The 65,349-nt window shown below is 41.4% G+C and overlaps 1 protein-coding gene across 1 annotated transcript; it reads left to right on the forward strand.

The window, feature by feature from the left end:
* The first annotated feature begins 31,131 nt into the window (after window positions 1-31,131).
* On the forward strand, window positions 31,132-58,450 carry smad6b (SMAD family member 6b). The gene is made up of 4 exons (XM_053623047.1): window positions 31,132-32,772; window positions 39,521-39,577; window positions 40,328-40,405; window positions 56,959-58,450. Exons 1-4 carry the CDS (start codon window positions 31,989-31,991, stop codon window positions 57,504-57,506), a joined length of 1,467 nt encoding a protein of 488 aa, XP_053479022.1. The 5' UTR covers window positions 31,132-31,988; the 3' UTR covers window positions 57,507-58,450.
* The last annotated feature ends 6,899 nt before the right edge of the window (window positions 58,451-65,349 follow it).

The following is a 65,349-nucleotide window of genomic DNA, read 5'->3' on the forward strand; positions in this document are numbered from 1 at the left end:
TCTTTTTCTTTCATACTCTCAGTCTTTCTCAGTGCACTAGAGCGTGCAATGACAGAGGGAGCCTGTCCGGGGGGTGTAGGGTCACCCGTTGTCGTGAGAAAAAGCAACCAGTCAGTCACCAGCCAGTGTGTATGTGTGTGTGTGTGTGTGTGTGAGAGAGAGAAAGACTGAAGATAGGATGGCACCAGTGTGGGCCAGTTCGTATCAGAAGCAGCCTGGAGCCGCCAGGGAGAGGCTAGCACTATTATCACGGTGCTCTGGGTGCCCTGGTGACGTGATGCCCCCTTATCTTCACTGCCATCATTTTTTCTGCTGCTGAGTCATCCCCCGCCTGTGCCCTAGCGGGAATCTCCTGATTTTTCAGCTAAGGCACCTTATATGCACCTTCATGTATGCGAACTTGTGTTCAAGGGAGCTTTGATGGATTGGATCATCTTGGGTGCAAAAAGCCAAGGAAGGTACTTTGTCATGCCTTCCTTCTCACTCCTTCCCCCTCACCTTTTATCCTTTCTTCTCTTTTTCATCAGAGAGTTGATCTGGAGCTTCCCACTTCCCATCTGAATCTGCCCATCAGCCTGGAGAGCTTGGCAGGGCCATTAATGAGGAATGAGGAAGGTGTAAAGGCTTTTAGCCTGCATCAAATTTTATCTACAGGATCTATGGTTGTGGACTCAAATTGTTAGAAACTGTGAGATCTTTTTACATTATAAATTTTAAATAAAATTTTTTATAAATATGTTATTTACATATCACTGAATATAGTATGGGAGAAGTTCTACACCAAAATATTGCTTACAAGCAAAAACTTGCTTTTAAGTATAACAACACACATACTAAAAACTAAATTACATTGTGAGGCTTTCACACTTGACTTATGCTATGAGCTACTTTCTTTTAGTATTTTTAGAGTAACCCTGTAATAGGCACAACATCCAGTCATCCACTCAACAACATACTGTCCAGCAGCTTGTTTTGAGTGGTTTTAGACTTATATACTACATGTGCACACCTGTCTAACACACCCATATGTGCTTTTTTGAACATCCTAGTCCAGATTTAGTCCCCTTTGCTATAATAACAATGTCTACTTTTCTGGGAAGACTTTCCACAAGATTGTGGAGTGTGATTGTAGGGATTTGCCCATTCAATCACAAAAGCATGATTGAGGTCAGGCACTGATGTCGTTGAGAAGGCCTTGGGCACAGTCGGTGTTCCAATTCATCCCAAATGTGTTCAGTGGAGTTGAGGTCAAGGTTCTGTGCAGGCCACTTGAGCTCTTCCAGTCCCAACCTTTGCAATCCATATCTTCATGGACCTTGCTTTGTGTACAGGGACATTGTCATGCTAGAACATGTTTGGGACCCTTAGGTCCAATGAAGGGAAATTGTAAAGCTACAGCATACAAAGACATCCTATAAAATTGTTTGATTTGAACTTTGTGGCAACAGTTTGGGGAAGACCCACATATGGGTGTGATGGTCAGGTGTCCACATACTTTTGGCCATATTGTGTACCTTTGTTCAACTGTGTTTGATACAGCAGGTGTTTTTCCCCATTGCCAGGTGTGAGGCACACACAAGAGAATTACTATAAATAACCAGGGTTACCAGTGTTCAGCAAAAATTCCAACCAATCTACTTCTGGAAATACACACAAAAGTCCTGAAACTATGTAAAGGGAAGACACATTTTCTTCTTTTTTCACCTTTTTTTGGTTGACATTGTTGACTACATAATCCCTCTTTGTCTTGCCCTCTCTCTCTCTCTCTCTCTCTCTCTCTCTCTCTCTCTCTCTCTCTATATATATATATCTTTGCATGTATCTTAAAATAGAAATAGCTCTGTACATCACAGACACACTGTCTACACTTTGCCTTTGTTTGCAGAAATCTCTTATAATTATCTCCAATTATTTGATATAAAACAAGATCTTGGCAAACACATCAATGTAACATCGGCTTATATCTGTCAAAAAGCATTTTTTTTTTTTTAATAGTTGGTCACTTAAAAGTGGTAATTATTATTTCACCAGGATTTAAAACGTCTGTGGTTGTGAATAAGGAGTTTATGAAAATTAACATTTGTTGACTGGCTGCTATGTATAGTTGGGACTCTGCCTCATCTGCCCTTATGGATGAGCCACCACTGCTCAGTCTCATTGCAGATAATTATCAGGTAGAAGTCTGTACAAAGAAGATTTAAAGTTAATATACAGTGAAAAAAACAGTAAATCATGTGCTTTACCAGAAACATAATGATGCAGCAACTACCCAGAAATAGTACAGCATGTTGTAATAAGCTCATTGTTTCATGGTTTCATGCTGAATTTGTATTGTAAATCAGTAGTGGTGTGCTGGTGTGCTGCTATTTTGCCAGACAAAGACAGCTTTGGAATTCTGTGATGGAAGAGATATTACTATTCATCCGTCCAACACAATAAAGTTTATCAACATGCCCATCAGAGTACTGAACTCTCCTGTGCTTCTTGCTTTACTAAATTGTTTGGGTCAGTGGTGTTTGTCAGATTTACTTGTATTTAACCATTAACAATAGCAGTTGCAAAACCTTGACAGAAAAAGTCACTTTAAATTGTAATCATTTTCGTTGGGTAAGCATTTAAATGCATGTGTCAGACAGTTATGTGTCCCCAAAACATTTCTTGATGACCAAGTATATCATACAGTTATTGTGTGGTGTCTAGGGTTTCAATGGTAGTCATTTGAAAATGCTTCTTCCACCTCTTCTGCAGTAGACCACCCTTGAGAATAAAGAATAAACAAACTATAGCCTGTTTCTACTAAATGCACCATTGGGTAGTTTCTCCACACTAACCCCATTCTACATTTGGCTGCTTGGTTTAGGGACATCAGTTTGGGAGAGGATCAGGCTCTAGCATGTGTAATGAATAATGGTTGAGTAAAGTAGGTCGCTTGACCAGGAAGTGTAAGTCCATTAATGCCTGTTTTCCCATGGACTCAGAATGTGACTAATGTCCAAACAGAATTCTTTCATTGATACACGACTGAAAACGGTTGATTCATAAATGTGATTCACTTGTTTTTTGTTTTTGTTTTTTTGTTTTGCTTTTCCATTTTCTTGACTGTACAAGCATATAGTTAGGAAAGACAGTACTATGCAAAAGTCTTGCAAAGTAATGCACATGCAAAGAAATGCTGTAGAGCAATGATGCCTTCAAAAATAATTAAATTAAATGTTTCTACATTAGTTAAAATAGTATAAAGAGCAGTAAACAGTAATAAATTAAACAAAGTCAATATTGGGTGTGATGACCCTTTGCTTTAAAAACAAATTAATAGTCTCAGGTATAATTTGTGCAGTTTTATAAGGAAATGAGCTGTAAGTTTTATTGAGCATCTTGCAGAACCAGCCACAGTTCTTCTGGAGACTTTGACTTTCGCACTTGGTTGTTATTTGTGCAGCAAAGCCCAGTAGCGTTCATTAGGTTTCTTTTTTTGTCTGAAAAGTGGTTTCTTACATAAAATGCTGCTTTCTTTAATGACATGCCAACATTTTTCTGTAACATTTAATTTTGTGCTGGAAATCTGATGTTTTGAAATCTAAAATGTTTTTTTGTACTGACTCCTTAATGTAGATGTCATAAAATAAAAATCTGTAACAAAGATTGCACTAAAAAAAAGGGTGCCTAAGAGTTTTGCACAGCACTGTACATTTAGTATATATTGTAGCGAAGAGTGTGTGCCACTCGTTTCCCAAATTTTCACACTTGGAAAGTGTCCAACTTGTTTTTTGGAGAACACAAACAAATCGGAATGGTTATCACCCTTTATTTTGCATGGGCAGTGTGCACATGCCAGTGCTATCCCTTCTCAAGCATCTAAAACAATAAGGCATTATCAAGATGCCAATCACAGAACTGAACTTTCCTGTCCTTCTCACTTTGCTATTTGCTACAGTTTGGGTCAGTGGTGGTTGGCAGATTTATTTATCTTGATCTGTGCTGGGTCATGTTTCTCTGTTGAGTTCCTTCACATATCCTGAATGTACTTCCACTGTACCTGTGCTGTCTGGGTGGGTAACACCCGAGAGCTCTGATGGCACTATAGTGGGCTGTATTTCAGGAGGTCTCCTCATTGCCTGGATTCTACAGAGTGTCTGTATATCTACTCCAGCTCAGCAAACAATACGCAGAAGCACAGAAGGTCCTGAAGGATCCCCACTGGTGATTTTACATTGTGAGAGGGTCAGCAGGAATGTAAGTGTGTGTGTGTGTGGGAGAATGTATGAGATAGAGGCATAGCGAACCTACCATGCCTGGCAGGGATCACTCAGTGTCATCTGTATCAGTGCCCAGTGCTGTGCCATGTAGTTAATGTTACCCTTCAGAATGCACGCTCTCAAATCTCTTCCAAGGTCTCATTTGGTTGTTACTGTTACCACTCTTGCATTTGACTGAGCTAATACAAAGATACAATGCAGTATTGATTTCTGTTTTTCAAAACAGAACAGCCTAGACATGAAGAGAGTCACACTATTCCCATTTATTGTTGGTACAGGTTTTATTTGTTGTTTCACTCATTTTCATATTCAAGAATCCAAATATGAAAAAATACCCACTGCCGTACATTTCAGCATGAACTGAATTGACCTGGAAGTACAAGTAAGCTATTGTCATGTGACGGGGTTGGAGACAGATGCAAGACCAGGTTAACCTTTTATTTAAAAAACTGGCACACTGGCAAACAATTCCAAAATGGCAGGCAAAAACCATAAACTAGAACAGGCAAAAAGTCAGGTGATCAGCAAACAGTACAACATGGGCAAATCCAAAATCTATGCAGCAAGGCAAGATCAAAAACTTTGCAACTGGGTGAATGTCCAAAGTCTGTTTATATAGATATTTATATATATAGATATATATATTATAAATTTGGGGTGATTCAAACTTGCAGCATCTGGAAAATCATGCTGATTTTTTTCAGCTGCCATGCCACCCTCCTTTACCTCTTGCTATTTATAAAAAGCATATATATATATATATATATATATATATATATATATATATATATATATATAAACAATACCACAATGTACACGGCCCTGTGCCATCTTATTTTTCATTCCTCTAGTGGGGTGTTAAAGACCTATGTGTGTCTGCAGAGTGGTGGATGTGTGTAGGGGTGTTTGGGACACTTGGAGTCACGTGATTGTGTAAATGTGCTGTCTGGAAGCAGGAATATTGAAAGCAGATGTGTGCTTCCAAAACGTGGGGAGAACACTTGAATAAAATTATTCCTCCAAGTTTATTGATTGCTGATCCTCTTGCATGTTTGACCTATCAGCAAGACTCTGAAGCCATGAGGATAAACTCAAATAGAGGTCAGCTTGAAAGATGACATGGCACCTAATGCTTTGCTGTACTATATACACAACAAGACTGTAAGAGATCCATTATTATTTAGCTTTGCGGGTGTATCCTTTATAATTATGACATTGGAATGTGTACATCTGACGCATATGTCAGAGCTAATCAACATTACTGCTGCTCCATAATTAAAGTACTGCATAGTTGGATAAATACTAGTTTATCCACTAGTAAGAATAACAGCAAAAGCTACAATTTGTGGGTATCCATTTCTTCAGTTTATATCTAAACCTGCAGAAAATTTGTTATTTATTATTCTAAATACACATTTTGTTCTTGCAGTGTCTCCTCTTGATTATAACCAGAACAAAGCCTTTGTCTCACTTAGCTTTATCTCAAGCTGGTGCTGTGATACTTCAGCAGAGGCAAATGTTATTAGTCACAGCAGGAATGTAAAGCATGTGTGTCAATGTCACATTAGTGTAATCACCCTTACCTCCTGCACACCCCTGCAAAATAAAGCCATACTGTGTGCTATCAGTGAAGGAGAAAGCACACACTACCAACACCTTCCCATGTCCTTATCTCATGTATCTTTTTTAAAAATTTAAAATCAGTGGTCACCAACCCTGTTCCTGGAGATTTACCTTCCAGAAGACTTTTGCTCCAACCACAATCGTGCCAACCTGACCATCTAATCATTGCCTTAAGAAGTTCTTTATAACCCAAAACATGTGTGTTAGATTTTAGTTGGAGATGAAGCCTGCAGGAAAGTAGATCTCAAGGAAGAGGGCTGGTGACCACTAATTTAGTAGGATAGTCTGGCAGCTTTTGATATTCTTTTTGACCTGTAAAGAGGAATTAGATCATGTGCATTTTATTGATTGAAGTATTACCAGTGAGTGTTTAAAGTTCAGTATATACACCAAAGTGATGTTTTACAAAGCCACATGCAACATTTAGATAAAATTTATACTTAGAAGTCACTTGGCTGAAAGTCTGAGAATGTTTAATTGCCTTTTTTTATAGTTGGTATCTGCTTCGTGCTAGGTTTTGTTTCCTATTATCACTATACATTATGACTGGAACTAAGCAATGACATGACAATGATAACATTGTGCCCTGCGATGGATTGGGACCCTGTCCAGGATGTACCCCGCCTTGTGCCCGATGCTCCCTGGGATAGGCTCCAGGTTCCCCGCGACCCTGAAGGATAAACGGTATAGAAAATGGTTGGATGGATGACAGTGATAACACCTCTGTGCACAAAATGAACTCCATAAAGACATGGTTTGTCAAAGCTGGTGTGGAAGAACTGGAGTGGCTTACACAGAGCCCTGAACTCAACCCCACTGACCACCTATGAGATGAAATGGAACGCTGACTGCACCTTCTCGCCTGACCTCACTAATGCAATTGTGGCTAAATTGGCACAAATCCCCACAGCCACATTCCAAAATGTATAAGGAGCCTGTTTGAAAGGAAACATAAATCAGGCTTTAGATTGCTGCACCAATCATGACCCAAAAGATCATCATTATGAAACCCAATCCTTTCCTTATTAGACCAAAAAGCTAATAAGGCCAAAAGTTAGATTAATAGTACTTTATTTACCAGTATGAATTCCAGCAAAAGCTAAAGACTGTGGTCAGCCAGCATGTGTGTGTGTATGTTTGTACTTCTATGTAACTCATATATCATATATGAGTTTATGTCAATCCACTTATAGGGTAGTGACGTATGTACCCACAGTTGCCATAGGGGCCTCTCTTCCCAGGTCTACCCCCATTGTGTGTGTCTGCATCTCTTCCCCTATGGCCTGCTGATAGTTTTCACTCTAGCCCCAGCAATTAGGTGGCTCCAGCCTTTTCTGTGCAAAGAATGAGGAAGAGAAAAGGGGAGAGATTAGCAGGAGCCAAGAGAACAGTAGAGGCGGTCAGAGGAGGGAGGGGGAGCAGAGAGCAGCCAGAGAGTCTGCTTCCCCAGGCACCACTCTGCTCCTGTGGCTGACAAGGCCTGACGCCGCTGACTGCCGCGCTTATCAGCCAGCTCTGCTTCACTCTACTCAGCTCACCACTCACTGGCTTAAACAAGAAGCTGTTTATCTGAGCACAGCCCTGCACCCACACTCTGGCTCCACTCAAATCTGCCCCACCAGACCAATTCCCAACAGCACAGTCTGCACAGACTGAGAGAGACAGAGAGATTTTAGAAAGATAAATCAATAGAGAAGCACCCACTGTTTCTGACCAAAACTGTCCCACCCTCCACTGGACTAATATATCTCATTCTTTATCAGTACACATTTCACAATTGACTCATTTTCTCTGGAATTGTTGATTTCTTGGAGTCTTTTTTAGTTTGGTCAAAGTTACTGTCCAAGATTTCAAAGTTTGCACCAAAGTAAACATTCTTTGACTCAGAATATGGAATTAGGCTTTGATGTGACTCAGACTTTCACATGAGGCTCCCAAGTGAAATTCTTTGAAAAAATATCAATTTTGAGAAAATTTGACTATTATACTATTATATATATTTGGTCTAATAAGGAAAAGACTAGGTTTCATAATGATGACCTCTCTGGGTCATGAATTGTGCAGCAGTCTAAAGTCAGAATTATGTTTATATTATTACAGGCTGATTATATTTCTGAAGAACACAGGATAACACAATATAAAGCATAATTTAATTGCCACATAAGTTGCAAAACAATGTGCAAAATGCAAAGGACCCGAGTAATTGAAATTCTAAAGTGCAGTTGACATTTACGTTTCATAGTATTTTCACAGTATAGTTTATAGTGTGGAGTGAAGGGGGTCAGTTGAGTTTGAGAATGAATGATAGCCTGTGATATGTTATCCCTGCTTCTTTGTCCTTTGCCACCAGTCTGTTTTGTAAACAATCTGCATGTCTCCAGCTGAATACAATTTTCTGCTATGTCTATGATTCTTTGAATATCTTTTCTTTCTTTCTGTGTGGCATTTCCAGGTGTCCAGGTGCTCAAGGGCAGGATGATGGCCACCACATCATCCACCTTTTTGGGCAAACTGCAGGGGGTCTATAGACTCTGTTAGAATGTTGGTGATGAGTTCAAGCACTAGTGCAGCTGGTCAGTAAATACACTGCATGCCTCAACAGGTGTCAACCATAGTGGAACCTCCAGTTGGAGGGTCAGCAAACAACTCCCTGTTCTTCAACACTCACATATGTAGTGGGCACTCTGTTCTGGCTGCTCTGGCACAGAAGTGGGCAATTAGCATAGATGATGAAAACAATACTTCAGGAAGTAGCGCAGTCTGTATTAGTCCTATATGAGACTTGATGGGAAACGAACGTGAGAGTGAATCTTATAAACAGTCCTCGATAAGTATGTGATTGTGTGCAGGTGATAGTGATTAGAAGAGAGCGGAGCATAGAAGGGGGACGTCTGGTGTCGGTGTGACAGTCGGAGTGGAGGAGCCTGGTGTAGGAGTGACAGTACCCCCTCCCCCCCCACTCCAGAGACCCAGACCCCCGATGTCATGGATGAACCCATCCACATGGAGCTGGATGATCAGGATGATCTGCATGGAAGTTCCTAAGTAAAGCGGGGTCCAAGATGTCGTCCCGAGCAACCCAAGAGCATTTTTCTGGGCTGTAGCCTTCCTAGTCGTCCAGGTACTCAAGGTGACTTGAGTGGGTTCCTCATCGTCACTGGACTCTAAGGAGGAAGGAGAGAGAGGAGGATGGTAAGGTTTGAGGAGTGATACATGAAATGAATCTGGTGGTTGGTGAAGGGAATTCTGGTCATACTCAGCCCAAGGCAGGTTGCAACTCCAGTGGTATTGATGCTATATGGCTATATGTGTGCAGAGAACATCCTATCTTTTGGATCTTCCTCTCAGTTTGCCCATTCAACTGAGAGTGGTAACCTGAGGAGAGGCTGACAGTCACCCCCAGGAGCTTAAAGAACATCTTCCAAACCTTTGAGATGAATTGAGGGCCCTGATCTGATACTATATCCTCTGGAAGGCCATCATTTCGGAAGACATGTTGGAATAATGTTACTGTGGTCTCCAGTTTAGTGGGGAGGCCCTTCAATTGAATCAGATGGCAGGCCTTGGAAAAGTGATCTACCACAACCAATACACACCTGTAACCATTGGAGGCAGGTAAGTCTGTGATGAAATCTACTCCTAGGTGTGACCAGGGGCGGTGCAGAACAGGCAAAGGGAGGAGCTTTCTGGCTGGTAAATGGCAAGGAACTTTAGACATTGAACAGTCCAGGCAGGCTTGGATGAAAAGCCAAACATCGCGGGACATGGTAGGCCACCAGTAACAGTTCTGAAGGTGTGAGAGGGTCTGTGCCATGCCAGGATGTATGGGTGCTGATGTGAAACTTTCCTGCAGTGTCTGGGATGCAGTAGATGCTTCTTGAGACCAAGGTAGCGTCGAAGGCTTGTTATGGCAGAGGGAAGTCAATGGAGCTAAGATGGAGCTGAAGTTCCTGATGAAGCGTCTGTAAAAATTTGCAAACCCCTGGAAATGTTGAAGTTCCTTCACCGTGGTAGGTTGTGGCCAGGACAGAACGGCTTGCACCTTCCCCCAGTCCATCTCTACCCCATGGGGCTGATGTTATACCCCAATAACTGTATGGAGGGTTGACGGAAGGAGCACTTCGCTTTGAAGAACAACTGATGGTTACGGAGATTGTGGAGAACTAGTTGCACATGCTGTTGGTGCTCAACTAGATTGGTGGAGTAGATGAGTATGTTGTTGATGTAGATAATGAGGAACCAGTGGAGATACTGTTGGAAAATCTGGTTGATAAAACCGTGTAAGACTGAGGAGGCATTGGCTAGCCCATATGGCATCACCTGATACTCATAGTGGCCTGTAGGGGTGATGAAAGCTGTCTTTCACTCATCTCCATGACGGATACGAATGAGATTGTAGGCACTCTGTAAGTCCAGCTTGGTGAACACAGTTGCTCCTCTCAGATTTTCAAGGGCAGCAGGGACCAGAGGAAGAGGACAGTGGTACTTAACGGTAACTGCACTGAGGGCACGTAATCTATGCAAGGTCTAAAGCTGCCGTCTTTTTTTGCTACAAAGAAGAAACTCGATGCAGTTGGACAAGTAGAGGGGCGAATGTGACCCTAGTGGAGAGATTTGGTAATGTACTCCTCCATGGCTTTCTGCTCTGGCGGGGACAGAGGGTACAATGTGGCAAGTGAGCACCTGGTAGTAGCTCGATGGCACAGTCCCATGAGCGATGAGGTTGTAACTGGGTAGCCTGTTGGGGACAGAAGACATAAAAAGAGCATGGTATTCAGTACGGATGGTGAGATGGCGGCCAAGAGATGGACTCTCTATGGATGTAGCACAGACAGGTGTTGCAGAGGAAGGTTCAGGGAGCTGGCATTGATGGGGAAGAAAGAGGCAGCTCTGGATACATTGTGTATGCCAGGCATGGATCTCTCAGGCACTCAGGCAGACTATGAACTGCAGAGCCAGAGTACAGACAGAGATGAAGTTCCTGACATCTCTGGTGCTCATGGGGGTCAAATGGAAGGAGTCGAGCACACAAGTAAAGTTGCCATCTGACTTTGCACGATCAACAGTTTAAGAAGATCCAGTGGCTTTCTTGACTTATTTCAGAGGGAGCAAGTGTAGTCTTCACTCTCCAAGGTGGGTTGCTGTCTTAAAGGGGAACAAACTGGTGGATGGGAATTAAGAAAAATTGGGTTATAAAAAAGAGATCTCTCTAGGTAATACAGTGGTGTTATCCTGTGATGTCTGTCCAGACACAAACAGCCTCGGGCTTTATCGTCAAGATCTAGACCTCATTCCTGAGTAGTCGGGCGAAAAAAAATCTCCCTTTATCTCAGAGGAGAGGCAGTCTGATGAAAAAAAAAATAGACTGACAGATTGACTGAACTGTTTCAACATTGAGGAATCTGTCTTTGTACTTTTAATAAAACCAATTAAGGAAGAAGAACCAGGGAAAATGCAAAGGATACTTGCCTGAAAAGCTTAAACCCAGAGGGAAAAGAACAGTTACAGACCCTCACTGAAAACACAATAAAAGCACTCTTGGCTTTAAGTATTAAACAAATCCTTCTTCTTCCTTAAAGCATGTCAGAGGCATGGACAATATCTTTGTTTGGCTTATGCTCTCTTGGCTCCAGGCCCAGCACATTTATTTAAGAGGCATGACAGGCAGTTGCTGTTCATTCATTCATTCCCCTCAGCAGATGAGTTGTTTGACTGCAGTGCCAATGCCCCTCTGGGTGTTGGGGATAAGACTCTGCCTGGAATGTACCCATATCACACACTCCAAATACCTCACTGTGGAAGTGAGATAATGGTAGTGGTGTATGCTACTTCAAGAATTTATGGTCAACACATTGTTGGCAGTTATGAACTCATAATATTTTAGGCACTTATTATTACCACATGGTCTACACTTTCACAACCAATGACCATATGCTTCTATCATTTTAATAAATAAAGTGTCTGCAAATTTGCTTCACTTTGTGTTTAAATGTACAGTATTGCAAAAATGAATTGGTACATTTATTTACAGCAGAATGTGTTTGAGGATATTTGCACATATGGCCACTGAATGTGAAAGCATTGACCATAGGGCATGAGGGTTCGGTGTACAAGGGGTGTCTGCTGACCCTCAAATGGCAGGCTCCACTACTCTGTTATGTTGACTTTGCATTTCTGGGCTTCCACAGATCTGTCTCACACTCCACTCAACTCATCGAGACATTCTTAGGCTCACATGACCCTTACATTTCACACTGCCTAAAAAACATCTGATGCTCTGTATTGATGTACTGCATGCATCCAACCTGCATGCCTCTGACACTGAATATTAGCACTTCCCTAGATCAGTGCTGGTAAGTTATAGCTAAAATTGCAGCTGGGGCATTTTAAAAAAGCTCTTAATGTTTCTCACTGTGCACTGAGGCCTTGACAGTGTTTACTAAGTAACGTCCAAGAGCTGCTGGCTGCTGTTAAAGACTGGACAGGATGAAGACAGGGTGATTGCCTCCCAGCTGAGCATCATGATAGTGAGATGATTCAATTTATGTTTACCAAGCCGCCATAACAAGTCTGAGAGCTCCTATGTACAATTGATGATTATTCAAATAGTGACTTATACTAGCATTTTTTTTTCATCATGGTGAATCATTTTGGTCTTCAAGCCAAATTGGAAGATACATAAACACAATCCTGATCCCTAATGTGTGGAGGAGTGAAGCTGCATCACTGAAAACAGGGGGTAGATGCTGACCACCAAGAGATTGGCAATGGTTTGGTCTTATTCATTTAGAAAGACAGTTCTGAAAGGAAAATAATAGAGGATATATCATTACTGATCAAAAGGTTGTGAGTTCAAATCCCAGCACCATCAAGCTGGCACTGCTGGGCCCTTGAGCAAGGCCCTTAACCCTCAACTGCTTAGTTGTATAAATGAGATAAATGTAAGTCGCTCTGGATAAGGACGTCTGCCAAAAATGCCATCAATGTCAAAAATAAAATAAAATAATAGAATTAAAGACCCAGCAATGTTTTCCAATCTTCAGCTGTTCAGTTGTATTGAAACTGTGCCCACTGAAGGCTCAGATTGGCTGAAAGTAGTGGAATCTGATGTGGTCTTCTGTGTTATAAATTCTCTGACTCTTCAAACCTCATGTTAGCACAGAGTAACCATGGGTTCCTCTAATTAACTAACTGAGGATATGCAAATTATGCTAATTGATGCCTACAAAACAGAGGACGGTTATAAAAAGATATCAAAGTGCTTCCACCTACAATTTCTACTGTCCAAATGTCATTAAGAAATTGTAGTTAAGGGGAAGTGTGGAGGTCAAGGCAAGACTTCTGGAAGACCAAGAAAACTTTTAGATGGAACAGTATCCTGTCCAGAAAGGCAAAGCAAATCTCCCATATGACACTAAGGACCTGTAGGAAGGTTTAGCTGACACAGGAGTTGTAGTGCACTGTTCTACTTTGCACTGTTGCTTGCACAAACAGGATCTGCATGGAAGAGTCATCAGAAGGAAGCCTTACATGTGACCTTATCACAAAAGTGAATGTCTGATGTATGCAAAACAACGCCTAGATAAGCCAGAGGCATTTTTTTTGTTCATTTTTGGGAACAAGTACTGTAGACTGTTGAAGTAAAAATGGAAATCATTGCCTACAATCACGAAAGGTATGTTTGGATAAAAAAAAAAGAGAGGAAAGAACACCTTGCCAACTGTTGAGCAAGGGGATGGATCTATTATACTTTGGGGTTGTGTGGAAGCCAGGGGCACAAGATTGCACAGGTAGATTGAAGAATGGATTCCAATAGATATCAGCAAATTCTGTAAGCAAATGTAACAGAGTCAGTCAAGAAAATGAAGCTGAAAAGAGGTTGGCATCTACAACCGGACAATGATCCAAAACATACCTCAAAATGCACCACAAACTAGTTCAAGAAACACAAACTGAAGGCCCTCACTGTCCCCTGACTTAATCATCATTGAAAATATGTAGGTAGATATTATAACAGGCTTTGCATGCAAGAAGGGATCAAGAATATCTCAGAACTAGAAACATCCTGAATGGAAGAGCGGGAAATGAAAATCCATTAAATAAGCATAGAAAGACTACTAACTGGCGATAAAATGCATTTGAAAGCTGTGATATTTACCAAAGGGGCTTTAACTATGCACTGACCTAACAATGTGTCCAAACTTTTGCACATGCCACAATTACTATTTTATTATTTTCTCTTTTTTAAGTTGATTATAAAGTAACTGTATATTATTATTATTATTATTATTATTATTATTATTATTATTACTGTTATTATTATTATTATTATTGTTGTTGTTGTTGTTGTTATTGGTGGTGTTGTTGCTGTTGTTTTTGTACATTGCAATATTGTTGCAGCCTGAGCATTGACGTGGGTGTAAAGTGTCTATGCAACAGAATGTAAAAGAAGAATTAGTTTTCAGGTCTGAATAAGGTCAATGTTTTTTAAGCTTTTATGTCCTAATTATTTGTTATTTATACTACTGATTAAAATTCAAGGCATGTTCAGCTAACTGGTTTATGAGCAGAAACTCAAGGACAACTGCTCTAAAGTGGACACCCTGTCCTGAATTTGCCAAAGTTCATTCTTTCATCTAGTCTCTGACTGCTATGTTTCCCAGAATGTTCCGAAACTCAGAAGGAGCTTAATCATTTTCTTCTGTATGGTGTAGAACTAGCCCAGAGGGTAGATCTGCCTCCAGCCCACCAGATTCAGCCTTATTTTTACCACCGGTTTGGGAAATGCAGAGCTGCAATCAGAGAGATGAGAATGGCTGTAATTACAGTCTTTTAGACTAAAACCCTGCTGAAGTCATTCTCCTCATCTCTCTCGTTCTCCATATATTGTACAGTATCTCTAGCTGTCCCTCTTTCACTTTCTATCTTTTTCCTTCCTTTCCTTTCCTTTTTCACTTTTTTCACTGGTTTCATCTGTGTCAGGGTTATGTTACCTGTTCAACTGCATTTACTGTGTAGTCATCATTAGAGCCCATGTGGCTTCTCTCTTAGCAGTAGCAGAACTGTTGGATTAGATACAGCTGTGGGTTCCTTAGAACAGATAATGATGAAATACAGCACGGCAGAAACTGATACAGCCTTTGTACTCAGATGGAGATTTCCAACCACAGTCACGGGCATCTGTCTTACCAATTAATTGTGTTTATGTCATCACTATACGCGACACACTTAAAACTTTTTTTTTTTTAAAGTGCACCGATAGAATTGCTAGCTTGAATTTTTGACAGCATGTAAATCATGTATTGAATTATATACACCATTTTAAGTGTGGGTTCATGTACATTTTTTTTTTTTTTTACGTGTTTACACATTTGTATTTTTACACAAAGATTGTCCAACAGGTTTTTGTGGGATAAGGAGGGCCTGTTTGAGTTCATATTCAGCCAAGAGAGACAGTGGAAAATTAACACCCCATGAACTGCTTTTATTAAAGTGTCTAGGAATCTCCTGCATCCTTCAGATGTGCCAAAACTCTCCCTTACTTATCATCAGCAGCCTGCTCTCCAAATTCCTCTTCATGTTTGCTGACCTCCATACAGTCATGTTCTGCTAGTTGCTGTGTCTTTGGTGTTTACAAAACCATGCATTTTAGATATAAAAAAAGTTTAAGTTGATCATTTTTGTCCCCGTTGTAAAACTTTTGACTGAGATAATACATTTCTGGAATGCTGCTTTCTCTTCTCCTCTTCTCTCTCTCTCTCTCTTCTGGACATGGTGGAACTGAGTTGTTTGGGAGGATGGATGGCAGCAACACTCACACACATACTGTGTGTGCAAAAGAGTGAGCGAGTGAGTGAGTGAGAGAGAGACAGAGACACAGACAGACAGAGAGAAAGAGAGAGAGAGAGAGGAGCCTACAGGACTGTACAGTATGTCTGAGATTACTTTGTTGGGATTCCAGGCTCATGTTACTTCTTTCTGCTTTTCCCTTTACAATCTTTACAGTATGAAATATCAGCTTCCCTAACAAAACATTATGTACACTTTCAGACAAAAGTTTGAAAGCGAAATGAGTTTGACTAAATGTGTATATCAGTGATGTACAACTGATTCGTAATTAGTTTTTTTTATTTTGAATTCAAAAGATTTCAAATTTAACCCTGCAAATGTGTTCAGCTGCCCTGGCTGTGACATGAACACGAGCAACAGCTCAAATAGATGAAGCATGTGCTCGCTTTTCAGTGAGTGGGAACTGGCAAATGACCAAATTGAGAGAAAAATGGTGGTAATAAAAAGCAGATGTTTGTTGATAACAGGCATTTATAGTAATACTTTTTTTAACTATTAACAAAGAGTATGAAGGTTCTTCCTCACATAACATATAGTCATATATCTCTGTAAAAAAGTGGAATAGTTTCCAAACCTTTGAGTAAACTATATAAAGATAAATACGTTATTTGCCCTTGTTTGATTCCATATCCTATATTGTATATAACTCTATTATTGCATTTGTAATAATTTATAATATCCAGTATATAATGTACTGCTTATCTTTCAAGGTCACGGGGAACCTGGACCCTACCCCAGGAGGCATGGGGCACAAGGTGGGGTACACTCTGGATGGGGTACCAATCCATCACAGGGCACAATCACATACAGATTCACATACACTTTGGACATGGCAATCAGCCTACCATGCATGTTTTTGCACTGAGGGAGGAAACCTCTGCTGCACGGGGAGAACATGCAAACTCTGCACACCCAGGGTTGTGCCGGGAATCAAACCCCCAACCCTCAAGATGTGAGGCGAACCACTAAGCCACCATGAGCCCAATATATAACCATTAATATTGTAAGTTAGCTTCCTTTAATGTGTAACACTGCATTACTCCTAGTTTGTCTTACTGATTAGTGTTTGTATCAACTACATGATTCAGATATACAACAATCTTGCACTTATTTCTGGTCATTTAGCAGAAACCTGGTCTCATGGAACCTGCATAACTACATTCTACCTCAGTTTTTCCTCAGTATCTACCAAAAGAATAACTACAAATGCAGTATACTATTTGTATGTTTGTGTGAATCTGTCCAGCCTTACATGTGTGGCAGTGGTTCTTATTTTTTTCTTATAGTGGTGGAAATCCCAACCCACTGTTATCAGAGTTTTTATATTTTGTACACAGTTCTTATAGTTACTAGGCTTTTTGACTAATCAATTGAATTCAATGGGTCCAAAAAGAAAGCAGGCATATAAATATGGTCTAGTACCTAATATGTGCTGTTGGCTCTATGGCTCCAATAAATTCCTAAGATAATATTGCACTCTTTAAATAATGGGCCTAATACAGTAAGAACCCCTGCTCTATGGGAGCATAAGGAAAACTTGCTCCTTGTCGTGCAGTATCAATTTAAGGACTGAAGTGGTCAGTGGTACCTGGTCACATGGTCTGATAGGTTAGAGGCCAGAAAATAGACCACTCTTTGTTTCCAGTCCAGATTAGTTTTTATAAAAATTTCTGCGCTATTCTGGATAGGAAAAATAATAATAATAATAAAAGAGTTGAGAGACTTGTTAATTAATTCCTTTGGAGTTTAGTTTTAATGACATTTTAGCCTAGCCTAGGGGATTTCATGCAGTGCAGAGGACTGTAGGGTTGTCTGTGTGTGTTTGTGTGTGTGTGTGTGTGTGTGTGTGTGTGTGTGCATGAGAGAGTGAGAGGGGGGTGAATTTAACTAATGTCCAGACCATTGCTCACATGACTGCTTACCCAGTGGGTGAGAACAAAAACTACTTAACCTACCTCATATAATAGCCATTATAACAGGAACTGGTTATTTTTTCTTACTGTATGTGTATATCAGTGTGAATATCATGTAGTTCAGTAAATGAGAATAAACCTGTGGGTGTGGTGCTGGTCAGCAGCCTGTTGTACAGGACCCAGTCTGGGTGGGAGGACAGAGCTACTGCAGGGGCGCCTGTACATGTGGGAGCCACTGAGTCCTGTGTTTGTGTATGGAGCACAGCCATCTTATCTCCAGCCAGTACTGACGCCACACTCTTCCTGTTTCAAATCATTACTGCTGATTTTTCTCTTCAGTCCTGCCACAGTCGTCGCCTGCCTTGACGGCTTTCTAGTCCTCTCTTTTTTCTTTGAATAATTTGTGGGCATGTTTGTTCTTTCTCATTTCTGTACAAAATAAGGTCAGTGAGTGAGCTAAGAGGCAAAATTTTACCTGCCACACAAGAATGTGTTCCAATGAAAATATTTTCCATTACTAAGTGCCAGGCAGGTAACAGAAATAACTAACTTACATGGTCATTTGCATAATTGTTTGTGCTGAAATCCCAAGAGTCTCTTGCTAGTCTGGCAGTCAGGAAACATTCAGAAACACACTTATAACTCACATAAGCACATGTTTTATTACACACTCATACATTTCATACATTTGTATGTTCATGAGCACACAAGCAAGAAAATGTTTTTAAAACTCTCAGAGAGTTGAAAATTAAAAGCCAAGTATGAATAATTTGCTACGCATTTATCAGATGTCAGTATAAGTTTACAGCATGTGTTGGTTAATTTAGGTCTTAGTTCACATTTTCTAAATGACTAAATAAAATGATCCATCCTATACATGTATTTTCAGTGTCGTGTGAGATTGAGTAGAATATTTAAGATGTGTTGCGCTACATACCAAAGACGTTAATGTAATAACTTGTTTTGTAGTCACAATTTCAGTGTTAAGTAGTACTTCATTTAAAAATACCATCATTCACAGCTATCAATGTACAAATATACTGTTATTTCTATATATTACTGTACTGTTAACATCTATACAGTGTGGAAAAAATTTAGAAATGGAAGTAAACTGTTAAAAAATACAATGCAATCTGGGAATTCTATGTGCCATTAGTGCCATTTTTTTTTACTACTGGAAGTTATAAAAAGTAAATTACAACTTATTTACTGAAAGTCAAAGAGCTTGTGTATTAGAATCAGCAGCACCAATGCAAATAAAATGTTAAAAATCGTGTTTTTACAATAAATTAAAATACAATATAATTTACATTTTACAATAAATTACACAAAATTTTCTTTAGTGCCAGTTTGGTGCAGAAACAGAAACCTGCACTCTCTTCGCCAGGGATTATTTGCAAAGTATGATCCCAGAGTTCTTACTTTAGTATTTCACTAGAAAAGCACTCAAACTGTATTAAAAACACTTACATGCGGAAAAAGGCTATCATCAACTTTACAGGACAGATTACCTGTAAATTGAAAACTAGTCACAGGCATCTAAGCAGAATGCATGTGTGTATGTGTGTGTGTGTATGTGTGAAATTACTGTCCTAGACAGAAGCTCTCAGTATAAATGTGCACGTGTACTCCTACAGGCAATTAAATGTTCACTATTAATTAAGTATAACCAATCCACCCATATGCATGTTTTATTGGCCGATGAGAGGAAACCCGCACGATCATATGAAATTTGTATTTTCATCACTGTGTGTCTCAGTCACTGCATATGTCAGGAGTCTCCCTTAACACACTTAATTGAACTCATAATCTCTTTAGCAGTGCTTAATGGCATGTTTATGAATTGGTTATGTCATATAAGATTGTCACCTGATGGGCTGTGCTGTTGGAAATGCTTTCTGTAAATGTTGTTTAAATAATTAAGGTAATTATAACTATCAAGACAATAAATGTCCTTTGTGTGGAAAAGTACATAAGATACAATCATTTACTTAATTGACCTTTATCATGGCTTATCAAGCTTCAACATACCAGTGTGTTAACAAGCCACCAGTGAGGCTATCATCCATCCATCCATCTTCTACCGCTTACTCCTTTTCAGGGTCACGGGGAACCTGGAGCCTATCGGGCACAAGGCAGGGTACACCCTGGACAGGGTGCCTTGTCCATCGCAGGGCACAATCACATACACACTCACATTCATACATTACGGACACTTTAGACATGCCAATCAGCCTACCATGTCTTTGGACTGGGGGAGGAAACCGGAGTACCCAGAGAAAACCCCCGCAGCACGGGGAGAACATGCAAACTCCACACACACATGGCCCTGGCGGGACTCGAACCCCGGACCCTGGAGGTGTGAGGCGAACATGCTAACCACCAAGCCTCCGTGCGCCCATGAGGCTATCAATCATGCAAATTATGAGAAAAGAAACCCACAGGTAAATGTTAATGTTTTGCTCGAGCACAGAAAGTCATAAACTACTGCTGTACTGCACAAACTTTTATATTTGCAGATACAAGATTTTTACAAGATACCATTATTCCCACTGGCTAAATTATCCAAGAGTTAACTCGCCTATCTATTTTTATTTTTATGAATGTATTAAATTAACACAATACAAACCTTTGAGAACTGATGCCAAAGTTAAGGTTGTTTCTCCAAATATGATATATGAAGGAATACGCAGGAATTTGAAATATGTTAAGGAATACGATCACACAGCAGAAGGAAAAAGTCATCAGATAAAAACATTTAAAAAAAAAAAACATTTAAAAAGCATGCTTTTGTTCATTTTTTGGAATACTTTTGACTGTAGCTCAATTCAGTGTATGAGTTGTTGGACACAGGTTTTATTTTTCGAAGAAATTCATCATGAGCCTCAATGTTTGTTTGTTTGTTTGTTTTCTAAAGTGAACCGTGCAGCTCCATGCATGGTTAGAGGTCCCAGAAACTCTTTTTAAAGCATTCATTTGAAATGTTTAAAGGAAGATCCGCTCAGTTTTGTAAAGTGTTCTGCGTGACGCACTATACTTTAGTCATTGACATCATCGTATGTTTAAGTTGCATAATGTTTCTGGTAGGTTTTGGGAGGCGTCTATCATTTCTACAGTTCCCTCTGTGTTTTTATTGCAGAATGCAAATCACCTTCATCTAAAATACATAAACACCACATTGAGACTGCCTGACTGGCCCTTCCACTTGGTATTTAGTGAGCGTCACCCGCTTACCTCTCTCAACCTGTCTGCCCCAGCCGCCAGGATGACCAGTTGTGATGGCGCCAAGTGCTGCTTTGCTCCCGCCGAAGCAGAAACAGTGCAGGTCTAGCCTGCTATCGCTCATAGTTTCTTTCCCTTTCCTTTGTTTTCCAAAAAATTTCCTTCCTTGGTTTCTTAGATACTCTGTCCCCACTGATGTAAGTCCAAACAGTGGTTTATTGAGAAAGTAAACAGCTGAATGGAGGGAGGAGCCACTCTGACACTGGAGTTTATGGAGATGAGATGAAAGAGTCCAGACATCTCGCTTAGTCAAACATTCATACTGCAACATTATGTACCATAGATACAGTCAATCTTGGCTAGGGGATGACAATAGGTTCCTTGAATTTTTTGGATGAAATGAGGTCACCAGATCGAACTGGGCAATATGACAGGTCACATGGTCTGATAGGTTAGAGGCCAGAAAATAGACCACTCTTTGTTTGTAAAATATGGTGAGACGCCTTTTTCTCTGTTATAAGTAGAGGCTCTGCATACTTTGGAAAGTTCTATTAGTAATATCATTTGAATTTATAATGCCATGTATCATTTTTGGTGAAGTGTGGTCTATTATTTCCCTGAGTCTCTCACATCCTATGCTATTATGCTAGGTTATTTATACTAGTGTTCTGCTTTTCCACATCAATAGGAGGCCACATTTCCTCACTCTCCTAGATTTGCTGAGAGGAGCTCATAAAACAAAGTAAATAGGTTATTACTGTTTTCCCGATAGTTCTTGGCCCCATACAAGCATCACCTGGACCACAGACTGCTTCTTCTCAAAGTGGTGATGAACAAAGTGAGAGGCTGCATGGGGATAATTTAATATTTGCTCCCCTGAGAGTGCTCTCACAAACAGGGGCTCTGGGATTTATGACTACACTCCATGTATCACATGTATCATATTCAGAATTCTTGGTGGAGCTCTGAGCTGGAGTTTTATCGGAATAACTTGCCCTAAACTCAATGCCAGTGCCCAACAACTCTCCACAAGGCACCAATCCCCATATTCCCTACCTCTCATCCCCCTTTTAGGTTACTGTAAATCAGCACCAGCCTGACCGTCATATTTACTGCAAGTGCTCACTACTCTACCGTGCATTTCTTCAAGAATCAATGGATTCAATGAACTCATCCAGAATACATACATAAAGAATGGGGCATCAAAGAAATTTGATGTTGATTCAGAAACGTCCTTGATGCTCCATTCTTTATGACCAAATAATGTTGTGGTCAACCTTTTCCACAATTACAGTATCTTCCACAGTACCGTCAGAAACTGATCATTTTGAACATCTGACAAATGAATCATTACTATGGTTATTAATCCACAACATCTGCCAAAATTGTCGATCTTTCTGTCAGTGTGTTAATATAAACACTCATATAAACAGATTTATCATTTTTATAAAGCAATAAAAAGATAATTTAAAAAGCTAAAAAGGAGCTGTTTTGCACAGTTATGTCTCTGACCGAAGAAGGCTTTTCTGGGTACATTCCCTCCACCAGGATATCCTCCCTCTACCACTGACGTTACCCATGAGGCTGTGGGAGCTGCTGCTGTTAGCCGCCCATTGTAAGCAAGCCTACGTGCTGAGGTCATGAACGGAGCCAGACTGGCAGGCAGTCTGCAGCTTCCTCTCAGATACCAGATCAAGTAAATCAGAATTAGAAGTCGTTAGTCCTCCAGGAGCCCTGATGACGGCGACTCCTCAACAAGCTCTCTGTGGTACCAGATAGGCGCCCACTGTGCTATTTGGAGTCTCCTAAGGTCCAAGCACTTCTTTCCTTTCTCACATGTATCCTCCTCTGGTGTGGTTAACCTGACTCTGTCTTGTGAAGAAAGTGCTTGTGTTTGTAGAACAGACACAGCAAAGCTCCATTAGGCTGCTGGATCCACAGGTCCATGTGCAGTGCTGTTACTCTATCACCATATAAAGAGATCCATTTTTCATAGGCTGCCTCAGGCTATAAAGATGAGAGACAAACTAATTGATTTTAACATGGCTGCCCTGTCAGGGGAGTACAAGAGAATGGACATATGGAGATTAATCACACCAGTACCAGTATTGATAACTTGTCTGATTCATGCCCTCATATGCTCAGAAAGACAGGTATGTGAAAGTAATTTATGTAATGCCCCTTTCCTCTGCCTCCCTTTTTTCATTTCTATTGTTTTATATGTTTCTATTCCATTCAATATATACATGCGTAGTCATAATCCCCAACAGTATTCTTCTGAACTGACTTGAGCTCCTTTTTGTCATGTTTAAAAACCATGACATTTTTGTGCTTTTGTCAGCTATGGCATTTAGCTGAATGTTTCTGCACATTGTCCTTAATTCCAATGGATGTGGAAATTGATATTTCCGGGTTGATATTTCCAGTTTCTAGCACAGAGGCACTTGGATAACAGAGTAAGTAAGTAACATAATAAATGTGAACTGAATAAATTATTTAGATGTAGCCTGTGTATTGTTGGATTTAGAAATACAGTGACACTGATTAAGGTTGAGAACACATTAACTGCCCAAGCACAAAGCTCCAGTAGCCACACTGTGCACTCATCTGTCCATCTTTTCCGCTACTTTCCCAGGCCCTCTAGCTAACAGAGCTTTGCGCTTGCCTCCCCAAGACTTTATATGCTTTCCAGCTCATAAGCCAAAGTTTCCTGCTGATTTTCCCTCTTTCCCAGCACCAGGCTTGCTGTGATTTATTCCCACTAGCTGGGAAAAGAGGCATTACACCAGCATTACTGCCTATTGTCTCTGCTCTACCAAACAAGTGGCTCTTCTGGGAGAACCAGGCCTGGGCAGAGTCAGAGGTCATAGTGGAAGTGTGCCCACCATGGTGGAGTAAATCATGTGCTGGGAACGACTGGGTCACTTGGCTGACCCAAGCAGCACCAGAGGGACTTAAATCACCAACAGTGGCGAGGGGTAGCAAAGGCTTCTTAATGAAAATAACATGTTCTGTAGAACAGACACTCACTCAGGCAAAAGGTCACCCTCTTTCTTTGATGAACTCTTGACAGCATCAAAAGCAAGAGGAGTATATTATTTTACTCCAAAATCAGTTAGTATCAGAAAAACAAATCTTTCAGTACTGGCCAGTTTGCACTTTTTTTTAGTATTTTATGTCAGAGCCATACTGTGTGAATAGTGTATCTTGCTATGAGATGAACCAAGACATTGAGTGTCTCCATCTCTCCTCTATGACATGACTGACTGACAAACTGGTGCATAATGGTGCAATCGGCCACATTCCGTGACCCATCATGAGGTAGTGCATGGAGGTATCAACGCTGTCTGTTGCAGACATTTCAAGAGGCTTCAAGAGGCAGACACTCAAGAGGCTTCTTGAGTAAATGGATAAGGGTGAAACAGGGTGAAAGGTTATGAATAGCTGGTCACTGGTTATGTTTGCTGCCACCCCAGTAGCAGTGCTGTCTCCCATTAGAAGAAATGAACCTGTTGACATGCTTTTCCTGTGTTGGCCCCAGTGTGGGTCCCTCTCCAGTGGAGGAGATGTTGGGAAACTGGGTCTGTGCAAGCCACTCTATTTTAGGAGGTCATTTAAAGCCCCAGCACAGCCTGTCTCCTGATAGCCTATCAAACTGCCGGCTTTTAGAAAGGGAGCCACTGCTTACTTACCAGGCTGACGCCGAACCAACTGGTTATCACTATCAGGACTTCCAACACCCTAGTCACTGCGCTAATGAGCATCCGATGCAGGGCTGTCTGTGAGAAAATGCACACACACACACATACATACACACAGACATGAATTCACAGAGTAGAACAGGACTGATCTGGTTTATGGCAATTTCGATAGTTTTAACCACACATTCAATCCAGTCAAGTTATAAATAAACAGACATGTATGCAGAGGCCACTACTGTGCCCCTTCTTTTATAAACCAAGTGTAAGAATCATTTGCTTTCTTTCAGGCTTCATGATGTTTCTTGACTGTAAAGCTTTTAGACTGTCTTCTGCTCTCACTATCTTTGGCAGAAGCACCCTAATAAAAACATCTACACATACATCGGCACACATGTTCATTCATCTTCCCAAATAAGGATTTGTATTAATCTATCCTACGAAACAATCACATTTTCAAAAGTAACAATGCAATATTATCAACCTCTCTTTTCACTGAGCTCAAATCCATGCAAATCCAAGCAACAATCAGCGAATGAGATTTCTCCACATCACAATCCCAAACTTTCAGTTGAACAACAATCTGACAGATGTTTTGCATTTGCACAACAAACAGTATCAGACATATGGCTACCGATTCTTAGTTTTGCTGAGTTTCTCTGTATACCAGCTTCTTCTCAGTGGGTCAGTGCTGGCTTGTGTGGCGGTACACAGTAAGCTGTGGATACATGGTATGTTTGGTGGCCACAGCAGCCCTTCAGCTTTTTGTAAATGGAGTTTGTGAAAAATGAAGAAAGAAAAATATCCATGCTAGATGATGTAATGCTTGGCATTAGGTTTCAGCATGGATTTTTAAGAGGGTTGGATTTACTAGCATTCGGGAAACATTAAAAAGTACAGCAGTTCACACTGGGAGTGTTTGTACTTTCTCCAGCAGCCCTTCCCTCTCCTCTACTCCCTCATCCATGTCCCTGAAACTCAGCCACCATGCCATGTCAGCTCAGGCCTTCACATAACAAACACACTTTCATTAAAACCCTCAACACTCTGATTCTCTCACTTGACCCTTTGGGGAACTTTTACAAGACTCCTTATTTCAACAAACTCCCTTGCTGAGTGGTATTCTGCTGTACCTTATTCATGGTGCACTGTTGTTAGGCCAACTCAGTAATTTGTTATTGATGGAGGCCATGTTAAGTGTGTTTAAGGCCTACATGTGAATGTTTTTGCCCTAGTGTGAGGACTGGGTCTTTCCAATGTGTGAAAATCTGCTCAGTGCCAGTTTACTTTGGCCCTGACTCTGTGCTTTCTGTGTGTGTTGGCATCTCTTTCTTGTGCAGTATTTTCATCTCTCGCTGTAATATATTCCTGTTTCTTCTACAGGCTATCCAGAATAAAACTAAATGAATGTATAACTCTTCCCATACACAAATGTGCAGCGATTATCCCTACAGTCCTTTAATACATGCAATTATGCATGCAGTTGTAAATTGTGCTGTTTTGTCAATGAGGCATCGAGGGCCTGTAGTTCAGGATAATATACAGCCCAGACAGTTGATTTTAAACCTGACCTGACTCATTCTAAAGTACAAATATATCCTTGCAAAAAAAAAATTATCTACCTGGGGAGCCTTCTAAATAATAGTACAGAGAGGTGTGGGTTGGTTTAGGGTGGGAGTAATCTGCCTTAAAGCTTTCTTCCTACAATGCCTCTAATTTGGGGTCGTTAGGAATTCTTGTGTGTGTGTGTGTGTGTGTGTGTGTGTGTGTGTAAGCGCATGATTGCGTTTAAATCAGTCTGGCAGAGACAGTGCAATTAGAGGCTTTCACTTGGTTATCTGGCTCTCAAAGACAGACTGTCTCCATGACCCACTGAACAAATGCTGATAAAAAGCTGGAAAATATTATTCTTCACACAAGTGTGTCTCTTGCTAGGGCTCGACTGACCTGCCTACAAGGGCCCCAGTCTCGCCGTCTCTGCTGGTCAGGAAGACAAAAGGGGAACAACACAAAACACTGAGATAACCATGTTATTGATTAGCCATCTCTAACAACAGCTTTGAAAAAAATATATATAATTTGATTCAGATAAACTCCTGAATGCAGTTTCAGTTCCCTGGGAACAGCACAGGTGTCTCATTCACCTTTTTGTCCAACACTGATTGGTTGTCTGCTTGGGCTCTATGATTTGTTTATTTATGGAGTGGGTGCTCATTTGAGACTGGTCCAGTATGTGTATCAAACTGACCCTCATGCTGGGACTGTGACTGTGAACACATAAATTAAAGGTGGTGAAGGTGCAGTTGGTGGAATGGAGAGAATCAAATAACAAGCGTATAATGTGTTATGGTCTTCAAGCACAGCATCATTACCCAATACATTTTCCTTGACGCAAACAACCCAAGCTTGAAAATGAAACATAATTTCATCATTTTTTTTATAGCAACTCTTCTAATACACCCAATTAATAGTTGTAGACAGAACAAGAGAACAAGTAATTCAACACCATGTACCCCAAACCTTGAAATCTATGTTCTTAAAGCTGCACTACCTGTAATGACATAGGTCTCTCATGTATGAAACATATAGCACAAGACTGTGTCCCTGGCCTAAGGAAAAGCGGAGCTGAGGTGAAGGCCTGGATTCCCTGAGAGGCTGAACTGGCCCATAAAGGGCTAGATTAGAAGGAATGGGATCATGAAGCCTGGCCACTGACAGCAGGCCCCTGGGGGCATGAATTATCCTGACAGATACAAAGAGAAGATGACACACACTCTGCCTCAGGCCTCGTCTGCCTGGACTGCCCGTCTCCTACACAACCAAATGAATCAAATTGCCTCCAATTAAAGATTTAACCATCTCTCTTTCTTCTCTCTCTCTCTCTCTCTCTCTCTCTTTCTCTCTCTTCTCCTTTTCCCTGTCTCAATCTCCACTTTTTGCAGTGTTCTTACAGTCCTGTGACACAAACATGCCTGGGTAGTTGTAGTATTTTTACGAAACATAATAACTTAAAAATAGAATATACTTTTCAGACAATACATGGCTGTATATATGAATATGGCATAACATGCAGGAAAACTGCAAATTATATAATTTTCAGAGCAAAAGTCTTTGCTTCCAGAGTCTTTGCTTTTAACAGTTCCTGTTATGGGTTGCTAATGATTCTTTCTGAGATGAGACAGAGGGGCAAACGATGAGGTCAAGAACAAGTGTATGGTATTAATCTTTTAATTGGTTGATGAAGGGTGTTTCCCTTGGCCATCAGCCACAGCACATAGAGGACTGTGAATATAGCTGGAGAATCTTAGCCAACCTAGTGTCCTCCACCCCCATGATGTCCACAGGGCTAAGTGTGTGTGCCTGGTTCTCATTAGTTTCTCACCACACAGCACCCCCCTCACGCACCCACACTTCCAATTTCCCTATGAAGAATTAATGTCTCCTGTCCTGTGAACATATGGCTGCTGTCACAGGCTGGTGCATTTTATTGTTGTGTTGCCATCCTCTCCGTCCCTTGACTTTGCAAAGAGATAAAAAAAAAAGTTCTTTTTTCACATCCTTCCTTTTGGAATTCATGTAAATAATTATTTGCAAAATAATAGTCTTAAATAATAGTCTTAAATGTTTGATATGCATTTACGCATGCTTAAGTTAACATAAGTAATCTAGTGCTAGAAACTGAACTTGGACTGGACTTCCATGGGACACAATGTTCTGAACAACTCGTGGGTGACTGGCTATTTCAATATGCAACCGTACGCATTTCTGCCTGTCTTCAGTCGGAAAGAAATCTCTGGAAGAACTCTCTGTGACTGATCAAAGCACATACATGCAAAAGCAGGGCATTAATGTATCTACAGATCCCACTCTTTTTATCTGATCCCATCTGGTCCTGTGGCACACATCAACACGTATCTCGCCATTGTGTTTAACTAAAATGTCTGTCCTCTTTAACTAAAATGTTGGGTTTACACTGAGCTGGCCTGACTATCAGGTTAGTCCCCTAGGGTTTCCAGGGGGAGTTCAGGGGGTGTGGACAGTCTGCCCTAGTAATCATGAGGAAAAAGCCAGTGGGAACAGCTGGGCCCTGTTTTCAGCCCCCTGACTCTATTACCTTTTTTGAGTTGCTACATACTTTCACATGCAACACATATTAGGGTCAGTTGAGTGAAAGGGGAACCAGAGGACAGGGGATCAAACCCTAGTTGTTTCTCAAGGCAGGAGACATGCAGTCTGATATTTTTTAACTCAATCACTTTCAGTAATGGCTTTATCCCAGGTGACTCAGGGCACAAGGCAGGGGACACAATGGATGGGGGGGCAACCCATCACAGGGCACAATTGCACACCCATTCACACACCCATTCACACACTACAAACAATTTGGAAATGCCAATCAGCCTACAATGCATGTATTTGGACTGGGGAAAGAAACCCCCGAAGTACAGGGAGAACATGCAAACTCTGTGCACACAGGGCGGAGGCGGAAATCAAACCCCACAACCCTGGAGGCACGAGGCATACGTGCTAACCACTAAGCCACCTTGCCCGGATGGGATTCCAGTTCATCAAAAAAAAAAAAAAAAAAAAAAACAATATCAGAAATTCATCACATAATTAAAATGTTCTTTGATTTTTTTTGGCTGCATAATGCGTACTCTTAATCTGTCACTATCTATATTAATGAAGTGGATATGTGTGCATCTAACATGATTTACATTCACAGGATCAAGTTCAAACAAAACCAAATCAGTGATGTCCTGTAAACTGTTTTGATGATCTTCCAAACATTCCTCAAACCAAAAGTGTGTGCTTCCTTTAGACAAGAAATGATGTAACATGAGCTATAAATTTAGTGAGCTAGCCATTTTTTGTTTGCTTGTTTGTTTGCTATAAAGTCAGATGCCATCCATTTATTCCTGATGGACCTCATATGATCTGTGTTTTTGATCTCCTACTCACACAAACCTGAAACAGGCAATAGAGACTATAGGGTCTGTGATTACAAGATTCCAATGAATTGGGAAGTGAAAAGAGACCAAACCATATACTCTAAACTGCTATTTGTCAATACTGCATGGAAATGAGTAGTCGTATTACAGGAACTTGTTTATTCTTTACTTAAAAGTGGGGAATTAAGTACAAAGTATGACATTGTAATAACTATTTTACTTTTCTTCCCCTGATTTGTGATTGAGTTATAAAAGACTGTGTAGCATGCAACAGGTGCCCAAAACACAGAGTATAGGCAGGAGCTTCGTGGGCTCAATCCTTTTCACTCTAACCTCCATGAACCTGCACACAAAATCCTGATTCCTTCTCACACCACTCTGACTGATACAGCAAGGAGATGTGTATGAGTGGATGTGTGTAATGATTGCTTTTAAATTAATTCCTGATTTTTTTTGTTGTTGTTCGACACAAGCTTGTAATTAAGGCCATTTGGTAGTGCACTGAGCATTTGGAAGCCCAGTGTGGTATAATTCAGTACAATTTTAATTACAAATTATGGTGATGCATCTAATCAACAACAACAACAAAAAAAATTTTTAAATTTTTTTTTATTATTCGTAGGTGACTATGGGTTGCTTATCCTACTCCTATTCTTCACCTCTCCATTTCATATTGTATTCCCTTAATAAATAAGGCTGTCAACACAACTAGTGCTGAGACCGTATTTACATAGCTTCTTGCCGAATACGCGTGTCAGATTCTTTCTGGCAACCTGCCGGCAAATTAGGAATTTATTTCATTCACTGTCAATTGTAAGAACAGCGGCGCTGTTTTTTCTCCCCTTCTCAACCAATCAGTGTATCTGGGAGGAGAGTCGTAAATCCGGGAGAGCCAATCAGCGGCGCCTCTTGCCGAACTTTTGGTTCTTTGAGTAAGTTAACAGGGAGGGGGCGTGGCCTCGCCTGGCAGACTCCACTCAGAACCTTTAACTCTTTACATGATTCGGCTGGGCAGAACACCGTGGCAGGAGTCCAATACAAACACTCTACTCCTGTCATTCAGCACCAGTGGAGAAATAGTTACACGATTTCTTGACTGTAATTAATGATATAACTTGATCTCCAACAAGATGCCTTTTTTTTTTATGTCCCTCCCTTTCTATCTCTAGTTATATAGCCTATGTTACAACTACTTTAAGCATGTAACTGACAAGCAAGGTGCAATCGCGTGACTACCAAACCTCTGTTATTGTATTGAAGCCAACATGCTTGACAAATTGACTTTATAATGGGGGAAATATTATACAGAGAATTATAGAGAGAATATTACGTTATGATATATAACGTTATACGCTACACAAACGTTTGTGTTGTCATTTCTTAAGAGCCATCCATCATACACAAGCCCACTGATACATTCAGTTACCCATAAATGTGTGTAAAACATCATATTTTCTTTTAATCTGGTTATCTAGAATGATTGGAGTAAAGAGTAGAGTGTGTCCCATAGCGTTAAGTTGAAGCGCAGGACGGACGGACGGTGCGCCTTTAAGAGTTAAGAAACTTGAAACCTTGTTTGCGCAACAATCAGTGCAGCTCAGAGCCGCCAAAGTGTCTAGACTAGCACATGATGGTAGTCAGCCAATGGCTCCACCGCTCTCCTCAGGGGCCCCGTGCGTGCGCGCGCGCGCGCGCGTGTGTGTGTGTGTGTAAGGGGGGAGAAAAAAGAAAAGCAGAGAAACGGAGAAAGGGAGAGCTGTGAGCTGCAGTGTTTGGCCAGGTCTGAACACTGAATCAGGAGAACACCTTAGTCGAGGATTGTTGCTTTTTTTTCTGACCTCCTCAAACAACGGATATTTTGGATGACTAAACCGGAGTGTGCTGGAACAGTGAGGAAATCAGCCAGGATCGCGAGTTCCGACAGGGAATTTTCTCTATGGAATTAAATCGCCGAGGAGCTTCATTCATGTGGCCGTAGAGCGGGTCTGAATTGGTTTCAAAGTCCGAAACGCTTGAGAACGCTTAAGTTTTTCTCCAACCCTTCCAATAGCTCATTACAATAGCTTTTTATTAGTTTGTGATTCTAGTCATTTTTTTTTACACTCTGGTCACCGTAAATTATGCTCGATGTATACTTATTCTCTAAGAACATGAACTAGTGCATTAAACAGATGAACTCAAGTAGTTTTACATGTGCGTGTCTCGCACGACTGACGGCGTTCGGTGTTGAATGCATTTTGTTTTCAGTGTAGCATTGCATTTCATTGATGCTTTGTATATTTTAATGCTACCCAATAACGTGCCTTTTAACCCCATGTTGTGGTTTTGTTACCGACCCACGGTGCTCTGCTGTGCGCGCGCTGCACAGCGCTCGGCCAACCTTAATGTTGCACAAGCTCAGAAACAGTTGTAAAACCCTGCGATTGGAACAGAATTAAAACAAGAAAACACCCGATCAGATTGTTAAATTGTCGTATGTTCAGGACGAAACGCTCAGGTCTCGTGCGGCGACTCTGGAGAAGCCGTTTGGTCCCAGATAACGAGGAGGGTGACGGCAATGGCAAGAGCGGAGACTGCGGTCGGGACGATGTCGGCGAACATCCGGAAAAAATCGGCAAAACCGAGTTCGGAGCGATGACCCCGAGCGGCTCGGCCGGTGCGGAGCTCGGCGGAGGAGTGTGTTCCAGTGCCGGCTGGGGGGTGACTTTGGACCAACACGGCGGCGCCGTGGTGTGTGTTCCGGAGCGGGGAAGCCCCCGGTCGGCGCAGGACATCGACAGCAGGACGGTGACGTGCTGCTTGTTCAAAGATCGGGACTCTTCCGGACCCGGAAGCTCGGAAGCTCCGACTGTGGCTCGCGTGAAGGAGCCGAGCTCGTGTCATTGGGCGCCTCGGAGCCCCGGCAGCTCCACAGTCGAGAGTCCCGAGACAAAACGGGGCTCTTTTGCAGAACAGGAGCTCAAGGCCGCCACGTACTCGCTGCTCAAACGGCTGAAGGAGAAAACGCTGGATGCGCTGCTCGAAGCTGTGGAGTCCCGAGGCGGAGTGCCGAGCGAGTGTGTGATGGTGGCTCGGGGAGAGCTGCGTCTGGGCGCTCATGCAGCTCCGCCGCAGCTTCTCGTGTGTAAGCTGTACCGATGGACCGACCTGCAGCACACAGCGCAGCTCAAAGCGCTTTACGAGTGCAAGAGCTTCGGCGGGCGCGACGGACCGCTCGTCTGCTGCAACCCCTATCATTACAGCCGCCTGTGTGGGCCAGGTAAGCACACCTGCGCTCGCCGTCAGTCCGCTCATCAGAGTAACTTGAATGGGAACACTGGATTCTGCAGAAAGTGCACGGGGTTTGAAAAAGCCTGTTCTCTCACTGTAAAAATGATTTGAAGTTGAACTTAAAAATGATGCGACTTGGTTGCCTTAAACATTTTAGTGCGTTCAAATTCAAATAGGCTACGATGTAGTCTGCACGATGCTGCTTCATACTTTGACAAAAAGAAGAAAAGTTATGAAAGAAGGTCTAAATAAAATATCTACTGTGTTATTGGCGTTTTACATGGTTTTACTTAATGTGTTCATGTACTAAGGCATGTCTTGAGTACAGAAAAATACAAACTTTAAAATTAGCTTTAAAAATTGGTGTGGCTTGCTATTCAGAGTGTGTGTGGTGTAATTCTGAGATAAGCCTTATATGATTTCCTCCAGCAGAATACCAAGAAGTGCTGGATTTATACCATGAGCTGCACTCCTACAAAAAAAAACCCCAACACAATTCTTCAAAGGTTCACTGGATAGTTAAGGGTTCTTTGCTTCCTATACTTGGACCTTTTTCTGATAGGGAGTAAATCTGCTGTATGATCCTACATAGTACCTTGAAGACTTTCCTCAGAGGGAAAACCATAGAACTCTTAAGGGTTTTACATTTTCTAATGTGTGTGACAGTCTGCTATACATGTGAGAGTTGCTACTGAGAAATTGTGCTCTGGTGCAGGCCTCAGCGAGTGTCTGAGAGATTAAAATGGTTCCCAGGTTTAAAGTAAACTGGCACACACTCCTGCCAGTCAGCGTGGAAAGCCTGTTTATGACACTGAGCAAGAAAGCCTTGAAGTCTTTAAAAAAAACAACAACAAAATAAAAACAATGGTATGCATTCAGAACGATTTTCCACTCAATTTATGTTCTCTACGTGGCTGCATTTCGACATACTCAACAGAAGTCCTTCCATTCCATGTGGCCTCTTAACATCTAAGTAATTCCAGCAGCCAAATGACCTCCTAACTAATTAACCTCTTTCTCCCGACCCCTGCAAAAAAGGATAAAATGGCCTACAGATGCATTCCAGTGGACGTGTTAACTAATTAACTACACCAACCTGCATTTTTTTTTAACTCACTAATATTTAGCCTTAATGTCAATGAGTATGATGGTGACTTGCATCACTTTATATAAGCAAACATATGGCCTATATAGAACAAGCTAATCATAGTGCTAAAATCTAGAAGGGAACGAACCTTTATGTAAAGATCTGCTGGATGATAAAGCTAACTTGATGTGCTGTGAAACACAAGCACTAGGCTAACTAAACAAACTGAACAGCACTAGTTCTCAAAACCTTTTCAAATGGCCATTGAGATTGTGCATTCTGGTGTGTATGAAACTTTCTAGATTATGCCTTTTGCCTTGCCAACTACCTGGCTTTCTCATAACACGGAAAAATTTAAATTAGGTCTATATTAATTGATACAGGTTCATGAATTTCTATGCATCTGATGGATATAGCCATGGTTCAGATATTTTCTGTAGCACACAATGGGGTGAATTGGACTCCCTCCAGGAGTCCAGGACGTTGCTTAAAAACTGAACAAATTTTAAAGACTCTTGATTAATAGTAGTAATGAGCTGGTGAGATGTCACTTTAATGTTTGGGTACTAATTGCTAGCAGGATGCTGGAGTTCTGAGACCCTGACCACGCAATATGGAGGCCCCTACGCCCTAGATTATAATCGACTGTCATTGTTTTTATGACCCAGCACAAACACTGCCTTTACTAATTTGTAAACCAAGCCGTGTTTTAGATCACTAATCACCGTTTCTTTGGTGTAGAGGTGAGAGAAGACCCCCTGCTGCTATTTTCCATATTGACATAACTCGCGCGCGTTCATGCGTGTCCCGATAAAGCCGGGGTTTCTTTCATGGTGAACCGAGGCCTCTCGACTCTACAAGCGATTCCCCCTCAGTTAATGTTCACATACGACGCTTAAGACAACCATTCTGTCGTCTAAGTTGAACTAAGTATTATTCTCCTCATATTTAATCGTTCATGTATCTCACATGAACAGCACTTTAAACTTTTAACAACGCCCAGGTTTGTGTCTGGGCGGAAAAAAACCCCGTTAGTTTAATTGGTTTGTCATAAAATCGCAACATGTAAGCAGAAGCGAGTCTATAGCCTACTAAACGCAACTCAGAACCCCTTTTCTTTTATTTAGTTAGACATTATCCCTTTTGAAATGAGATCAGTTTCAAGTTGCGTTTTAAAAGCCCTTTTTGCCTAAGAAGGTCCCCCTCATGCTATTTAGGCGAAGGAGTGGTGATAATATACAGTTTGCATACTGCTGGCGCCAGACTGACTAGCTGTGTGTATGTGAGTGACTGAGTTTAGGATCCTGGCAATTACCGCCGCCGCTCTTAAAGAGACAGACGCTATTATGCTCCCCCACCCTTCTTCTATTGCTTCTCCCTCTAGGCGAGGTCACATGTTCACAAACTTTTCTATGGAACGCCAAACGGCCCATAAATATGGCGACTTTTCCACGCCGAGTTTGCAGTAGACCTGTTAAGGTGCACCTATTATGTTTTTTGTTCTTTTTTTTCTTTCCAAATATCACCTATTCATGTAGTGTGTTATGTAGCTGTTTGTGAATGTAAAAACGTGTGCAAAGTTTCAAAAATCAAAGTGCACGACAAAAAAAGCAGGAACCGATTCTGAACAGCTCAAACGAGTCGTTAGTAATTCCAGACTTACTCCCTGTACTAACCTACGTAGGTTTGTAACAAAAAGCCCCACCTCTGGTCTTCATCGGCTGCTCGCGAACAGACTGGTAGTGGGCATTTCATTTTCAACACACGCTGACAGCGTTAGACCAATCACAACAGACTGGGACGTCTGACCAATCAGAGCAGAGTATGCTCTCTGAAAGGAGGAGTTTAGAATGCATCCTTTAGAATGAATCATTGAAAGAGTCATTTTTGACACTTGCGGGGGAAAAGGTAATGCTGCAGTTTAAATTATGAGAACGTTAAAGTTTTTTGACCTTGGATGCATGTAAATTTATTGTATGAGACCTTTAAAACAAAATTAGGCACGTTTCAAAACCATAACAGGCGCGCTTTAACGCTGTGTACATCGCTTGGTGTGGTTTCGCCATTATTTTAGCCGTTTACTGGTTTTCTTTCAGAAGCTCACATCTGTTTGGCCTCGATTATCGGAAAGTTTTCAATCTTATAGTCAGACAGTGTGACACTTTGCAACAACGTTCCGGTATATTTTGATCCGATGACAGATATGCAGTATAAAGCCCAAAGTGTGCTTCACTTTTTACGCGTACGCTAGGCATGGGCGTAACCACGCATTCTTTGGGGGGGTCGTGTCCCTCCCAATGTTGAGGAAATAGCAATCTGTCCCCCCAATATACAGTGCAAAATATTTTCTATATGTCCCCCTTTAATGAACCCTGCCAACGGATCTGTCTTTTCTTCATCTATTCTATTTATTTATGTCTGTTCCTTTTTAATATATTTCCGTTTGTTAAGGAAAATCGGTGTGTGCCCCCCCCTCCAATTGTACACTTGGTTGCGCCCATACTCAATGCAAGTTCGTTGATATATTTTAGCAGCTCAGTCTGTAAGAAATGGAGACAGCAGCCAAGCGTAGAAAAGTGCAGCAGAACATACGAGCTTTTTTCAGACAGTAAGTAACTAGATACCTAAATAGTAGGTAACCTTAGCTTAGTATAGAAGGCATCATACCATGGCTTGGTTTGTTCTTAAGAACGTCAATTAACTTTTGATACTTGCACACCCATGAATTAGGCTAGGCTAACGTCAGTTCCAGTTTTTGACCATTAACATTACATTCATTTGCATATCCTCCCGCCGAGTTCGTTGTGAACCTTCACGTTGTGACAGACTGTTATAAATGCGAGTGAAAGTGAGGAAAGTTGCACAGCATTTCGTTCCTTTACACTACGTTTGGGTTAAGGACAACTAAGTGGACCCCCCCAATGTCCATACCATGGTTACGCCCTTGACGCTAGGAACGGCATACATTTCATCATCAGCAGAGTACGCACGTACCGCACAGGCGCATCCAGATTTTTCTAACCATCGCACATGCGCATTTAATTCTTTTGCACTATTTATTTGTGACAGTATGAAAAGTGATAACAGTAGCATTACAAGTAATGTTGATTCACTTTGAAGCTTGTAGACATTTTTAGACATTAAGTAGACCCCTTCTGACAATTCCCTCTTGCCATGGTCTGAAAGAAAGTTTTTACATTGTGCCTTGCAAACAAAGCAGCCCGTGTAGCTGTGGCTGTGGAGAGGTGTTTTGGGTCTAAAAGATTGCTGTCTCCTCACACCAATCATCTCCACTCCCCCAGATGAATGTCTCCATTCAAATTTGTGGAGTGTGTGTAGTTTGAGGGAATGTATTTACTACCACCCGGTTTTGCAGTATCCATGCACGTGAAAAATTTTTGCAAAGAGACACAGGCTTTGACGATGTGTACAGGGATATTGCAAGTTGTCATAATGCGCATTTGTTGACCGCCTGTGTATGCGTATGTGTCAAATGGAGTATACTTTGAAAGGCTATGTGTATGACTGTGTGTGTACGCTAGGGTACACATAAAAAAAAACAAAGCATACTTTTGGCTTAAGGCACTTGGGGCTGGGTGATAGGACAATGTAACTTTATATCGGCAACGTTTAACTTGAGGAATGACAATAACGCTAAGATGTAATTGTGAACAGCTTATGAAACAAGCTAATATTACTCTATACATACATTTACTTATCCTTCAATAAACAACTTTACTTTTTATTGTCACTGGAGTGGTACTAAGAGTGCACTTGTTGTGCCTTTAGTATGTACCGTTTACCTGAAACCATGAATATAGTGTACCTTTAAAACCAACTTAAGGTGCATAATTGAACCTTAAGGACCGCAGAGGCCAAAATATGGAATTTATTTGTGATGTCACGCTCGACAGTAGTGGTTCATGGCTCATATGAAAGCAGACAACCAGAGCTTTAAGAATTTGCAGTTTTTCCGTTAGTATTTCTTTTTTACTTGGCCTACCAGGTTTAAATCCAGGTGGATGCTACACACTAGAGGTGGTAGTATAAATGTAAAGCGCTTTGAGTGTCTAGAAAAACACTATATAAATGTAAGGAATTATTATTATTATTATTATTATTATTAAATGTACAATGTTTTACTATCAAAAAGCTGTATCTCTGCTGTCTGTTTTATCACTGTACCAGTGTTATTGTGGAGAGGTGTGAAAAGTTTGCCCAGCAGGGGGCTCACACCCTTCCCCTTTCCCATCGCCCTGCTCACCAGCAGCTAAACACAGAGTCACAATACTCTACACACAGAAACCCAACCGTGTACTGACTAATCTTATAACAGACCTGTGGCAATAAAAAAATCATCATTTATTTATACATGAAAATGTGTGATAGTTAAATTTCCGAACACCAGTGTACTGCCAGAAAGGGTTAAAGAGTTACTCCAAAGGTTAATTAAGGGTGCATCACATGCACCTGGTAAAAGATACATACAAAGTTACAAAAGATGCACCCTTGATGGTACCACGCCAGCAACATGGAAAAGTACAGTTCCATTCCTTTATTTCTGAACTTTCAAAAAAAACATTTATGAATGTAGTGATTGAGGTAAGCTATAGATGAATTAGCAAATGCAGCATAAATTACTAATTAAAAAATTACTTAAATTAAAAAAACCCAAGACATTTTAAAAGCATCTATATATGAGGTATTTAGTTATTACAGAATGAAGCTCTAAAATCAAGCTACAGTGGATTAATGGATTTGAACTTGTTGATGACTAAAATATGATGAAATTAAAATACTTTAACCATGCACTATCTTGTCAGTTTCTTCTAGGCTTTCTGCTTAGGCTAGCCATTTGAACAAATAACGAGCTATCCCGGCACCCCTGTGGACTTCTGGGCTTTGTGGTTGACACGTTTAGACTGAAGAGGCTTGTAAATATATAAAACATGTTTATATTTGGGCACAGCTCAAATATAGAATGGAAAAAAATGAGGAAACCAAAATGAACGATGACAAACTATTTACCATGAGAACCCTGCTGTAAACATATGTCTTATACATGGGGTGAGGCAATATAAACAATTATCACAATTTCTGTCACTAAAGGATCACTATAATTAATTTTAGATATCGCTCTGGCCTAAAGCTAATTAGCCTGCTTAGTCAAATAACGTACCAGAGCTTTCGGTAAAGGAACATAAACAACAACTGGTTTACACTACTCCTCACCCATTGTTATATTCTTGAATGGACATTCTGGTGTTTCCAATTGCAGATTTATTTTAGGGTGTAAAAGATTATTGTAAACATCTCCAAGCCTAGAAAATATTTGCTGCATTAAATCATTTGTTGTTTGAGTATTAAAAGTTTATTTCAAAGCATCATTTTCCTCATTTACAGTTCTATTTAATTATGTGACTGCAAACTGCTTTAAGTAGCATTTGAAACGTATAATATTTCTATGCTTGTTGAACTGTTAATCTTTATATACTGCAGTAGCACTAAAAGAAAATAGAGTATGCACAGTGAATGCTTGCTCAGCACTTTTTCCTGCCATATTTATGCAGTGCATAATAAGTGCTTCAGTAATTGTAGGATAAGACCTGTCTATGATTCTGTTTTGTAATTCTGTTCTGTTCTTCTGCAGAGTCGCCTCCTCCTCCTTACTCAAGGCTTTCTCCTAGTGACGAACACAAGCCACTGGGTAAGTGTCCCTGGAACAAACAAACAAGCCACACATATATCTGAAAATCTGACATCCTTTTTTAATTTTTAAAAACTGCAGTGTCTTTAAGTGTATATATAATAATTGCAATAGGCTTTGCTAGGAGAAGCTGTCTCTTAGTAGCAAAAAGGCTACAAATGACCCATGCATCAATTTTAAAGAAAACCCCCCAAAAACAGGTATTAACCTGCCCATTGCAGTGATACCATCAGTTGTCACCCGCTAGTTAAATCCCTGGCTATAGAGAGGGATGGAGAGGAAGCAAGAGTTCAACAATGTGAAGAATTTTAATGGTGGCAATTAGACACAGTGCCCAGGAATCTGTGGCGGTAACTGCGAGAGTGAGCGGTGGCTGCAGCCAGCATCCGGCAGGCCCATTTCCAACATGCCAGTGTGGAGGTGGGTAGCCTTGGCTCAGGCCTGGCTGTGTGGTGAGAACCAGTGGAGCCTGGCTCAGGGTTGGGGTTTAGGCTGGGATATCCCCCATTACCACAATGAACTCTTGTTGATTTTCGTTGACCAATGATAGCCTCATGACCACTATTGTACACATACAGCTCTGTTATTGTACATGCAAAGCACTGACAGGATGTTATGTTGAAGATGTGATGAGATACAATGGAAATTAATCTGAAAGTGTAACTGAAAGCAATTAATTGGGGTGCTGGTAAACACTGGACAGAGCTGCAGTTGTTTGACAAGAATTTACTAATTATCTTGTCCTCTCAGATCTGTCAGATTCCACACTGTCTTACACTGAAATGGAGGCTGTCAGCTTGCCGAACATCACCCAAGGGGAATTCTCAGGTGAGTCCAGTTTACATTTGGAATGTTCAGGCCTTGGATAAATATGCCATTGCTTAACTGAGAACATTTGTGAGAACTGTCGATGCTTTGGATTCTAAATACTAGCATGGCACACGCTGTTGTCAGATTTCAGTGCTATTTTTCAAAATGCATTACATAATATCACTGTTCAGACAAAGGCTATGCAACTTTTTTGCACTGCTTGAACAAACAGAATTATCAAATAAGCCATTGTTTTATTACATGTACATTTTATAATAAGTGGATGGAGCTTTAAATCCTTTATGATGTGTTAGTCTAATGGGAGTATGCAAACGTGGTAAAGATATATGGAGATATAGATGGAAATGGAAAGTGTGTTTTGTTTTGTTTTGTGTGTGTGTGTGTGTGTGTGTGTGTGTGTGTTTGAGGCTATGAGTTCCCATTTAGTCGAGCTAAATGTGCAAACTTTGCAGGTAATTTGGTTTTTATGTTGTACTTTACTCTTCCTCATTAACGGACATTAGGAGTAGGGAGAGTGCGCCGCAGATAAAGCTCTCATTGTAAGACCGTACGAGGCACAGTGGGCCATGCTTGCTGGCCACAGAGCTGGCCTCCCCTCCTGTTTTTCTTTCAGAAATATTTGAGTGGGATCAAATTGTAATAAGATCCAGGCTAGCTGGGACACACACTAGCTCGGTCTCTCTCTCTCTCTCTCTCTCTCTCTCTCTCTCTCTCGCTGTCTGTCTCTCTCTCTCTCTCTCACACACACACACACACACACACACACACCAGCTATGGCACACACAAATTCACAGCAGGCATGCTCACATTCAAATAGCACATGTTTGACCCCCTACACACACGCGCGCTCACACAGTTACAGCTCTATCTAGGCATACTGAAAATGCGAAGGGGGGTTGGACAGGTTTTCTGCTCCTGTGAACAGGGCCACACTAAGAGAAAAGAGGAGAACCAGCCCCGTCCTGTCTGCCGATTTGAGATGAAACACTCCCCTCTCATGGCATGAACTCAGCATGCCTGTCTCATAAAACTGGAAGCACATTGTGCATGCGTAGGATCATGGCCACAGCCGAGGGAGACACTAAGGCCTCGCCTCGTTTCTCTCCCGAGCTGGGAATAGCATAGCTCATATTCAAACAGCACATGTTAATGGAGTGCTTGGCCAGATGAAGGCTCTCACTTCACATTCCCCATATCCCATCACCACTACTGCTCGGCCTGGCGACACTCCCTGTGTCAACAAACGCTGGTTCACACTAACTCTGATTCTGGTTCACTGTATGTCACACAGCGCAGAGCTGAAGGACCCGCTGCAGTCCTCCTCGTTATTGCAGTGTGCATATAGGGCCTTTTTGCTTGACCCACATTTGCATGTTGCAAATATAAGCTTCTTATGCTTTAATCATATTTAAATGTATCACAACCTAGCATTGTGGTTATTTTCTCCTCCACTCTGTCCTATTAGTATCTGCTTCGTGTAGCTAATTATGTTGATCTTCGTTTGTGCATTGCAGAAAACTTCCTCAATAAGTCATTGCTTAAGTATTCCCTCAGCACTCTGGAGAAAAGGAGAAACCTTCCCCCCCAAAACACTTATAAGCACACCTTCACATCCGTCTCCAACACTCCACCCTTCTGGCATGCAGAGAGTGGAGATCAATGAGCAGCAGTCGACCGTGTGGTCCCCCACCCACACGCAGGAACTAGTAAAGCTCTTAAAAGTGGGGCCTGGGGGCAAATTGTGTGTTTTGTGGGGGTAACAGCCTGCTGCAGATTGTAGCCCATGGGCTACTGTAATACCTGCTCCTAACACTTATCCTTCGCTGTTTGACAATCACTTCGATGCATGTCAGAACTGGATAGGTAGGAGGGGTGATTTTTAACTTCTTTTATTTAGTTATTTATTTGTTTGTTTATTTTGTAAAAGTTTTGCTTGAAAGTCAAAAGCCAGGGGTTTGCCTGTTTGAAAAACAAGTGCTGTATACAGGATTTATAGTTGTTGTTTTTTCCCCCCGGAATATAGCCTCCAGGTTTGCATCTCATGTGCTTTGCTTGGGGTTCATCTGCATCTGCTGGGAGTTTTTTTTTCTTTTCTAATGATGGTAGTGTGGATGGAAGAATAATTGAATGAAGTTGTCTAACAGCCAGTTAGTCATTTAGAGTGTTTTATTTAAAAAAAAAAAAAGTTATTTATGTTATTAAAAAGTTGTTTCACAATATTCTGGTGAAAGTAGCTCACTTGTAATAATTTCTAATGTAATAACAACATATCATTATTACTATTATTATTATTAGTAGTAGAAGTAATAGTAATAGGATAGACAGAGGCATCTGAAAATTGTTTCAGAAGTGAGTGAGGTTTGTGAACTTGGTGAGCAAAATGGTAGCAAATCACAGTTATTCAATTTTCAGCCATTTATTAGCAAGGCTGTGTATGAAGATGAAATAAAACGAGTTACTTTTAAATGACCTTTGCATTACTGATGAAGAGGGTTATCTGTGTTAGTTACTAAAGGGCTGTGTACTGCGTCGACACTTCCCTAAGAAAGACGTCAGACCAGTGTCAGGTGGACATGACCCCAAGCCACAGGGCTTCCTTTAGACTGATTAACTGACTATTTGTTCAGACAACCCCTTGACTAATCGATTTAGATAATATATACATTCACATACCCCTATTGTTGTGTTGCCTCGTGATTTGCAGAACAACTCTCAGATGTAATAAAAGTGTTCTCTGGAATTAGGCAGTGAACGTTTTTTAATTTTAATCCATAAAGGAATATTGGTGCCTGTACTATAGCTATTTTCAGTTACTACATTTTTTTAATGGGGCTTCCATTTTGTTTTTCCAGATCAGGGGTTTGTATTAGCCTGTAAAGACCATTTCACTTTTTACTGTTGTTTCCAAACAGGTTAATCTTCATGTCATCTGCTTTAAACATAATGTCCCAGACTTCCATGTAATGTTTTTTAGCAGAATGTACCCTAACCTTGCTGTTCTTAATGGTCTGAAAATGTCTCGTGGTAAGCTGTCTGAGGTCATGCGGGTGAAGACTTAAATTTATGGTAGTCTTTGACATTATGCTGTGTGTTCCTGATCTGTTCAGCGTTTCTGAACAATATGCATTGTTTCATTTTAAATCGGTTTCCATTTGTATTTGTTGGTTCCACTCTGGATTTGTGTGCCTATGACATCTGTTTTTCTATACCTAAATGTGCCCAGTGACATCTTGGTAAAAAAAAGTGTGTGTTTGTCAGCTTGTGTTTACTCTACATCACTGAGCAGTTATTAAGTCTTCATTTTTCATAGCATGGCTACTGAACATATCTTCCTGCTGTGGTATATCTGTATCTGTGTATGTGTGTGTGTGTGTGTGTGTGTGTGTGTGTGTGATACAGTGTGTGCCAAATCCTCAACTGGGTAGTCATGCAGAACACCTGTTTCCTCACTCCTCACTTATGGTCGTGTGGACATTAGAATGATGCCCTTTGAAGTTTTTTTCTCATTGCTTCCTGTATAACTGTGTGCATGAGACTCCGTGTTTCCCCTCAAAGTTGGGTTTTTGTGATCTACGTGCTTCACACGTTCAGACTTCTGGATCAGTAACAGCGCGAAGTTGTTGCATATTCACTGCCAATGTTCCTGCTGCTCCCTGAACCTTTCAGGCCTCTTGATCATTTGCAAGTCTATGAATACAAGCCGGCCGTAGTATTTTGCATTTGTGTGGAAATACCTTATAAAACAGTGATAAACAGACCAGGTGTTGGGGTTTGTCACTTCAGCCACGGCATCGTTTCAACAGCCTCAAACTGACGTCACAAGCCTTCGCAAGCTCCCTTAACAAGCACGGTGGAGTTTAGCTGCCAGATGTCAGAAAGGAAGCTAATCCAAACTGTTTACAAGTGTACATCTGTACTAGTAGACTTTTGTATGGTATTACACCACCATTATGTGCATCAGTTGAGCAAATAGGAAGTGAGCTGTTTTTCTAGATATTGGTATTGTCTCGATCTGCTTAGTATGCATTAGTCCTCTCTTTTTTGGCTTGACAGGATTATGTCTTATCACTCTCACTGGGAAAAAATATGCATGTGTTCTTCGCTCACTCCCTCTCTCTCTCTCTCTCTCTCTCTCTTTCTGAGTTAGAGGTGTGTCAGAACAGCCATTAGACTTTCACCCTGGCTTTTTTTTGTAATCAAATTAGCTGGGATAGCTAAGGATAGGATCTGCTTTGCATTTTCTGATCCCAGATCCCAAAGCCATGGACTGGATGGAGATGGAGAGACTGAGATTCAGAAGCATACAGTTTTCAGTTCAGGAGACTGCAGCACGGGTTGCTCGTCTGTTGTCTTGTGTTATTTAACAAGGTTCCTCCTGTTGGCTGAGTAGGGCTTAAATCTACTAGCCTGATGCCTCCAAGGCAAATATGGGAGTGAGTGACCGATGGTTATACAGAGGTAGTAAGCCTTACATATAATAATATAAGTCTTATATAGCTGTGTGTATTATATTGTAATAGAGAGTGTTAGTCTGAGTACAGCAGAGAAAGCAGTTTGAGTTACACTGGAACTGCTGGGGTTGTGATTTTGCCTGATATAAGTAAATAACAAGCACACACACACACACACACACACACACACACATACACACACACACATGTGCAAGTCTATCTTGGGGACTACATGCTGGATCCTCCAGAGTTGTTGTCTGCTGTTCTTCTCTGATGCTCAGGCTATACAAACTCGCATGCCTGTCTGTCTAGGTCAGTCTGAACCACCTCTGAAGTTCAGCTTCCCTTTGGATTGTGCTTGTGTATGTGTGTGTGTGTGTGTGTGTGTGTGTGTGTATGTGTGTGTGTGGGTGTGTGTGTGTGGGTGTGTGTGTGTGTGCGCACATAGAAAGAGAGAGAGGGAAATGCATGGCACATTTAAACAAATCAAAACACGCAACACCATATGGATGTAGCACTGATTAGATTGCATGCATAGATTTTGTACAGGTGTAAAACGAGTTTGTGTGTGTGTGTGTGTGTGTGTGTGTTTTCCCTACAAATTGAGGTCTTTGCTTATTCAGTGGATACTGAAAATAGCCAGAAGGTTATTAAAACCTTTTTTTTTTAAATACACATGCTTTGTTTTATCACACCTCAGCTAGCAAAGATGGCCATGTTAAGAGCCTTTGATTCCGAGTTTGTTGTGGAAAAGGCCGGTTTTCGTCCTTTGAATGGAATTAGCCTCATTTGGATGTCATTTAGCTGGATCATTTGCAACACACCGCAATGTGCCATGCGTTATTTACGCCATAGTGCTGCCTTATTAATTTTTTGCTCTTGTGAGATGTTGCCACATTTTCCGCTAGTCATGCCAGCATGTGTACCTGTAGGACATTAATCATCACTCTATCACCTGTCACAGTTGATTGGTCTGAAGGGCCACTTGGCCACACCGGACCCCCTTTTGCTCTACCTTTGTTTGTCCCGGTGGGCTGCTGCTCCTCTTTCTCTTTCTCTCTCTCCATCTTTCTCTCTCTCTCCTTCTCCTTTCTGCCTGGCATGAGGCCTCAGGTTTCCACCGCAGCCCCCGAGCCTGGCTGCACTCCCCCAGGGCCTTGAGAGCTCCAGGATACGGGATGTGGAAATAATGTGACTCGAGTACTTCCACCCTGCCTCCAGAAAATCAGGTTCTGCGGATTGTTTATTTGAGGGGAAGGAGGCCTCAGCCAAACATCCTGTTTTAAAAAGCCTGCCTGCGTTTTGTAGCGCCGGGGCTTAGGGCCCCGCTCAATCGCCCCTTTGACGGTAGGGGGAGGCTCAGGAATGTTGAAGAGAAGGCCAGTGGCCTGGAGGTGATGTGCTAAAGAGTAAGTGTGTATGTGTGTGAGATATTGTGCGTGCGTGTATGAGCACTTGTACGTCGGCATTCATTAATGGACTTTTCCTGACATATTTTGTTTTGAGTTTTGCATAGTGTGTGACGATAGACTTCCTGAGTAAACATGTTTTTGTCCCTTGCAAACACACAAATAGCAAAACAGAACCGTGCTGTCAGTGAGGCTGCGGGGCTCTCTTCGAGTGTGTGTTCCGGTCCGGAGAGACAGATTTCCTCTTCCCTTACATAATGCGTGTAAAAAGTCAAAACACACGCACACACATGTATGTACAGTGTAGTACAGTACAGCAGTCAGGCTCCTGTAGATTCACTCAGAACAGATCAGGATTTTTTTTAGTTGACTCATGGATTTATTTTTGGTCATCTCATTATATTTAGGCATGTATTATCTGTAACTATTTTAAAAGAGTAATGAAAGGGATAATCGACTCTATCTTGTCTTCTTCTTAAGCATGTATTTGTAATCACAATGTGTGTGTGTAGTTGTGTGTGTGTACTTTACTTGACCCCTGGATGTGGGATTGGAATGAGATCTTGTGGATATTAGATTAGAATCTTTTGTTTGCTCTCCAGGTTGTTTGAGAGTTATAAGGATTTCAAGATGTGAAGCGTTTACAGAGTGAGAGAAAGAGACGAAGGGGAGTGAGCGAAAGAGATTGGAAGTGAGACACAAATTGTTTGGCTCTTTTTTTCTTCTCCTTCTTCTTCTTCTTTTTTTTTTTGGTCAAACAGCCATGTTACATATTTTTATAACAGCACAGCAGTTGCCTTTTAGCCCGTCTGCATCATTATTCACTCCAGCGTTTTTGAAGATTGCAAGTAACCATGCATCATAGTCAGGCATCTTCACGCTGTTTCAGGGCCCGAGTGTAAATGTTCATCAGTCATTTATCCAAGTCAAATAGCCTGGCCTTTCTGTGACTGATAGGCAGCGGCTAATCTAGTGTGCAGTGTGGAAATAATAGGCTTCCAAATCAGTTAAAAGTAAACAGAAACTGTGCTGCTGCATGCTGTATTTATTTACTGCTCATGGCAACACTATCAGGAGCCGGGCAGAACCTTGCCTAAATGATGTGGCTTTTCATTATGGTACATTTCAACTTTGAGCTAGCATGGTGTTTCTGCTTGACGTCATTGTTTTGCCTGACTGACCTTGAAATAAGCCTTACGTAAGTTTTAACATCCAACTTGACCCATTAGACTTAGTATCAACAGCAAACTTTCTTTGCACAGCTGATAATGTGTGTATATGCATTCCCTAATACACACGAGCGCCTTTGCTTTTCAGACAGCTGCACGCGTAGCCTGGCCCACTCACATCCCGCAACTGAAAAATACGGCCCATTTGCACAGGTTATCGTTTTCACCAGGAGATTTCCTCCCATGCGCAGCAGTGCCAGTGAGCTAATCCTGCAGCGTGCTGTGGGAAGGTTGGCGATGCTTGTCTCTCTGCGCTCCCTCCTCCTCGCAGCGCTCCTGCACTCCTCCAATGGAGCCATTCATCTAGGCCAGGCCACGGGGTTAGGACAACAAATAAAGACCCAGCCATGCCATTAAAAATGTATGGAATGTCCAACTGTTGGTTTAGTATTTTAGCCAGCCTTCTCTCAAGGCTGCCGAGAGGCAGAACAATGCTGCGTTTGAGTGCTGGGCGCTCTGAAAGTACCCGGCTGGCCCAGGCTCAGGGGAGCGGACGGAAAGAGGTGGCAGTTGTGGATGCTTACGTTGTGTTTTCTCTACATTTTGTCTCCTGGCCGGTTTTTTAGGACCGGCAATTCTAATTTGGTAAAGAGGAGAAGGGATGGGCTGCTGTGTAAACCTTCAGTGTAATCAGCTGACTAAAATAAGGTGAATATTTTTGCTCCCTTCCTCTCCAGAGGAACTTTGACAGTTGTTCCGGGGACCGATGGTGGCCAGTATTTTTAAAACAGCAAAGAGCTAGCACATTCTTCTGTGCCTGCAGAATGCTCAGTGAGGATTAAACAAAGGGGCCCACGTAGCCCACCTTCTCCACACTTGCTCCCTACTGAAAGAGAGAGAGCGTCTGTGTATGTACTAGAGAGAGCGAGCTTGGATTTTTAATGTCTTCATATGCTTTTGCCTATTTTCTTGGCTTGTGAGTTGCTTGGCTAACATGTAATCCGAGCAGAGCGCATATATTTGCCACGGAATTGGATTTGAATTTCCTGTTGTGGTTGTTCCCTCTTTCATACACTCTTTTCCATTGCTCAAGCCAAGCAAAGATGATGTAGTCCTCTGTCCTAAAAACGGGTCCTGTAATCAAAAGACTTGAAAGCAGCTCAGACCTGTCAGTCTAACTCATATTGGCAGGAGCATAGATTTAGATTTTTCCAGAACATCACTGACTTGTTTGTTTGGTGCTTGAAAATGTGGAAATATTATTCAGTTGAACCAAATGGGATCCAGCATCCACCATCAGAGGTGTTCTTCACAGAACTGGGATTTTAATCTCTCCCAAACTGCCCCAAATAGGTTCTGCATGGTGGTACATAGAATGTGAGCGATCTAGGTTTGTTTTTTTTACACAACTCACATATGTGCAGAAAAACATCTGTTGAGGCCTGACAGTGATCAAACTATAGACAGGTGACATAGAAAAAAACAACATAAAGTGTCTTTGTAAGGTGTTTGGCCATCACAAGGCACCAGTACAGCTTTGACACAGATTCTACAAATCTCTGTAACTTTACTGAAGGGATGAAAGTCATTCTTCCAAAAGATATTCCCTCAAATTTGTGTTGATGATAGTGCTGGAGAGAAATAAAATCTCCTATAGGTGTTCAAAGATCTTGAGACTGCAAAGGCCGTAGCATATAATTTGCATCATTTTCATACTTATCAAACCATTCAGTGAGCCCTCATGCCCTGTTGATGGAGAAAATTGTCATCCGTGACAAGTGTGACCACTTCCATCAGGATAGAAATGTTCCATCATAGGTTAAAGGTTCTCATTCAGTCAGTGAATCCAAACCATGAGAGCATAACAGAGCCGGTTTTCTTCCCTTTAATTTGTTTCGATATTCATTTTTGCTTACACACTCTGATCTCATTAGTTGTGTAATGAAACATACCATAGCTATGTTATTCCCCCAATGTCATTTTGATCGGTTAACATTGCAGGATGTGGGGGGAAAAAAAAGAGTCCTTCTGAGCGCAGCAGCCAGCGCATCATCTCTCGGTCCAGAGCCTGGTTTGCTCTCCAAATGTAATTACAGTGCTCAATAGAGAGTTTGTGCTGCCATTCAGTGCCCTTTACTGAGGCCTTTCTGAACTCATTTGTACACAGGCTATTTATGAACAGGGAAAAGATCTGGTTATCCTCACAGGGCTGACACTGTTGTCTAATGCATGCTTTTAGTTTAAATGTAGATTGTGTGTATAGTGTGACAGAAGGGCATTATTCGATTTGTTCCCCTCTGGCATCGCCTTGTTGACATGCCTGATAACTTGCGAATGATCAGAAATGCTCCCTTCCACGTTTTCATTATGCTTTAGTGCTCTCGCACTGGCTGCCCAAAACTGTGTGTCCCTGAGTTGTTGTAATTGAACCGGAGTACTCGAATGGCGGCGTCCTGACAAAACCCATTTTCCCGGCGCTTGCTTATGCAATCCAGTCAGTTGATCAATAGTCAGGCATCCACCATGCCAAGTGTGTGTCCATCACCTCACCGAAGCATCATATCCAAATACACAGCTTTCATTTGAAATGGACTCAATTTTACACCGGCCTGAAAGCAAATCTTCACTGTTATATTCAGCTGTCAGAGCTCATTGCCCGCTAACACATAGGATGTGTTTGGATTGTAGCACAGATATATGGGATACAGTTCTCCGTGGTCTGAGACACACCTGTGGAAGATGCTCATGGGAAAAGTGTAATGTGAAGCGGAGTTTCAGTCCACACAGAGCGCCCTGCTTTCACTCGGTTGGCAGATTGTACACGTACCATGGCAAACATAAATAATTAATACATTTAATTGCTTTTGTTTCTCAGCTGATACTTAATGCTTAAGGCAAATCAAATTATTTTAACCATAAAATAAACGCAGTAAATACAGCTGAATATCCTTTTCGTGTTTTGTATAGTGCTGTGTGTTTCCTTTAGTGTGAAACCCATTTGTGCTCCTGACCCTGCGTTCACACTACTAATTACTAAGAAGACTTTAGAGCTGAGATCTAAATACAGATTTTCTCAATTTTATGCTAATTTGTTATGAAGCATGTTACCAACAAATCCTCGGACCAGTACTACAGCATGGGTTGTCCAATGGGTTGGCGCTTCTCTAATCTCATGATATTAGTTTGCTAATTGGGTTCAACAGTGTAGGCCTACAAATGAGAAAAGTACAAACCCAGAGCAACATGGCCAGTCTCTTTCTAGTCTGACCTAAAATGCCGAACATCTAAGATTGTAATCCTAACATCTAATTAGTTCTCTATTTGTTATGCATTATTGTTCTTAACTCTTTTGGAAATTTAGCACAAAAAATATGTTGGGGGGGGGGGGGGACTTGAAGAATTGCCAAAACTGATGCTGTAATCCAGATTTCTTGATGGTGGACTCAGCCCTGTTTGGTGTACTGTTCTGTATATGTAATGTTACGTCAAGAATGAATGTAGGATCAATTTGGGCCTTTCACTTATGACAAACCAAAACAAGAAACCCATGTACTAGCGTCTTCTCAGTCTGAGACGCAATGGAGGTAATAGGGGTGGAATGTTATGGACAATTTACTGTATCATAACCATATAAATCACATTTATTTGATTTGTCTTGATGTCTGCTTACTTCTTACCATATTCTGTGACTAAGGCACTCAGCAGCTGCAGTTCCTGTTCAGTTATTTGTCTAGAAAAGCCAGTGGAATATTTGAACTAGTTTTGACTGGGTTGTCAGAACAATTTTTAAATAGTTTTCTCTGATTTTCATTTTGTGTATGTTTTTTTCCCTTCTATAAAGAACATTTCCAAAGGCATTATACAAATACTGTGGTTTGTAATGTCGCTATGTATTATATTAAAGATTTACTATTTCATACATGCAGTCGCACCTCTACCTTGTACACACTCAGCCTTTCCAGAGGACCTGACTCGCTAGTTTCTGTGCACTCAGATGCCCTACGTGTCGAAGTGTGAAGACATGAGGGCCGCAGCACGGCTGTCTGCATGGCAGGAGCCAAGTGCTGGGCTTTACATGTGGCTGAGGTGTGAATCTTGCGGTCATCTGACCATGTATCCAAGTCCATCGTTAATGCCACAGAGTCTTTTAGGAAGGATTACAGCAGGGTGATGCACTGGCTGAATAATACGGTCACATCCTCAAGGGATTCCCTGTTCTTGTTCTTGATTATGTTCACTGGTTTGGCATTATATTAGCGCAACCCTATCTGAATAAGAGGGTGACTGGTGTTAGTGTGTAACTCTTTGTGAGCTTCTGTTGCTTTGGCCTTTTCTTTTTTTTTCTTCTCTGGCCTGTGCTCAGTCAGACTTGCGAGGGAAAGCCGAGAGAAAGAAAGAATGAGAGCGACAGAGAAGGAAAAAAAGACAGACAGAAATCTATCTGAGTGAGGGCGCAGGACCGGTTAGTGCGTCTGGCTGATAGAGCAGTCTTTGATGGCAGAGATAGCACAGACGCCAGCCTAAATGTAGCTTTAGCCAGTTGTAAGTTGCTTTGTAGCGATAGTCGTCTAAAAACATCAGAGCCGTACCACATAGCTGGAGAGGGTGGGTTGGTGGAGGAAGCTTAGGGTTGTTTGGGGTAGTTTTTCCCACTCAGAGCAAACCCATACCTCCCCAAAATACAGCCTTTCCATACAGACAGAGTGGGAAAAAGAATGCTCCAGTCAGTCTGGAGAGGCATCAAAAAATAAATTTTGTCTATCGTAAACTGCACTCTGTCTGTTCTTCTGCCTCCCTCTTATTTGCCATTGCCCCTTTTCCCCCTCTTTCTCTTGAACATGCACATACAAACACACTTCTGAAGCTGTCTCCCCCTCTGCCTGTCAGCCTAGTGGTACAGTCTAATAGCTGGAGGGGAATCTAATCCTTGGCACAGGATAAGAGACTCCAACAGCCCTTTCTTTCCCTGTCTCTCTCTCTCTCTCGCTCTCTCTCTCCTCCTTTCTGAGCAGCAGAGGAATGAGTTCATCTTTTCAGAATTCCCTGGATTAGAGAGGGATGAAAAAGAGAGCAATGTGGGTCTGCAGTTCGGCGGGAAGAGACGACAGGCCCTCTAAACCATACTGCTCTTCTTCTGTCTGCTCTTTTTCTCTCTCTGGATGTGAGTTTAGCCCAGGGCTGTTCTTCTTCTTTTTCTTTTCTTCTCTGTATGGTGCTTTTAAAAGCATTACTGGATAATAAGAGAGGATTGCCATTGAAACTCTCAAGACCTTTTTGTGTACTTAGTTGTACTTAGTAGTAATTACTCCCAGATTGGGGGGTGGGGGGTGGGGGGGGGGTTCTAACCCTACCTTTTGTCCGCTTCTTTTTTAGCTTCTTTTCATATTGTCCCACTGCATGCAAAGTCTCGGGTACATCAGGACAAATGAGGATTATTGTTAAAAACGGTACCATGCCAGTCATGTCATTATTTATTTATTTATTTTTACATTCCACATCTATTCAGAACTGAATTGAGAACATGTATCTGCAGTACATAAAGCCTATATTCTCACCTCGAGTAACAGCTCAAGTATTGTGATGCCCTCAAGCTGACCTGGAACACGTACACTATGATTCACGTACAGTTTGTCAGGGTATTATGAACTGTGCCGTCTGAGGAAGTGGCATGACCCAGCTTTGATACTCCTCACTCCTCAAAGAGTGTATAAAAGAGGAGAAGCAGCTGTATAGGTTTGGAGTGGTTTCCATGGAGCACTTTGCTTGTTGGGGGAACAGTCGCGCTCTTTGCCCTGCAAAGCACGGGATGAGAAAAGAGCCATGAAATACATTTGTTTGCCCAAGTGATTACACCGGTAGTTTTACACAGGGCATTATGCGCAAGTGCAGACATTCAAAGGGAACGCCTTTGTGCGTCTGTGCGTGCACGTATGTTTGTGTGCGCTTTACTTTTTGAAGTAGTTTGAACAATGAAGCAAAACAAAAGGCTGGACCGAAAGAAAAGGCTGCTTTCCAGATAGCTGCGCACTTGCTTTGAAAGTAACTGGTGTCTTTTTCTAAGTCTAAAAATCACTCATGTTGTTGACTAACCTGAATCTAACTGAAAAACTAACACTCCACTCTTAAGACCCTTTATCCACTTGTTTGAGTGTGCAGTTTACCATTAAATCATCCTAAAAGCCCTTGGTTTTATTGGAATTCAGTTTTACCAAACAGTGTTGCAGAGCACTTCAACAAAGGTGTAGAACTTTTCTTTCACAAATGATTACCAGCCTGCTTTTGTATACAGTATAAAGAGTGTGATTTGTTTCAAGGTTTTTTATTCCACCCCCCGTTTTCCTGAAGGTCATCTTTTCTTGGTCAAATGGTTTCCATAAGTGAATTCCAAATTTAGGCTGTCTGAGGGCTCTGTCTCTGTGTTGGCAGCCGACAACGTGTGTCTTTTAGGAGACTGATGCTGAGAGGAGACAGTTCTGAGAATATAATGGTGATAATAATGACCGCTACTTTCCTAATGGGTAAACGGAGCTGTTCCGAGGTGGCGAGGTTAAACAGATGCAAAGTGGAGTAATTGCTTCCAGCTCTCTCCTCTACGTGTGTGTGTGTGTGTGTGGTTGATGAGTGTCTGTGTCAGGGATTTGCTCTATGAAAATAACACGATTGTGTATTTTAGATGCAAAGAAATGGATTCCCGAATGTTTTAAATCACCGCTAACTGTGTCTTCCCCTTGTATCTGAGGTGAATCTGAAATGGGACATGCTTTCAAATATATTCCATTCATTAGGTTTTCTGGGAGTTTGTATCAGTTCTGGCACCTGTATTACAACTGATGCGCTAGTGCACCTGGCATCACTAACGGAGAACTGCTTGTCTTACCTGCTGGAGATCTCTGGGGAGAGACAGGACAGGAGTTCTGCAACCTCTTTGTTATGTGCCAGCATGGTGAGCTACATTTAACAGCCCTAGCTGACCTCTAAACTGAAAGGGAATGTGTCTTCTTTAAGACACCGCTTTAAGAGGTGTGACAAAAATGTTGGCAAATCGATGAATGCTGAAAAAGACAAGGAGAGGAAATTGAACTAAGTGAGACCGAGACCACTGAGAATCTACTGATTATTTCCAAGCAGGACTGTGTGTGTTGGACGAGGGAGAATGTAAATAAGAAAGAAAGAGAGATGGTACTGTTTTGTTAAGGAGATTCTAATAACTTTTCCCTTCTCAGGAAAATGTATTCTCTCTCTCTCTCTCTCTCTGTCCCTCTCCCTCCCTCCATGCTGACATAATCATAGAGCGGCACAGCCAACACACACAAATTTCACTCCAAATCAAAAACACTGCCTGAAACGCTCACATACTTAATATGCATAGAACAGCAGTACGCTCGTACACATACACACACGATACAATTAGGAAAAGTCCTGGCCTCCTGTGATATTTTTTTTTACTCGCCTTCCCAAGCAAAATATTAGATCCATTATTAACCTTTGTTCCTTACAACTCCTCTCTCTCTCTCTCTCTCTCTCTCTCTCTCTCTCTCTCTCTCTCTTTCAGTGTCTTTATTATAAATGGTAAATTACATGATACTTTTGTGTTAGAGACAAATGAATTATTTAACACATTTGGCTCAGTGTAATAAGCTGTATTGGTTCCATCCAAAGCACTTCACTTTACAAAATACTATTAGTATGCACAAATATTTTTATCATCCCCCTCTTACTTCTCATAAATATTTAGGGAGTAATAAAGTTCTAAAATGCTAAATTATCATCTATAATTAAGATCCACGTTGCAATTCTAACAGCAAACATTTTTTTATAAAATATTTTTATACTTTTTATTACTTTTTTTTTTTTTTTTTTTTTTTTTTTTTACATCTTTCACCCATAGATTTCAACAGAAAGTGCATTCTCATGTATCACAGCTCCTCTAAAGCCTTTATATTTTGCTTGTGTTAAGCTAGAACCTGTGTTGTGTGTGCAGTGTGTAGACTGCTCGTAAAGCAGTACGCTTATGTTCAAAGCCTCTGAAATGATAGCAGACAGAAGGCTGTAAAGGCCGTTGAGGGAAAAAAAAAGATACCTTGCAGGCTTGTGCAAGATCTGAGGAATTCACTAATGGTAACGTTCAGGGGTCCAGTGAAAAGGGGCCATTTTCATGTGCTCTGAAATATGTGTGTGTGTGTGTGTGTGTGTGTGTGTGTGTGTGTGTGTGTGTGTGAGAGAGAGAGAGAGAGAGAGAGAGAGAGAGAGAGAGAGAACATACATCTATTCCTACACAGCTACACAATTCTCTCTCTCCCAGATTAGAGCTGGGGATTAAACTGAGCCCAGAATGTGTGCTTTACATTTAATACATGTGTGAGTTCCTGTTGCTGCAGTGTGTGTTTGCTGTATGGCTCTGCGTAATAGGCTGGTCATTTATTAGGGCCGGAATGTAGCCAAGAAATGAATGGGGCCACAGAGCGGGCCCTTTAAATCCGCTCTGCCAGCAGACTCTCTGAAGCAAAATAATGGCATCACTTGCCGTGTAAGTTAATGGGAGCTGATAGGGCGAAGCCTGGGGGGTCAGGAGGTCGCGAGCTTGGGCTAAGTCGTCAGGGAGCTGAATGCCATTCCTCTGGCCCACAGCAGGAGCAAGGAGGGAGGGAGAGAGAGAGAGAGAGAGAGAGGGAGGGAAGAGACCTCCATCCCCCATCCTTTTCTAGCCACCTTCAGCCACCCACCGGAATGTACAGGGAGAGAGAGGGGAGAGAAGAGAGACAGAAAAAGAGGGATGAGTTGTGGGGGAGGGACGAACTGGATACAAGCTTCCTGCAGAAGAAGAATATATGAGAGGTAGAAATGTCCAGGAACTGTGTGCAGTTTCATGGAATATGGAAGTGTGTGTGTGTGTGTGTGTGTGTGTGTGTGTGTGTCCAGGGACTTGTAACTCAGTGGGAAAGCGGAGGGCTTTGGCACTGAACACAGTCCACAGACTCCTCCGCCATGAAAAGTGAATTAGCGAGCTGATTTACAGTGATTTACAGTTCTGGGTCTCTTTCTATCTTTTTTAAAGCTCTCTGCAGGTATTTCATGACTAGACATTCGATCACACTAGGGAGAAGATCTGTTAATAGATTAATAGTTTACAAACAGCAGATAGTATCATTTGAAGGGTGAGTCAGTTGAAATATGTTTTTTGTTTCCCTGGTTCTTTTCCAGTTATCATGATTTCAAGATATAATAAGGCCAATGTCTTTCACAGACAGTAGTCAAATTTAGTCTTTTGACACATACTGATCAGATCCAAAGCCTAAGAGTGGTGCCCCCTTGAGGCAGTGCAAAAAAGTACATATATCTAGTGTAACTACCTGTTGGGCATGTATGCAGATAAACACATGGATTTCAATTTAACATCTTTGTATTTCTGCATAGAAGACATGCCCGACATGCCCTACATTTTAACAAACTCCTAACATCAGTATTAACTATAATAATAAGATTCTATAGGTTATAATCCTCCTTTTTTCTCTCTCTGACAGATGCCAGTTTGTCACCGGACGCCCCTAAGCAGAGCCACTGGTGCAGCGTGGCGTACTGGGAGCACCGGACACGAGTGGGTCGCCTCTACCCAGTGTATGAGCCCTCAGTGAGCATCTTCTATGACCTACCTCAGGGCACGGGCCTATGCCTGGGCCAGCTGGGCGGCGAGCACCGTGGTGGCACTTCCCAGCGCACACGCAGCAAAATCGGTTATGGCCTGCTGCTCAGCAAAGAGCCAGATGGTGTGTGGGCTTACAATCGTAGCCAGCACCCCATCTTTGTTAACTCACCGACGCTGGAGGCGCCAGGAGGCCGCGGCCTGCTTGTACGCAAGGTCATGCCTGGATACTCCATCAAGGTGTTTGACTACGAGCTCTCAGCTCGGCTGCTGCTGCGCCACGAGGCTGAGCCTGCGCTACCGGACGGCCCATATGACCCCAACAGTGTGCGCATCAGCTTTGCCAAGGGCTGGGGACCCTGCTACTCGCGCCAGTTCATCACCTCCTGCCCATGCTGGCTCGAAATCCTCCTCAACAACCACAGATAACACACAAACAAATACTGAGACACTGAGAGCCAGTCACAGACTCAGAGCCAAAAGACACACCCAGAGACAGGACAAACCCCACAAACTATCCCAAATATCGTCTACTTAGATTTAATATAAAGTTTTATATATTATATGAAATATATATTATACTTGTAAATACTGGAGTCATTTTTACAATGTAATTATTTATGTATGGTGCAATGTGTACATGGACAAGTGGAAAAAACAGAAATGCACTTTGGCTTATATATATTATATATATAAAACATCTATAAAGATAAAGAATTTTTGAATACCATTTTGAAAAATTATACAGCAAAATTAGACAAACCTGGTTTTGGTGTATAGTTTTTACATATTACTAATATCCAGACAAAAAGCTAACACCGTTCACACATTGATAATAAAGTATTCGCATAATATTTGTCTGGAACTGCTCACTTCTTTCCTAAATGAACGGCAGGAATGTTCATTTACATCACCATCACTATTCTATAATGCATTCAGTGGGCGTGTGCAATGTACTACCTGTGTGAATATACTTCAGAAGGTGTGTACAACGGGTGGAGCGGCCCTCAGGCACTGCCACAGGCACCAAAGAGTCTAGCAAATAAAAGGAGCCAGTGTGAAAGTATCCTCTGGAGGCTGGCTTGTTTTACTCACCAATGGCTGCTTTGTGTTCCTTGTGAATACTAGTGAAGACAAGAGGGAGTGTTTGCGTACTCTAGTGCTGACCACTGTCACTGGGATGGTAACCGTATTGTACATCGTTCTTTTGAAGTAAATTCCTTGACGTCTCCATGAGAGTACATAAGAGTTCTTATCAAGTCAGCATTATGACTAACTCACTGTCTCTTTCTCACTCACACGCGCACACACACACACATTCTCCCTCAGATTCAATTTTATGGAGGAATTTTTTAAAAAATTGAATGGGTTAAAATATGGAAATTTCTTTATCCTCTGAAAATGGAGACATTATTAACATTGGAAAGGGTTTCAAGGAAACCAGAGCTTAAGAGAGCTTTTTTTTCTTTTTACATCTCAAGCTATGCCAATTGGTATGCCAATTTCAGCATCTTTACACTGGCAATCAAGAGGTTTTCTTTGACACTTTAAACACTATTAGTGCCACAGACAATACAAAAATGTACAGAAACGCAATAAAATAAGGCAGATACTAAACAAACTTTCCAGCAGAGACCCAAATATATATGTTGTATATGTGGACTTAACTGGCAAGTTATTAAATGTAGGTGCTTTTGGGGGGTAAATAATTCAATCTCATAGATAAAACACTCATACAGTGCTAATATAAGATGTAGGGCAAATATATATTGCGTAACACTAGTGCCTAATTATTGATCAAGATCTAGACTTCTTCAATTAGGTCAAGATGTTTTCATAATATAATGGCATCAAAAAACATTTCTCAATTAAATTGTACCCATTCCTTACTTAAATATTCTCATTTTGGAGTATTTTATATGCTTATTGGGTGTACTAAAACTTTTAACTGGCAGCGTATTTTGAGTCTGAATTATTTATTATAGCCTGGTCAGACCAACATCTACTACCCAGAACACACCTACACACAGCTCTCCACCATCAATCATAAGTCCGGTATGTAACTGGTGGATAGAAAGTTACAGCCTTGAGTTCCTTCATGTCCTTGAGAGCCTAACTGGATGTTTCTGAGGAGCAGGGAGGAGTTCAGTGGAGAAGGACAAGGCCTGGCCCGTTTTCCTCATCTGTGGTGCGGCTCAAGCTAAATCCAGCATGCATACTTGCAGAGTACTGAATATCTGCAGCGGGTGGTTTATGGATCCGGCTGCCCTTCTCACAGTAAGTGACCAGAGAGGCGGCTTCATGCTTGTGTACACTGATAGACGGCCCGAGTGTGCACACACTGAAAAAGTCCAGTAAGATGTAAGTGGCTGAGCTGGCTTCCTTTTTAATTTTTGGGTGCTGCTTTTCAAAAGTTCAGAAGGAGAAAGATTGAGGTTGAGGTTTAGAAGAAGGGGACTTGCCATGAATTCTCCTTCCAGCATCCAGATCGCGTAAAGCAACAATTCGATTCCAGTGCCAAACATTGCTTTCCCTCAGCTGCCTTCTGTATTCAACAATAATAGTGCCAGCACCTCTGGTGAGTCCTGGCTGGACCTTGCACTATTGCACTACTCTGACAAGTTCAAAGAGATTTACTGTAAGTACTGAAATCACTGGAGGAAAGACGAACCGTGTCATGCAGAGACTGTGACTGGGCTGCTTAATTGAAACATGTTGAGAAAACATGGTCCGTGCCTTGTGGTCTGTTAATTCGGCCCATCCTCAAAGGTGCAGGGAGTGTGGTGAAGAAGGCACTGCCTCTGTGCCGTCTCACGCAAAGCCATAGGCTCCACAGCCTGCCGTTCTTCCCTTGGCGCAACGTCTGCCGCCAACCCCGTGCCGAGTTCAAACATCCCAGAGCCAGAGGAGTGGCTCTTCTGCCTACAAGTGGGGGCCGTTATCCTGTGCTTTTGTGTTTGCCTTATGGGAAGGGGGCCTGGATCAGCACCGGGGGAAGGAACTGGCAGGTCACTCTGCCAGACAAACTGAGAGCGTGATACACACATTACACAAGACACTGTAGAGGGTACAAGAAGGAGGCCTAATTAGAGTGGGCATAGCAAAATCTGGGGCAGGGGATGCAGAGAGAGAGAGAGAGAGAGAGAGAGAGAGAGAGAGCGAGGGAGGCCTGGGAAGACATCCTGCTCCTCATAGTTGTGGCAGAGCTGCAGCTTTTAGTGAGGGAATAAGGGAGGGAGTGTGCAAGGGAGGGATGAGAACGGAAAAGCCATGTAAGCAGCTCTGTGAATGCACTGCTACCTCAGGGATGGTATTGATTAAGGGCCCTTGTAGCCAGGCCCCAACACAATATTTTTGCTTAAAAGTTTGCTTATTTTGATATCAGATCCCAACTGTTAGTGACTCACAAAGACTGGAAAAGTTTTTAGAATGAAACTTTCTTTTGACATGAATTAACATACAATAAAAGTCATTTATGAATGTATTTTAACATTGCCAACTTTACGCAAAACCCTATTTTTATTACTCTACATCTTTGCCTGTGAGTGCACTGAGGACCTCGCAACTTTTTAAAGCACACTTTGGAAACCTTATGATAATTGCCTCTGTCCTGCCAAAGCTTTGTTGTATGTCCCTAGACTTTAGATGCCAGGACTTTAACCCTGCTCCTACACACTGTTCTTGGATATACATAAAATAGAGCATATTACATGTACAGCTCAGACATTTAAACAATAGTATTAAACAAAGCCAAGCCACTTAATGTCTTCTGCAAAACCAAAGTAAAGGAGGTTAAAAGGGGGCTCTGAGTAGACATCAGTGGAATGGTATGATATTTAGTGTACTATTGAAGTCCTGTACACTGAACTCTGCTAAAGACTTTGGCAAACTGGGATACTGTTATGACAAAATGTCATCAGCAGAGTAGTAAGGGTACCATAATTCAGAAATTTGTTTAATGTTTTGATCATTTTACCAATTACCTTTTCCAGTCCATAATGCTATTTAGATTCATTTGTAATTCTGAAATTCTCATAATGCAGATATTGGCAATATGCTGCTCCAAGAACACAGCAGACCCAGGGTAAGATTGCATATGAGCTTTTTTTCTTTAAACTTGTGCCATTAGCACAGTAGTCAGTCAGTAATGTAAAAATGTTCTTCCCAAAACAAGTAACTTTGCAACTTTCCAGCTTGCTCACCACTTTTTGCTTGGTTCTGACCTTGCTCTGCTTACAGGCGTACACACACACACACACACACACACACACACACACACACACAGAGCTCACTGTTCTGGGAGATAGAGGTTACATAAAGATATGTGGGAAACCAGGGCGCAGGTCTGCCATGTTAGTCATTATCCCCAAACACCTCCCTCCCAGTACAGACCCACACCCCTACATGCTACACCTAAACATCCTACACCATTTGACTAAACCTTTATAGCTATGGAATCATTATTCTCACTTTACTCTGTTCAACACTTGAATATCAGGAGCACCAGAATAGGCAGAGGCTGTTCTTAAGTTATTAAATAGTTACACAATTGACATTAACTTTATTTTTATGGTGAAAATAAATTAGATGTTTTAGGCAAGAAGGTAGGAGTGATCGTTTTTCACCTTATTTCACCTATCCACTCACCGACCTACTCTGTAATCACTGCAGTTAAAGAATCAACACAGAATATATATCAAAAATGTTAATTACAATAATTTCAATGTTCATAAATACAAAAACATGTAAAAACACATTTAAAAAAAATATAAACTGCACGGTGCTGTTCCTACTTTGTTGCCAACCAACCATATGCTCCACCTTCTGGATCTCAGTTTAACCCCAGGTTGTATTCACCTTAACAACATCTCCACCCTTATCATAATGCTGCTTGTAAACTGCACACTAATGACTTACTTCCTGTCACATTGTTGGTCAAACAATTTGTCACTTCCTCACTCACTACAGGGACCTTTCATTTACCATCAATATAGCAAATTGAATATTTTACAATGTAATGTTATGTAGAGCTTATAGTATAATGCACTTATTGTAGCTTTAATATTACAATCACAAATTTCTAGACTGCTAGGTCAGGCTTTATTACTGCGATAAAAAAAGTCTTCACAACAACAGGTTTCCTATATTTGTCTTACAGAACTGATAAATGTCTTTAGTCCAAACTATACTGCTTCTCTGTAAACTTTGTGAACTCTGCTGCAATTTATATACACAATATATAAAGCACAGTGTCTGACTCCTGACTTTGAAAGCTTGAAGGAGATTTCTTTACAGAAGAGAGAGGATTCTGACCTGTGTATTTTTATGCCTGAGGAACAAGCACAATTACAACAGTGAGACTGTACATCCTCAATATTATCGCACACATTAGCTGTAGCCCCAATCCAACCCCTGCACATCTGGCTTCAACACACAGACAGCGGAGTAATAGCATGTTAGACACTGGGAGAAAGAGAGAGAGATTACACAGAGTGGCTGGAAGACTTCCTACTCCCGCTCTCTCATGAGGCTGACTGCTGAAATCTTCTCACCTAGGCTTAGAGCAGCCTAATTATAGGCAACGACCTGACACTCGCTCGCAGTTATGCTCCAATGCACGTCGATGCACAGTTACTGAAACATGCACTCACATGCTCATCTGTAATATGTGTTTTTCAGGGGGAAAAGGGGATCCACAGAGACATAATGAGAGAAAGATAGAGGGATATCACACCCTAGGTAGGAGTAGGACTTGTTGCTGGATCTGGTTTCCTCTGAAATTCAGTATATCATGTATTTATCCTTCAGTGACTGGATAAAATGCTTGTTTCTGAAAGCATTATACACTCACTGAGCACTTTATTAGGAACGCCAGTTCACCTACTCATTCGTACAATCAGCGTGGCAGCAGTAAATACATAAAATGATACAGATCAGGCCAGCAACTTCAGGTAATGTTCACATTAACCATCAGAATGGAAGAAAAATGTGATCACAGTGATTTTGAGCTTGATTTTCAAGCTGACAGAGAGGCTACAGTAACTCAAATAACCACTCTGTGCAGTTGTGGTGAGCAGAAAAAGCATCTCAGAATGCACAACACATTGAACCTTGAGGCAGATGGGCTGCAACAGCAGAAGACCACGACGGGTTCCACTTCTGTCAGCCAAGAACAGAAAGCTGAGGCTGCAGTGGGAACAGGCTCACCAAAACTGGACAGGTGAACACTGGAAAAATGCAGCTTGGTCTGATAAATCTGGTCTGCTGAGGCACACAGATGGTAGGGTCAGAATTTGGCACCAACAGCATGAATACATGGTCCCATGAATACATCCCGCATGATAATGCACCATATCACAAAGCAAAAATCGTCTCAAACTGGTTTCATGAACATGACAATGAGTTCAGTGTTCTTCAGTGACTTTCCCATTCACCGGATCTGAATCCAATAGAACACCTTTGGGATGCAGTAGAACAGGAGATTCGCAGCCTGAAAGTTCACCTGAAAAATCATCAGGAATTACGTGATGCATTCATGTCAACATGATGGACCAGAATCTCAAAGGAATGTTTCCAACATCTTATGGAATCCATGTCATGAATAATTGGGGCTGTTTTGAGAGTAAAGTGAGGCCCTACCCAGTGTTAGATATAGTTTTCCTAATAAAGTGCTCAGCAAGTGCAGATGTGAAAATGTAGATGTTAAAGGTGGAGAAGCAAAACCCTACTACAAATACAGCCCCTCCATTGGTGCACCCTGCAAAGTCATTCCCCAAACACATACATGGACACCTGAATGGTAGTGAAGAATGAAAGTTGTCTGAATTGATAGGCAGCATGATGGACAGGCCAGTAAAGATGCCTCCTTGTATTGATTGGTTGGATGTTGATGGTCCACATCACATGTTTTCCTTTTACAGAGCCTGGTGCATCGCAGAGACTGGAACTTATATTTTACGGAAGCTTCTGGAATGTAGGAAAACTAAATATTAAAAAGGTAAAAGTTAAACTTCACTTAAAAATTCTTCAGCCTTGCTTAAACCCATTTTAGGATACTACTATGACTACTAGGATTAGGATACTACTCAAAAAGATGTCTGTTCCTACTTTTACAAAGGCCTGAGAAACCATGACACCATTACATAAGCCATGATATATTTATTGTTTAATATTTAAACTTTTAAGGGGCACCGGTTTGATTTAAGCTCTATTTTTTACATAGCAATGTACAACAATAATGAAACAACAACTTTACTCCTTCACCTTACCACGATCTGTGACCATATACACAAAGCCACACCTCCCAGAGCCTATAGTGGCCAGCAGAAAGCTAGCTAACTTTTCATCTACGTGCTAACTCAATTCAAACCTTAACACCATCTGTCCTTCACACAGCCCTATCACAATACAGAAAGTTCAGGGTCAAAACACTAAGAAACACAACGTTAACTCAAGAATTCAAGGCACAATATCCCAATGGACCCTTTTCACACCTTCAGGTTTTTGCTGCCAGTAGTAGCTTTCGCAGGGTAACATTATTTCCAGTAAAACAACAACAATGCAGAGAAAGAATGCGAAATGGAATCACTGTATATAGCAAGTGTCATAGAAAAACCAGTGAAATCAAAGAAACTACAACCACAGTGAGCAGAAACGGTTTGCTATCTAAACAAAGCTAATCTGACAGATTCTCAAGCCAACCACCAGAGTTTAACTCCAAGATTTTGTGTCTCTTTGCTCCTCCTCATCAACCAGTAGCATCTAGGTCTGAATACCACCTCACTGTTGACTACATTTGTCACTGAACAAACAAAAATTCTGATGACATGTGTTAACAGCTTTCAGTGAACTTAAAATAAATCTAGCTAATGTTAGCAAAAGAATGCTTTCAGTAATAAAAGTTTTACTCTTTCACCTATACACAACTTTATGATTTTGTAAAGCAATCAATGGAAATGAACCAAAATGTGGTAAATGTGAAATAATACATATACAATACAACCACATAACTACTACTCATCATTAATGCTAATCTCAGTTAACATTACATTACCGTGATAGCTGTGAATAAATTCAGCTTGGAATTGTTCATTAATGTGTGTTCTCTAACCATTCTGGAAACATCTACAAAGTTTAGTCTCAGCTGCATTGAAAAAAAAATATTTCTATTTCTAGAAAACGTAACAATAATGTCAGTTTCTGTGGTAAACAATTAACTTTAAGGTTCAAGGGAATCATTTTACCTATATTCTTCCGGAGTTTGTGAAGAGGG

Source organism: Ictalurus furcatus, chromosome 4, assembly GCF_023375685.1.
Source record: "Ictalurus furcatus strain D&B chromosome 4, Billie_1.0, whole genome shotgun sequence".
Classification (NCBI taxonomy): domain Eukaryota; kingdom Metazoa; phylum Chordata; class Actinopteri; order Siluriformes; family Ictaluridae; genus Ictalurus; species Ictalurus furcatus.

Excerpts from the sequence above, each read along its gene's own strand:
- smad6b (XM_053623047.1), top strand. The coding sequence starts at position 31,989 with ATGTTCAGGACGAAACGCTCAGGTCTCGTGCGGCGACTCTGGAGAAGC. Across the intron at positions 32,773-39,520 it reads CAGCCGCCTGTGTGGGCCAG|AGTCGCCTCCTCCTCCTTAC; the intron begins GTAAGCACACCT and ends GTTCTTCTGCAG. Across the intron at positions 40,406-56,958 it reads CACCCAAGGGGAATTCTCAG|ATGCCAGTTTGTCACCGGAC; the intron begins GTGAGTCCAGTT and ends TCTCTCTGACAG.